Raw genomic sequence first — 72,089 nt, 5'->3', positions numbered from 1 at the left:
ATAGTCTGCAGCCCTGATCAGTGAATTCTGATGGTGGCAAAGTATCCCCACTGTCAGAATAAAAAGACACAGCAGGGATGATTCCTCATTCACAACAAATGTGTGGATGTGGAAATCGGGTCTGTTTTTTTTCTTTCAACCCTCTGCTTGAGCGAAAAATCTGACTCTTCTATGGTTTGCCTTACAAGGAACATCCAGGATTTACAGGCCGCATGGTTCAATATGGTGCTGTTAAAACTCAAGCTACAAATAATAATGGAAAGGGTTAAAGTGGCTGTAAACCCTTACATTTCCCAGTGAAGTGATTAGCCTCTGGTGAAACAAACAGATGAAAAAACTCCTATATAAGATGTACCTGTTTACCTGCAGTATCTACTCTCTAGGTCAGTTCAAAGTGCTGAATTTATAAAGCTTGTTTGAGAGTTCAGGAAAAAAAGGGGGCAGAGAGCCGAAATGACACACTTCAACACACTTCAGGGCTCAGTGGAGAGAGCTTTGAGAGGAAAGAGACACCCCCCCCCGCCCCCCATCCACACAGCACATAGGAACAGAGCTGAAGCTGTCAAATCTTCTGGAGCTCCATCCTCTGTCACCATTTTTCTCTTGGTGTCAGGAACAGGGGCGGACTGACAACTCATGGGACCCCGGGCAATAGGGGATCATGGGGCCCCTGTGTCCTTGCCCAAACTCAAAAAAGCCTATGAAAAAGGTACCAGGGGAATCTCATGGGGCCCCCTACTGACCCCGGGCCCTCGGACAGTGCCCAAGTTTCCAAATGGTCAGTCCGCCCCTGGTCAGGAACACTTATCAGAAGTGACTCATGCTGATAGCAGAGGAAGGAGACGGAAATGGCATGTGCATAGTAACCAATCAGCTTCCAGTATTTATTGTCAATGCTTAATTGAACAAGCTGAAGCTAGAAGCTGATTGGTTACTATGCATGGCCTCACCAGATTCTGTGTGCACCAGTTTTAGTATATCTGCCCCAATCTGTTCCTTTATGGTTGGACTGGGAATGTTCTCACGTCTGGAGGCTTCCCTCATTCTTGGGGACAAGTACACACTATAGAGGGATATGCTTTGTCCATATTTTGTGTCTGAGGTTTACAACCACTTTATTGCCATTTTGTCATGCAAATTCTCTCATAATTTGTACTGGTATCTATAAATTCACAAGTCTCAGCTTAAAGTGTTACTAAACCCACAACAGTAAAATCAGTCTGTATATGCAGTAAAGCATGCTTGTTATACTCACTGTGGAACCTAAGGGGTTAATCCTCTGCATTGTGTAAAAAGGCTGTTTGATTCTGACTTCTCTGATCCTCCCCTTCTTCCAGTGCCCCCCTCTTATCTCCTGATAAGACATATTCTGTGGAGTCACTCTGCACATGCTCAGTTTGGTGTGTATTGCTAGAGATTTTTTTTTTCTTGGGAGAGTGCATGTGATCAGCACAGGGCCAATCAGCACTGTCCAGACATAAGTCAGGGGTCCTGCATCCTCCTAGAGCAAAATGAAAACTCCTCCTACAAGCTTTAACCAGTGCTCGGCTGGACACTGATAGAAGTCACAAGACTGCTTTAACTGCTGATGAGAAAAGGTATTTATTAGTTTATATTCTCTGCAATAATTGCATTTCCATGTTGTGTGTACTGTGGGAGACCAGGTATAGTGAATGCAGGGTTCTGGGAGACCAGATATAGTGAATGCAGGGTCCGGGGAGACCAGATATAGTGAACACAGGCTCCGGGGAGACCAGATATAGTGAATGCAGGGTCCGGGAAGACCAGATATATTGAATGCAGAGTCCGGGGAGACCAGATATAGTGAATGCAGAGTCCGGGGAGACCAGATATAGTGAATGCAGGGTCCGGGGAGACCAAATATAGTGAATGCAGGGTCCGAGGAGACCAGATATAGTGAATGCAGGGGCCTGGGAGACCAGATATAGTGAATGCAGGGTCCGGGGAGGCCACATATAGTGAATGCAGGGTCCGGGGAGACCAGATATAGTGAATGCAGGGTCCGGGGAGGCCACATATAGTGAATGCAGGGTCCTGGGAGACCAGATATAGTGAATGCAGGGTCCGTGGAGACCTGATATAGTGAATGCAGGGTCCTGGGAGACCAGATATAGTGAATGCAGGGTCCGGGGAGACCAGATATAGTGAATGCTGGGTCTGGGGAGACCAGATATAGTGAATGCAGGGTCCTGGGAGACCAGATATAGTGAATGCTGGGTCTGGGGAGACCAGATATAGTGAATGCAGGGTCCGGGGAGACCAGATATAGTGAATGCAGGGTCCGGGGGAGAGCAGATGTAGTGAATGCAGGGTCCGGGGAGACCAGATATAGTAAATGCAGGGTCCGGGGAGACCAGATATAGTGAATGCTGGGTCTGGGGAGACCAGATATAGTGAATGCAGGGTCCGGGGAGACCATATATAGTGAATGCAGGGTCCTGGGAGACCAGATATAGTGAATGCAGGGTCCGGGGAGACCAGATATAGTAAATGCAGGGTCCGGGGAGACCAGATGTAGTGAATGCAGGGTCCGGGGGAGAGCAGATGTAGTGAATGCAGGGTCCTGGGAGACCAGATATAGTGAATGCAGGGTCCGGGGAGACCAGATATAGTGAATGCTGGGTCTGGGGAGACCAGATATAGTGAATGCAGGGTCTGGGGAGACCAGATATAGTGAATGCAGGGTCCTGGGAGACCAGATATAGTGAATGCAGGGTCCGGGGAGACCAGATATAGTGAATGCAGGGTCCGGGGAGACCAGATATAGTGAATGCAGGGTCCGGGGAGACCAGATATAGTGAATGCAGGGTCCTGGGTTTAGTAACACTTTAAAGCTATAACCAGGATAATGGATTTCATAAACTGATAATGAAAACGTAAACTTATATAAAGTTCTGTACATCCAAAATAGTGAAAGTGTAACCCCAGTTATTAGAGCTTTCTTCTCACTTCATCTCAATACTGGCAGTAGCAGCAAAAGGAGCCATATACAGTATATTTAATGTAAGGCTAGCTGCCAGATTCTAATAGACATTACATGCAGCTCAGACCCATACATATAAAACCCAAAACACATCGTCCTGATTTATTTCTGCTTCATTTAACCACTTCAATATCAGACACTTTTACCCCTTTCCTGTCCAGGCCAATTTTCAGGTTTCAGCGCTCTCACACTTTGAATGACAATTGCGCGGTCATACAACATTGTACCGAAACTAAAACTTAATCATTTTCTTCACACAACTAGAGCTTTCATTTGGTGGTATTTAATCACCGCTGGGGTTTTTATTTTTTGCCAAATTAACAAAAAAAGACCGAAAATTTGGAGGAAAAAACCTACATTTTCTTTGTTTCTGTTATAAAAGTTTGCAAGTAAATAATTGTTCTTCATAAATTTAGGCCGAGATGTATTCTGCTACATGTCTTTGGTGAAAATAACACAAATCAGTATTTATTATTTCGTTTGTAGGAAAGTTATAGAGTTCACAATCTATGGTAGAGATCTGAATATTGATCAATCCTGAAGTACTGACAGCCAATCTAATTTCTTGAGGTCCAAGAATGTCAGGACAGTACAGATATCCCCCAAATGACCCCTTTTTGCAAAGTAGACAGTCCGACATATTTCACAAGAGGCATGGCGAGTTTTTTGAAACTTTCATTTTATTGTCATAATTAGAGATGAGCGAATTATTCAAAAATTCGATTCGGCTGATTCGCCGAATTTCAGGAAGAAATTCGATTCGATGCGAATTTATTCGCTACGAAGTTAACTTATAAAAAGGGTTTCTAGGCTTCAGAGAGCCTTTAAATTAGTGCAGAACACTGTACCTTTAATTTAAATGCCCTTGGAGATGAGGAAGGAGAAGGAGAAGGAGAAGGATGAGAAGAAGGAGAAGGATGAGAAGAAGGAGAAGGAGAAGGATGAGAAGAAGGAGAAGGAGAAGGATGAGAAGAAGGAGAAGGATGAGAAGAAGGAGAAGGAGAAGGAGAAGGAGAAGGAGGAGAAGGAGAAGGATGAGAAGAAGGAGAAGGAGAAGGATGAGAAGATGGCGAAGGAGAAGGATGAGAAGAAGGAGAAGGAGAAGGATGAGAAGAAGGAGAAGGAGAAGGATGAGAAGAAGGAGAAGGATGAGAAGATGGAGAAGGAGAAGGATGAGAAGAAGGAGAAGGATGAGAAGAAGGAGAAGGAGAAGGATGAGAAGAAGGAGAAGGAGAAGGATGAGAAGATGGAGAAGGAGAAGGATGAGAAGAAGGAGAAGGAGAAGGATGAGAAGAAGGAGAAGGAGAAGGATGAGAAGAAGGAGAAGGATGAGAAGAAGGAGAAGGATGAGAAGAAGGAGAAGGATGAGAAGAAGGAGAAGGATGAGAAGAAGGATGAGAAGAAGGAGAAGGATGAGAAGAAGGATGAGAAGAAGGAGAAGGATGAGAAGAAGGATGAGAAGAAGGAGAAGGATGAGAAGAAGGAGAAGGATGAGAAGAAGGATGAGAAGAAGGAGAAGGATGAGAAGAAGGAGAAGGATGAGAAGAAGGAGAAGGAGAAGGATGAGAAGAAGGAGAAGGATGAGAAGAAGGAGAAGGAGAAGGATGAGAAGAAGGAGAAGGATGAGAAGAAGGAGAAGGAGAAGGATGAGAAGATGGAGAAGGAGAAGGATGAGAAGAAGGAGAAGGATGAGAAGAAGGAGAAGGAGAAGGATGAGAAGAAGGAGAAGGAGAAGGATGAGAAGAAGGAAAAGGAGAAGGATGAGAAGAAGGAGAAGGAGAAGGATGAGAAGAAGGAGAAGGATGAGAAGAAGGAGAAGGAGAAGGATGAGAAGAAGGAGAAGGAGAAGGATGAGAAGATGGAGAAGGAGAAGGATGAGAAGAAGGAGAAGGAGAAGGATGAGAAGAAGGAGAAGGAGAAGGATGAGAAGAAGGAGAAGGATGAGAAGAAGGATGAGAAGAAGGATGAGAAGAAGGAGAAGGATGAGAAGAAGGAGAAGGATGAGAAGAAGAAGGATGAGAAGAAGGAGAAGGATGAGAAGAAGAAGAAGGATGAGAAGAAGGAGAAGGATGAGAAGAAGGAGAAGGATGAGAAGAAGAAGAAGGATGAGAAGAAGAAGAAGGATGAGAAGAAGAAGAAGGATGAGAAGAAAAAGAAGGATGAGAAGAAGGAGAATTCCAAGCCGGCAAAAAGTGTATCTGCAGAGTTCCGCTATTTCTTAGGCTATTTCTGACAGTTCTGTGACATTCACTCCATACAGCGGTTGAAACCGCTGTATGGAGTGAATGTCACAGAACTGTCAGAAATAGGCTATTTCTGACAGTTCTGTGACATTCACTCCATACAGCGGTTGAAACATTGCATCTATTTGTTTCCATAAATGGATCCATTTATGGAAACAAATAGATACAATGTTTCAACCGCTGTATGGAGTGAATGTCACAGAACTGTCAGAAATAGCTGAGCTCTGCAGATACACTTAGCGGAGCTCTGCAGATACACTTTTTGCCGGCTTGGAATTATTCTTATTTTCATCCTACTTCTTCTTCTTCTTCTTCTTCTTCATCCTCATCCTCATCCTCTTCTTCTTCTTCTGAGGATGAGGATGAAGAAGAAGAAGAAGAAGAAGAAGTAGGATGAAAATAAGATTAATTCCAAGCTGGCAAAAAGTGTATCTGCAGAGCTCCTCTATTCTGCAGATACACTTAGAGGAGCTCTGCAGATACACTTTTTGCCGGCTTGGAATTATTCTTATTTTCATCCTACTTCTTCTTCTTCTTCTTCTTCTTCATCCTCATCCTCTTCTTCTTCTTCTTCTGAGGATGAGGATGAAGAAGAAGAAGAAGAAGTAGGATGAAAATAAGATTAATTCCAAGCCGGCAAAAAGTGTATCTGCAGAGCTCCTCTAAGTGTATCTGCAGAATAGAGGAGCTCTGCAGATACACTTTTTGCCGGCTTGGAATTATTCTTATTTTCATCCTACTTCTTCTTCATCCTCATCCTCAGAAGAAGAAGAAGAGGATGAGGATGAGGATGAAGAGGAAGAAGAAGAAGAAGTAGGATGAAAATAAGAATAATTCCAAGCCGGCAAAAAGTGTATCTGCAGAGCTCCTCTATTCTGCAGATACACTTAGAGGAGCTCTGCAGATACACTTTTTGCCGGCTTGGAATTATTCTTATTTACATCCTACTTCTTCTTCTACTTCATCCTCATCCTCTTCTTCTTCTTCTGAGGATGAGGATGAAGAAGAAGAAGTAGGATGAAAATAAGAATTCCAAGCCGGCAAAAAGTGTATCTGCAGAGCTCCTCTAAGTGTATCTGCAGAATAGAGGAGCTCTGCAGATACACTTTTTGCCGGCTTGGAATTATTCTTATTTTCATCCTACTTCTTCTTCTTCTTCTTATTCTTCTTCATCCTCATCCTCAGAAGAAGAAGAAGAGGATGAGGATGAAGAGGAAGAAGAAGAAGAAGTAGGATGAAAATAAGAATAATTCCAAGCCGGCAAAAAGTGTAAAAGTGTATCTGCAGAGCTCCTCTATTCTGCAGATACAATTAGAGGAGCTCTGCAGATACACTTTTTGCCGGCTTGGAATTATTCTTATTTTCATCCTACTTCTTCTACTTCTTCTTCTTCTTCCTCTTCATCCTCATCCTCTTCTTCTTCTTCTGAGGATGAGGATGAGGATGAAGAAGAAGAAGAAGTAGGATGAAAATAAGAATTCCAAACCGGCAAAAAGTGTATCTGCAGAGTTCCTCTATTTCTGACAGTTCTCTGACAGCTCCTTCACATGTACAGCGGTTGAAACATCTGTTTCCGAATAAAAACATCTGTATCCTAAATGGAAACAAATAGATACAATGTTTCAACCGCTGTACATGTGTTCCTTCTGTCAGAGAACTGTCAGAAATAGCGGAGCTCTCTGCAGGGACACTTTTGCCGGCTGATCGGGAAAAATCCGATTCGCGCACCCGAAGTAGGCAAATATTCGGATTCGACGCGAATCGAATTTTTCCTGAAATTCGTATCGAATTCCGGTTCGCCTGGTTCGATTCGCTCATCTCTAGTCATAATCTTTGGGAAAATGAAGAAATTAAAAATATTATTTTCATAATTTTTTTTTTACATACTGTCACCAGTGCAGTACAGCATCATCATATAATTGGTCTGGCAGTGATCAGGGACATTGACTGAAAAAGATAATTTAAAAAAAAAAATTCATATTATTATTATTATTTTTTTTTTTTTTTTTTTTTAATTGCATTTTTTTCTCTTTTGTTTTATAATTTTCTTTTCAAATTACACTATTACCAAAGTAGTATAATGTTACCATAGTAACATTGTACTACTTTGGGTAAGTGATCATTATTTTTTTTTTTCACAATATGATTGCTTATATCAAAGAATTTCTTTGCTATAAGCAAGCATTTAACTGAATGAAAGTGATTCATTCAGGTTTTTTTTGTTGTGATTAGCTGTGATTGGCCACGGCTAATCACATTACACAGATAGGCTTTGATTGGCCCAGTCTGTGCATGTGATCACTGTGACCAATCACAGCTAGACACACTTGTATACAATGGATGGCATGAAAGGAAGCCATCCATTGTTTACAACTGTCATGTGACCTGCTGTGATTGGTCACAGCAGATCACATGGTACTGGCAATGGACCAGTACACAGATCTGTCATTGGCCGTGTCTGAGGTACACGGCCGGTGACAGATCTCCCCACAGCGTGGCCCTGCAGGCACGCTTTAGGCACGATCCAGGAAGGACGTCATATGACACCTACCTGGATCGAAGAGAGTCCTGTCTGGCCATCATTTTCCTATTGGCCAGACGGGAAGTGGTTAGGAGACGCTTACAGGCCTTGTCCCTCCCGAGCCAGTGACTGGACAGTGAAAAGAGAAGCAGCTGACTGATGAGCTCATCCAGGGGTGTATTTACCACAAGGCAAACAAGGCATTTGCCTAAGCCAGCATTTTTCAGGGGGGGGCAGCACTGCTTTTTGGAAGAAGGGACAGAAGAAAGGACACACACAGCATGGGGACCTGGTGAGTTCCAAGAGATTGTATGGGTTCCATGCCGGTGTATGCACAGCCTAACTCTCATTCTTGGGGATGTACGGAGCTGTGAAGGTGAATGTCTTTCTCTCTCTCGCCATGGGGGATGGTGGCTGGTGTATGGGGGGCAGTGGTAGTGGAAGGCTTGGGTGGAGGGCAGGGGTGTTCTTGATCAATGTCAAGCTCTTTCTGTGGGGGGGGGGCTATTTTTGTGTTGCCTAGGGCAGCACAAAACCTAAATACACCACTGAGCTCATCTCTTTGGCACTCTGCTCTCTCCTCCTATGAGAATATTTTTTTTTATAAGGGCATGAGCACTGCAGCACAACTGATTGACTGCTTCTGCTGCTTCTTCCTCTCCCAGTCTATGCTCTGCTACACAGTGGATTGCAAGAGGCTGATGCCACATCAAATTCATGTTCCTACATTTAACAATGTATTAATAAATACTAAGCTGCATTAGAGTGACACTAAGCTCTATTTGAATATGCAGTCTTAACTTTTTCTTCTTCTATTGTCTCCATCCTCCTCCAAATCTCCAAATTCATTGTTTTTTGTTTTTTTTCTGCTGCAATTTGACTTCCTGTTAGAAGGTGGCTCCCTTCGTTCTCCATAGTCCCACTATATGTAGGAACGTAGCCACCCTCTTTTGCTCATTCCCAAGATGGATTATGGAGTATGGGATGCCTGCAACTATGGTACACTCGTTCGAAACAAACGTAAGTAAGGGGAAAAAGGAGAGGTTCTGGTGCTCATGAAGAAGTTGCAAGAAGGCAGAAAAACACAAAAAAATAGAAAAATAGAATATGGAGCCATTAAAGAATATGTAAACCCAACATTCCATATTATTATTACAGGAAGTTATATAGCTCCATTAATTTACGCAGCACTGTACATATATATTATACATTCACATCAGTCCCTAACCCTCAAGGGGTGTACAATCTAAGGTCCCTAACTCACATTCATACATACACATACTAGGAACAATTTATATAGGAGCCAATTAACCTACCAGCATGTCTTTGGAGTGTGGAAGGAAACCGGAGTACTCAGAGGAAACCCACACAGGCACAGGGAGAACATGCCAACTCCAGGCAGGTGGTGTCATGGCTGGGATTTGAACCAACGACCCGAGTACTGCCAGTACTGTGCTGCCCTGTCCCTGATATATGCAGGCTGTTCCATGTACTTGTATGAAAAAGTCTCCTGTTTTCTTTGTTTTGCTTCCTTTGTGTGAAAACCCTGGTGATCCTGCCAGTCCCTTTGCATTCCTATTAAATACTGACCACATTAGGCATGAGAGCACAGTGTGGCCAGTTCTCTAGCTGTTCTGGGAACTCAGCCTGTTCTCCTCCAATGATCAGACTTATGCTGACACCCCCCTTCTCCCCACACAGCCTATCACTGGGAAGGTCAGTGTGAGGCTGTTTCTCCTCCCCCAGCTCTTGTGCAGCTGAGAACAGATGATATGTGATCACTTATAATAAAAATTGGGAAAAAGGGTATTTATAATGCTTTTTATATCTATACACAAATATTTTAACTTTTATTTCTATTTTAAATGGAATGGGTTGTTTTACAAGGTGAGGATTGGCAATCACTTTCAGTAATGAATGTGGGTTTTTTTTTGGAGACTAATGATATTGTTTAGTGTCACTTTGATTTCTAATTTTTATATCGGTCTAGAGTTCAGCTTGAATCATTTTTTATCAGAATTCCAATTGACCACAATTTCAGGAACAAAATTGATGATAAATGATGGGTTGGAAAATGAAATCAATTCAGCCATTCTCTGACTGATTGTGTGGCTAATGTCACAGCTGATTATATGGGGCAGCACAGTGGCTTAGTGGTTAGCACTTCTGCCTTGCAGCATTGGGGTCCCTGAGGTCAAGACAATACCTGCATGGAGTTTGCATGTGTCTGTCCACACACCAAAGACATGCTGGTAGGTTATTTAGCTCCTGTCTGAATTGGCCCTATTATGTGTAAATACACAGTCATAGCCAAAAATATTGGCACTCCTGCATTTCTGTCAGATAATCCGCCACTTCCCCCAGAAAATTGCTGCAATTACAACTGTTTAGGCATTCTCGTGTTTATTTCTTTTGTTTGTATTGGTATGGCACAAAAAAGTGGAGAAACAAAAAGCCAAATCTGACACATTCCACGTAAATTATTGGCACTCACAACCAGGGGTAGACTGACAACTCATGGGGCCCCCGGGCAATAAGGGATCATGGGGCCCCTGTGTCCCTGCCCAAACTAAAAAAAGCCTATGAAAAAGGTACCAGGGCATCTCATGGGGCTCCTACTGACCCCGGGCCCTCGGGCAGTGCCTGAGTTTCCAAATGGTCAGTCCGCCCCTGCTCACAATTTAATGTGGTAGCATACGTCTTAGAAAAAATAGCTGAAATTAGTTGCTTTCTGTAACCATCAGTGAATTTCTTCCTCCTCTCTACTGGAATTTTGGACCATTCTTCTTTCACCAACTGCTCCAGGTCTCTCAGATTGGAAGGTCCCTTTTCCCAACTGCTGTTTTGAGATGTCTCCACAGGAGCTCTATGGGATTGAGATCTGGACTCATTGCTGGCCAGTTTAGTCCTCTCCAGTGCTTTGTCTGAAACCATTTCTGGGGGCTTTTTGATGTGTTTTTTGGGTCATTGTCCTGCTTTAGGACCCATGACCTCTGCTGGACACCCTACTTTCTGACTCCGGGCCCTACATTGCACCCCACAATTCTTTGGTAGTCCTCAGATTTCATAATGCCATGCACATGCTCAAGACATCCAGTGCCTGAAGCAACAAAGCAACCCCAAAACATCAGTGAACCTCCACCATGTGTGACTGGAGGGACTGAATTCTTTTCTTTAAAGGCCTCATTTCTTTTTCTGAAATGATGGGCTTTACCAAAAAGCTGTAATTTTGTTTCTTCTGTCCTCAGCACATTCTCCCAAAAAGGATCTTGGCTTCCTCAGGTAAGTTTTGGCAAATTCCAATCTGGCTTTATGTTTCTGTGTCAGCAGTGGGGTCCTCCTGGGCCTCCTATCATAGATTTCCTTTTCATTCAGATGATGACGTATAGTGCGAGCTGACACAGTTGTACCTTGTGCCTGAAGGTCAGCTTGAATTTGACTAGAAGTTGGTTCTTTATCCACCATTCCAATAATCCTTTATTGCAATGTTTGATAAATTTTTTCTATTTTGTCCACGTTCAGGGAGATTAGCTACAGTGCCATGGGCTGTAAACATCTTGACAATGTTATGCACAGTGGACACAGGAACATTACAATCTGTTGATTGATACAGGTGAGTTTAACTACAAATTACAGGAGTTATTTCTAACAATTCTGAGAAGGTGCCAGTAATTTTGTCCAGTCCATTTGTGGAGTTTTGCGTAGAATGTGTCAGATTTGGCTTTTTGTTTCTCTGCTTTTTGTGTCATACCAATACAAACAAAGGAAATAAACATGAGAATGCCTAAACATTTGCAATTGCCACAATTGTTGTGTGCGAAGTGGTACATTATCTGACAGAAATGCAGGGGAGCCAATATTTTTGGTCATGACTATACACGTGAGATAGGGACCTTAGATTGTAAGCTCCTGAGGGCAGGGACTGATGCGAATGTACAAGTAAAGCACTGCGTAAATTGTTGGCACTATATAAATTCCTGTAATAGTAAAAGCTCGATTACAAAAAAAAAAAATCACTTCTGATAATTGTTTACTTTTTGTTAAATAATTAGATTGATGAAGACAAATTTACTGTTTGTGCTGTATTGACGAATAATTTCAGGTATCCAAACAATTAAACTGATCAGATTGAATGGTCGATCGCATGCAAAAATCGATGCGTCTGCGGGCAGCATTAGATGAAGCAGACAATATAACATCTGGTTTTATTAACAAAGAATACATTCACTGCGCCACTGATACTACCAGCAAGACATAAAAGGCAGACGGCGGACGTACATAAGAGTTTACGGAGTCCTTTTAACCTGTGTACTAGTGAAGAATGTTAACAAAATGTGTCCTGATGTCTCCCTGGCTGGTGTTAGTAAGACCTTTGCTTTCCATTACGTCTCTTGCAGACTGATACTTGTTGAAGGACCTGTTGGGCATATTGATTACTGGAAGATGTGTTATGTGAGAAGATTTTATTGGTAGTGCAGCACTACCCCAGGGAAGCTGGGATCACCTGCAAAAAAGAGAACACTTCTGACATCTAGTGGACAGAAATATTTCTGCAGTCAATTTTTTTAAAGCCTCTAAATAGAAACACTATATTGCCAAAAGTATTGGGACACCCCTTCAAATCATTGGATTCAGGCGTTTCAATAACTTTCATGGTCACAGGTGTATAAAATCAAACACCTAGGCATGCAGACTGCTTCTACAAATGTTTGTGAAAGAATGGGTCACTTTCAGGAGCTCAGTGAATTCAAGCGTGGTACCGTGATAGGTCGCCACCTGTACAATAAGTCCATCCGTGACATTTCCTGGCTACTAAATATTCCACGGTCAACTGTTAGTAGTATTATAACAAAGTGGAAGCAACTGGGAACAACAGCAACTCAGCCACCAATGGTAGGCCACGTAAAATGACAGTGCGGGGTCAGCGCATGCTGAAGTGCACAGAAGTTGCCAACTGTCTGCAGAGTCAATAGCTAAAGACCTCCAAACTTCATGTGGCCTTCAGATTAGCACAACAACAGTGCGTAGAGAGCTTCATGGAATGGGTTTCCATGGCCGAGCTGCTGCATCCAAGCCTTACATCACCAAGTGCAATGCAAAGCGTAAGATGCAGTGGTGTAAAGCATGCTGCCACTGGACTTTAGAGCAGTGGAGATGTGTTCTGTGGAGTGACTAATCATGCTTCTCTGTCTGGCAGTCCGATGGACAAGAATGGTACTTGCCTGACTGCATTGTGCCAAGTGTAAAGTTTGGTGGAGGGGGAATTTGTTTTTCAGGGGTTGGGCTTGGCCCCCTAGTTTCAGTGAAGGGAACTCTTAAGACGTCAGCATACCAAGACATGTTGGACAATTTCATGCTCCCAACTTTGTGGGAACAGCTTGGGGATGGCCCCTTCCTGTTCCAACATGACTGCACACCAGTGCACAAAGCAAGGTCCATAAAGACATGGATGAGCCAGTTTGGGGTGGAGGAACTTGACTGGCCTGCACAGAGTCCTGACCTCAACCCGATAGAACACTTTTGGGATGAATTAGAGTGGAGACTGGGAGCCAGGCCTTCTCATCTGACATCAGTGCCGGACCTCACAAATGCACTTCTGGAAGAATTATCAAACCTTCTCATAGACACCCTCCTAAACCTTGTGGACGGCCTTCCCAGAAGAGTTGAAGCTGTTATAGCTGCAAAGGGCGGGGCCAACTCAATATTGAACCCTACGGACTAAGACTGGGAGGACATTAAAGTTCATGTTCGTGTTCAACTCCCTCCTCACCGGCCTACCCCAGTGTAGGCTCTCCCTGCTTCAAACCATCCTGAACTCAGCGGCTAGACTCACCTGCCACCCCCCTCTGCCTATCCCTCCACTGGCTCCCTATCGCCCAACGCATCAAATTCAAACTACTCACTCTGACCTACAAAGCCATTCACAACACTGCCCCTAACTACCTCACCAACCTGATTCCCAGGTATCACCCTACCCGTACCCTTCGCTCTTCACAGGACCTCCTTCTATCTTGCCCCCCTGGTCTCCTCCTCCCACGCACGTCTGCAAGACTTCTCCAGGTCCTCCCCCATCCTCTGAAACTCACTGCCCCAATCCATCGGACAGTCACCTTCACTCCTCACCTTCAGGCGCTCCCTGAAAGCACACCTCTTCAGGGAAGCCTACCCCACCCTCACCTAACAGCCGTTCTCCTTCATTCCTCCTACCACTCCATCCCCCACAGCCACTTCCTCCTGTACCACTACCCCCTCCCTCCTAGATTGTAAGCTCGAAAGAGTAGGGCCCTATAACCCCTCGTGTGCTGTTTGTAGTTGCTATACTGTTTCATGTATTGTCCCCCCCTCTATTGTACAGCGCCGAGCAAACCCTTTGGCGCTATATAAACTCGATGTAATGTAATGTAATGGGCGTGTAAAGGCAGGCCGACCAATACTTTTGGCAACATAGTGTATGTCTGATATCAGGATTAGTTCACTAAGATGTGTGACTCGGTGTAACTGTGTCTCACAAACATGTAAGACTTATTTTAACTGCATCTTTTTTTCATCTTACAATCATTTTCACATCAAAATTTCAACATAACTATCACATGATGGTGCAGTCATTTCACCTGAAATAGTTGTTTGGCAATTGTAAAACCTCTATTATGAATCATCATCTCATCTCTGATAAAAGCAGCTTCTTTTTCTGTTATCCTCAATAGACACCCCATAGTGGCTCAAAAGTAATTCAAGGCAAGTAATATCATGAGCAGCGATAACTGCAAAACATTGATATTATAGAATGTACACATTAAATTCAATCCATATGATACAATCTTGTAAATGGAAGAATTTGTTTTCTGGTAAAAATTTAAAAAACAAAGAAATAGGGTAAAAAAAAACCCCATGCACTATGTATTATTAAACTGATCCTATTAGCTTTTTAGGACCAAAATGTTTTGATTGGTTTGCAAAGCATCTATGTATATTATTTTATGGCATTTTTAAACCCTATGCAAGGCAAAGCAAGAGGTTTGCTATAGTGACCCCCATTCCAGCCGGACATACTTGCCTTTTTCTCCATGAAGTTGCCTGGAGCAAGAAAATACTTGGTTATTTCAAGGTATGGAGGAACATGTGATTCATTCCTTGTGATAGTGCTGGTGATTGGGGCTTTGTTGTCACATGGGGCCAGGGAGATAGTCATCAGCTCTGTGTAAGCTCTGACTAGAGTGACTCAGAGCTTATACAGGACTTTCCTTCCACACTTTCAATGGATAGACATGGCAGAGGTGAAATAAAGGAAAGTCGAAGAATATGGAAACCCAACATTTAATATTACTGATATTTGCCTGCTGTACCATGTACTTGTATGAAATAGTATCCTGTTCTCTTTGTTTTGCTTCCTGTGTGAAATCCCTGGTGTTCCTGCCAGTCCCTCTGCTTTCCTTTTAAAAACTTACCACACTAGATATGAGAGCACAGCATGGTCAGTTCTCTAGCTGTGCTGGAACTCAGCCTGCTCTCCTCAAATGATCAGACTTATCCTGACATGCCCCCCACACAGCCTTTCACTGGGAAGATTAGTGTATTGCTGTTTCTCCTTCCCCCTCTCCATGCAGCTGGGAACAGAGGGAATGTCATCACTTGTAAAAAAAAGGGAAAAATGTATTTATAATGTTTATTTGTACCTATACACAAATGTTTTGCCTTTCATTTCTGTTTTAAACTGAATGGGTTGTTTTACAAGGTGAGGGTTTACATATACTTTAAGTATATGCTCCAGGGGAGGGGGTATTAACCACTTGAAGACCAAGCATTTTCTGGGACGTTTTATTTACAAGTTTAAATCTGTATTTTTTTTTTCTAGAAAGCTATGTATAACCCTCAAACATTTTATATATATATATATATATATATATATATATATATATATATTTTTTTTTTTTTTTTTCTTAGACCCCTAGATAATGACATGGTGATTGTTGCAATTTTTTATGTCACATGGTATTTGTGCAGCGGTTTTTTAGAAGCAACTTTTTTGTGAATTAAAAAAGAACCAAAACGCAATATATACCCGATTTTTTGTAAAATATGAAAAATGATGCTACGGCAAGTAAATAGATATCTAACATGTCATGCTTTAAAATTGCACATGCTTGTGGAATGGCGACAAACTACGGTACTTAAAAATCTCCATAGGTGACGCTTTAAACATCTTTACAGGTTGCCTGTTTAGAATTAAAGAGGAGGTCTAGTGCTAGAATTATTTATCTCACTCTAACGTTTGTGGCAATACCTCACGTGTGTGCTGGGAACACCAATTACAAATGCGTGTGCACAGGGGCGGACTGACAACTCATGGGGCCCCCAGGCAATAGGGGATCATTGGGCCCCTGTGTCCTTGTCCAAACTCAAAAAGCCTATGAAAAAGGTACAAGGGGCATCTCATGGGGCCCCCTACTGACCCTGGGCCCTTGGGCAGTGCCTGCATTTCCAAATGGTCAGTCCGCCCCTGCGTGTGCAATTTATATATGTGTTCGCTTCTGTGTGCGAGCACGGTGGGATGGGGGCACTTTAAAAATTATTTTTTTATTTATTTATTTTACACTGTCCCTTTATTTTACTTTTTTTTTCAAATCATTTTTTTCCTATTACAAGGAATGTAAACATCCCTTGTAACAGAAATATTATTGACAGGTCCTCTTAAAGAAGAGATATGGGGTCAAAAAGACCCCAAACTGCCTCTACGGAAAGCAATTCAGTGGCCGAAGAGCTGCTAGGACCGCTTTTAGGTGAAAGCTGGCCATCTGCTGAAAAATTACTGGGGTTTTGGCTGATTTACTCTGGTAACTCTGGTAAACCACTTGAAAACTGCAACGTTTATATACGTATCGCAGTCTTAAAGTAGCAAACCTGTTAAAGCTGAAGAATAGGTAAGTCCAAAGTAGAACAGAAAAAAAGGAGGTCACTAATAGAACTAAGGCAGGCCATAGATGAGTCAAAAACTGAATGGAAATTCTTGATAGTTCATTTTTCGCTTCATTATTTTTCCAGCTGTGACATGCGATTTTTATGCCACAACCAAAAGTGCCTGATCCAACATGTTGGATTTTTTTCCCCAAAAAATGAAACAAATGATGGCACAATCAAACAAGCTATTTTTTTTTTTTCGATCGAAAGAATGTTCTGTTTTCCACTTGTCTATGGCTGGCCTTTAAGAAGAGCTCCATCCAAAAGGGGACGTTCCACTTTAAGCCTTTGTCCCTGCTCCCCATTAAGGATTGGCACCTTTGGGGAGCGGGTACCTGAATTTGACAGGTACACGCTCCCACTTCCGCTGCGATCGCCTAGGTGATCTAAAGCAAAAGTTGTCCTCCCCCTCCCTCCCCGTAGTCTTCTGGGACACGTGACAGGTCCCAGAAGACTACAGGGCCATTCGTGCATACGCAGTGGGCACCCGGCTATGAAGCTGCAAGCTGTCACAGCCGGGTGCCTACACTGAAGATGCCGGCGCCAGGGAGAGAAGACGGACGGTGAAACCAGCCATGGTGTGGACACCGCTGGACCGAGAGACAGGTAAGTGTCTGTATTTTAAACGTCCGCAGCTACAGTTTTTGTAGCTGCTGACTTTAAGGTCTAGCTAAGGTACTACACCCCAAACAATCAATTCATTTTAAGATTACCTAAAACTCCCAAACAGTATTTGTTCTCCAAAAGCAGAGACCTGTCAGAATAAAATGGTGGCAGTTGCAATTTTTTATGTCAAAAAATATTTGCGCTACTGTTTGCAATTCTGTTCATCAGTAAACAATACACCAAATTTTATTTTATTGCCTACAAAACCAATATAAAATCCAATTTTTTAAAGATATAAAAGCTGATTTTAAACAAATAGATAGCAATTATGTCAAGTCTCAAAATTGCACATGACTGTTAAACAGCAAAAAAATTTCAAAATTGTACATAGGCAATGGATTTAAAAATGTTACCAGTTATCAGTTTGTTGTTAACTGGGAATGATGGCTCTAAAATTGTTGTTCTCACTCCAGCATGTGTGGCGATAACTAAAATGTCTGCTGAAGCTTATTGAGCAAAGACAAAAGTAGCTGAGGTTTGACAGCTCTGAACCTGGAGGTGCTCGGGGCTGAGGGCTTCAAGGTTCAGAAAGCCACCACTCTCTCGATATACATGGTTGCATAGATGAGGGATTTTGTTGCAACATCACATCATTTTTTCCTGCTTTCCAGAGCTACATTTCCCACGATACCTGGCCCCTGTTTTCTGCTCGGGTGGACTCATGGGTGGAGTTCTGGACAAGGGTGGGAACAGGAAGGTGGAGCAGGAATTTAAGGATTTTAATAATACCACAACACTCTTCTTGCTGGAAATTATACACCAGCTCAACAGTCCTGAAAGCTGCACAGGAACACTGAGGTCCCAGTGCAAATAGCGACCAGAAAAACATGGATATTTCTTGGGACGGGAAATAATGCTGAATGTGTAAAAAAAAACTGTGGGGGTGATTTACTAAAACTGGAGAGTGTAAAATCTGGTGCAGCTGTCCATGGTAGCCAATCAGCTTCTACCTCCAGCTTGTTCAATTAAGCTTTGACCAATAACCTGGAAACTGATTGGTTTCTCTGCAGAGCTGCACCTGATTTTGCACTCTCCAGTTTTAGTAAATCAACCCCAGTGTGTTTTACTATGTGTCTCTGTATTGTTAAGCACAAAGGAAAGAGGTGCATTGTTGACAATGCACTGTTATATTTGGAATTTTGCCTGGAGCTGTTTAAAGAGAAGTATGGCGGAAGCTCTGTTGGTCAGACTTCTCTTTTGGGTTACAGAAGTGCACCTAATCTGAATCACTGAATCTGCGTCACTCATTTGGTCCAGACTTTGGAGGGATCCCGACTTTAAGGTCAGGATCCACCCAGATGCCTGACTGGCAGCTGGCTCAGCCTCTCGGTGTGCTGCTGAGGGCCTGAGCCAACGGCTCCCATCCCCTCCCAAACCCGGTGCTGACAGCCACCACTCTTTGCTCTGAGAACTGAGAGATCAGTGGTCATGCGACTGATCAGTTCTCAGTCTTAGAACCAGTCGGGGACTGATGCTGCAGCCACATACAGTGGGGATCAAAAGTTTGGGCACCCCAGCTAAAAATTTGTATTAATGTGCATAAAGAAGCCAAGGAAAGATGGAAAAATCTCCAAAAGGCATCAAATTACAGATTAGACATTCTTATAATATGTCAACAAAAGTTAGATTTTATTTCCATCATTTACACTTTCAAAATAACAGAAAACAAAAAAATGGCGTCTGCAAAAGTTTGGGCACCCTGCAGAATTTATAGCATGCACTGCCCCCTTTGCCAAGCTGAGACCTGCCAATGTCATGGATTGTTCTCAATCATCGTCTGGGAAGACCAGGTGATGTTAATCTCAAAGGTTTTAAATGCCCAGACTCATCTGACCTTGCCCCAACAATCAGCATCATGGGTTCTTCTAAGCAGTTGTCTAGAAAACTGAAACTGAAAATAGTTGACGCTCACAAAGCTGGAGAAGGCTATAAGAAGATAGCAAAGCATTTTCAGATGTCAATATCCTCTGTTCGGAATGTAATTAAGAAATGGCAGTCATCAGGAACAGTGGAAGTTAAAGCAACATCTGGAAGACCAAGAAAAATATCAGACAGAACAGCTCGCAGGATTGTGAGAAAAACTATTCAAAACCCATGTTTGACTGCATGATCCCTCCAGAAAGATCTGGCAGACACTGGAGTTGTGGTACACTATTCCACTATAAAGAGATACTTGTACAAATATGGTCTTCATGGAAGAGTCATCAGAAGAAAACCTCTTTAACGTCCTCACCACAAAAATCATCGTTTGAACTTTTCAAATGAACATATAGACAAGCCTGATGCATTTTGGAAACAAGTTCTGTGGACTGATGAGGTTAAAATTGAACTTTTTGGCCGGGATGAGCAAAGGTACGTTTGGAGAAGGGGCACAGAATTTAATGAAAAGAACCTCTGTCCAACTGTTAAGCATGGGGTTGGATCAATTATGCTTTGGGGTTGTGTTGCAGCCAGTGGCACAGGGAACATCTCACGAGTAGAAGGAAAAATGGATTCAATAAAATTTCAGCAAATTTTGGATGATAACTTGATGCCATCTGTGAAAAAGCTGAAGTTAAAGAGAGGATGGCTTCTACAAATGGATAATGATCCTAAACACACCTCGAAATCCACGGGGGATTACATCAAGAGGCGTAAACTGAAGGTTTTGCCATGGCCTTCACAATCTCCTGACCTCAACATAATTGAAAATCTATGGATAGACCTTAAAAGAGCAGTGCGTGACAGACAGCCCAGAAATCTCAAAGAACTGGAAGACTTTTGTAAGGAAGAATGGGCAAAGATACCTCAAACAAGAATTGAAAGACTTGGCTGGCTACAAAAAGCGTTTACAAGCTGTGATACTTGCCAAAGGGGGCAGTACAAGATATTAACTCTGCAGGGTGCCCAAACTATTGCAGACGCCATTTTTTTGTTTTCTGTTATTTTGAAAGTGTAAATGATGGAAATAAAATCTAACTTTTGTTGACATATTATAAGAATGTCTAATCTGTAATTTGATGCCTTTTGGAGATTTTTCCATCTTTCCTCGGCTTCTTTATGCACATTAATACAAATTTTTAGCTGGGGTGCCCAAACTTTCAATCCCCACTGTAGGTGGGTATGTATTTTTTGCCAGCAGGATAGTCTTTTTTATTGCAGAAGAGGCATACCCTGTCTCTCGATATGCTTCATATTATGCGTATTATGCAAGGAACCTTTCAGAATAGAAATATGAAAACTGTCATGAACTTTGTGACACAACCTATTGATGTCACTGGGGAGAGGAGGGCGCATCTTTTTTTTGGCTCTGGCCATTTTTATGGATAATAAGCTAGCTGTTGTCAAGCATAAAGCAAAGGAAGCCAGACACTGCCATGGCCATAGGGATCATGTATCAATGCCAAAATGAAATTAATAAATAAAATGTATTGCTCCCTACACAGAATTGTCAGCTCAGATTCGAAACACACTGACTACATGGCTGCTGTAAGCCCATCCTTTTATAGAAAGGGTTGGGTTATCTATTCCCTATAAACTATTAGAGAATGCAGGCAGTGAAATCTCAGGACACCTGATGTACATATACTTATGTTGGGTCCTTAGCAGAAGTGAGTGAGTGATGGAAAATCCAATCAACCAGGGATTTGGCAAGGTGGAGCCCAATCTGCCATGCTAAACATTTAATTTAATTGTATTGAACTGGTAAAAAGTTGTCCAAAGGAGAACAGGGTTCAGAATTCAGGTTGGACCCCCATATAGAGCTGATCCTACAAGATTTTGGTTACTCTACAGCTGTGGTTCTCAACCTTCCTAATGCCGTGACCCTTTAATACAGTTCCTCATGTTGTGGTGACCCCAAGCATAAAATTATTTTCGTTGCTACTTCATAACTGTAATTTTGCTACTATTATGAATCGTAATGTAAATATTTTACCTCCAATACTGCTGCTTTCAACACAGTAGCTGCTTTTAACAGAGTAGCTGCTTTCAACACAGTAGCTGCTTTCTACACAGCAGCTGCTCTTTACACATGTGTAACTGATCCACATAAGTACATTATGGCGCCAACCCTGTCAATACACCTGTATTTGTACGGGGTGTATGTGATGGGGTTGGCGCAATGATGTCATCACGCCGGGTACTCGTATGTGGGCATATCTGCATGTGGGTGGAACCGCCTTGAGACGGATAGAGGAGCGGTGTCTCGGTTCCTAAGACCATCGGAAATATGTGTTTTCCGTCTTAGGTGACCCCTGTGAAAGGGTCGTACGACCCCCAGAGGGGTCGCGACCCACAGGTTGAGAACCGCTGCTCTACAGGATCCAGTGGGGATCCAACTATTAACACAGCATTGAGTTATAGGTGCCAACCTGCTGTGATGCCATTGGCCTAATAAGGAGGCTGTATGCATCTGTGCTAGGTACAATCCTCATTAGTCCTAGTACTAATTCTAATAAAGAAGGAAATTGTAATAATGAAGTTCTTCTTAATCAGGGTAGTGGTGTGGACCCACCTTGCCCCATAGCCTTCTGCAGGGTTAAAAGGAGGATCCCCATTGGATTCCTGGCTTTTAAGTTGGATGCATGGTTTGCTGGGGGTGAACTGGTAACTTGTCCTTTAGATCAGTTTACCAGTTCTCTAAATGCACCAGTCCCCCTAATGTATGTTCAGCAAACAGGTCCAATTCTGCTTGGACTTTGTGTCATGAAAACTATGTCTACTCAAGAACTCACCAAGTATTCCCCTTTATAAAAGTAAGAACTCAACACTGTCAATTGTTTGTCCTGATAGGCTCCTTCTTGCAGAACATGAATTTCTCTCTAGCAGAAATCTTGAGGTGATTGTAGCCGTATTAGTGCATTTGCAACAAAAACAATTGAGTACTGTCCGTGATACTTTTTTTATTTGCACTAACATACAATTTTGAGTTCAAGCTTTCGAGGAGTGTCCCCTTCTTCAAGGTCCTTGGACCTTGAAGAAGGGGACACTCCCCGAAAGCTTGTCCTAAAAATTGTATGTTAGTGCAAATAAAAAAAGTATCACGGACAGTACTCAATTCTTTCTGTCTCTAGCAGAAAAAAAGTTTTTTTTGTTAGATTTAGATTAGATTAGGCAAAGTTGGACTGCAGGGCTGCTGTTAGAAACCATGGTGCCTCCATACAGCCAACTCAAAAGTGCCCCCTCCCCCCCAAAAAAAGCACAGTTTACTATGCTTCAGTCATGAATGAAAACAGTGATTGGTCAGTACCGATCATTCAATGTGTTCATTCAGGAAGGAAAGGGGCTGGTAAATGTGACATATTTACTGGACCCTTTCCTTGCTCTCCATCTTGAAGGATCCTATTGTATGCTTGCAGCTGCCAGTGGGAAGGTGGGAAGCCGGGAGCACTGAGGGGGTGGTAGCACACAGGAGGGGCCTGGGCAACAGGGGGAAATGTATGATTTACAGGGAGGGTGATGGGTGAGGCAGGGGGGCAATTACTGGAATCAATCCCCTACATGGCTATTTCTGCAGCAGCTGAAAGCCAATGGGAGGAAGAGGAGAAGAAGCCAGCTTTTAGCTGCTGTAGTGAGCGCCATACTGGGGATCAGTTCCAGTAACGCCCTTCACCATGCCAATCACTTTTCCTGCCCACATCTGAACTAACCCAGCTGCCTGGGCCCTCCTGCTGGCCTGGGCCCCATACAGTAGGATTGGTGGCTCCCCCTTATTCACTGCCCTGAGCAACATTTAGGTTTGATTGTTATGTGTGCCTATCTGGAAGTATTCAACCTCTGTATTTGTACTGATGGCCATAACTGTATTTCTCTCAAAACAAGTTTATTTCAAAGCAAAGAAAAATAAAACTGTCAACTTTTATTAAAAACAGTATGATATCAAGATTGTATGATATTGAAGTTGGCATAGAAACAAAATAAGTACACCATGGTATAGTGCTGGGATTTTCAACAGAATTGTATTTATTGGTTAGTTCACCATCTGGAGCAAAAGCTTTCTCTAACTTGCATGAAAAATTATATTTATGCCATCTAAAGCCAACAATAGATTCAGCAAAAAATGATTTTTTTTGACTTTTCTCATTCATAACTGAATTCTGTGTTTTGCCTAGAGGTCTCCTTTAACTAGTCCATACAGTAACTTTTCAGTCCATTTATGTATTTAAGCATTTTGCCATTCTTCTTCCCATACAATGATAAATAAAACAACCTGAAACATAAGATGCAGTAAAGAAAAAAAAAACAGAAAGAAATATGTTCCCACTAGCAAGGTATAAAACTCCCCAGACCTTGTTTTTTCATGAAGTATATAAATCTAGCCATGAGCGTTGTTCGTTTCCATGTTTTATGTACATTTATATGGCATATACAGAAGAAGACGGCGTAGATCAATCTGCCTATTGGATTTGTCCAGCCAGGCGTTTGATGTTACATGAACGTAAGCGATTGCAGAGGTTGTTAATTGCCCATTGTGCTGATCAGCTCTGTAACTCAATTGATTTAACAGGGATCAATGGGCTGATTTACTGTCTTACTAACTCCCGGTCTGGACACCTCATCAATAGATGGTTACTTAGGGATGATCAGCGCATTAAGTGAAGAACAGATGCTAAACATCACCTCTCTATACCTGCACAGTGGCTTAAACTTTGCCAGCTGTTTTTTTCTGTACCTAGTGCTGACTTGTAAGGTATATTTCTGCCAAAATGTCTTTTATTAAATCCTTGACAATATCCTCGTAAAGGGATATATCTCCACTGATTATACAATGTAAGGAGGTCCTCCTCCATTGGCCAACAAAGACTATCAATATAAGGCCTTACTTACGTTTGTGGTTGGAAAAAACACCCAGTTGAGCTGTGCTTTGCAACCCCCAACCACTCCTCCTTCGGCTGCTAAGGCAATGAACAGGGGTGTACACATGCCACCTGAACACAACCCATTTACCTGAATAGGGCCATACCACAACTGCCCCGTGGCAGGCAACATCTTAACTCCTCACCACTTGTCAAATGCCCTATGAAAAATCAGTCTACTGTGCGTCATGCTTCAGAGGGCCAATACATGTATAAATAAGCCCTAATGGGCATTTTCCTTCCATTGACCACCAATGTAAAGATGCCATTTCCCCTTGACATTGGAGGGTCTTCTTCAACTGACCACCAATGAGAGGGGCCCTTCTCCCATTGGCCACCAATGTAAGGGAGCACTTCTCCAATTACCACCAGGGCATTACAATTACCAGCAAATAAAAATCACAGGTTGTATTTCTTTATTTCTTATTTATTTAATTCAGGTACTTACATAGCACCGCCAATTTATGCATTGGGATTACATATATATTGTACTTTCACATCAGTCCCCAACCCTCATCTACAATCTAAGGTCCCTAATTTACATTCATACATACATATACTAGGACCAATCTAGACAGGATCCAATTAACCTACCACCATGTATTTGGGGCATGGGAGGAAACCGGAGTACCCGGAGGAAACTCACACAGGCACAGGGAGAACAGGTTTTATGCTGAAGAGTTTCATTTTTTGTTTTATTTTTTATTATACATACAGAAAAAATGACTGATCATGTTAACATACTTTAAGCTGTAGATACAAGCATTTTTCTGTAGGGGTTCCTTTAGACCTGAAAATTATTTCAAGGGTTCTTTCAGGGTAAAACAATTGAGAAGTGCTGATTTATATGTTACATATAAGTCTTACCAAAGTCAAGGGCAGTGCCACATTGGGTTGTCATGCTTATAAATTATCTTATTATAAATCTAGGCCATTGAGAATGAGCATCTGATTATAAAATGCTTACCTAGAGGTTACCTTCAGTGAAAATCATGTGTCAAAACAACCAGTAGATTTAGAGTGAAGAAGATGAACCTTTATGCAAATCATGACTTCTTGTAAAAGTCACATTTTTGGGCCTAGACGATAAGGAATGGGGTGAAGCGTTGAATAATTATAAAGTGGTATCCACCAAGGTATTGGACTGTCTCATACAACTATACACTCAGCAGACACTTTATTAGGTACACCTGTTCAATTGCTTGGTAACACAAATTGCTAATCAGCCAATCACATGGCAGCAACTCAATGCATTTAGGCATGTAGACGTGGTGAAGGCTACTTGCTGAAGTTCAAACCGAGCATCAGAATGGGGAAGAAAGGGGATTTAAGTGACTTTGAACTTGGCATGGTTGTTGGTGCCAGACGGGCTGGTCTGAGTATTTCAAAAACTGCTGATCTACTGAGATTATCACACACAACCAGAGAATGGAAAAGAGAAAATATCCAGTGAGCAGCAGTTGTGTGGGTGAAAATGCCTTGTTAATGTCAGAGGTCAAAGGAGAATCGGCAGACTGGTTCGAGATGATAGAAAGACAACAGTAACTCAAATAAGCCCTCGTTACAACCAAGGTATGCAGAATACCATCTATGAACACACAACACGTTGAACCTTGAAGCAGATGGGCTACAGCCGCAGAAGACCACACCGGATGCCACTCTTGTCAGCTAAGAACAGGCAATGGAGGCTGCAATTCACACAGGCTTACCAAAGTTGGACAATAGAAGATTTGAAAAACGTTGCTTGGTCTGATGAGTCTCGATTTCAGCTGTGACATTCAGCTGGTAGAGTCAGAATTTGGCATAAACAACATGAAAGCATGGATCCATCCTGCCTTGTATCAATGATTCACGCTGGTGGTGTAATGCTGTGGGGGGTATTTTCTTGGCACACTTTGGGCCCTTTAATACCAACTGAGCATCGTTTAAATGCCACGGACTACCTGAGTATCGTTGCTGACCATGTCCATCCCTTTATGACTACAGCGTACCCATCTTCAGATGGCTACTTCCAGCAGGATAAAGCACCATGTCACAAAGTTCACATCAACTCAAACTGGTTTCTTGAATATGACAATGAGGTCACTGTACTCCAATGGCCCCCACAGTCTCCAGATCTCAATCCAATAGAGCACCTTTGGGATGTGGTGAAACTGAAGATTCGCATCCATGGGTGTGCAGCCGACAAATCTGCAGCAATTGCATGATGCTATCATGTCAATATGGACCAAAATCTCTGAGGAATGTATCCAACACCTTGTTGAATCTGTGCCATGAAGAATTAAGGCAATTCTGAAGGCAAAAGGGGGTCCAATTTGGTACTAGCAAGGTGTACCTAATAACGTGGCCAGTGAATGTATATTGCCTGGCTTCCAGGGCTTAGTCTCAGAGAGCACCAGGCCCTGTCACCAAGTGTAAAGTTTTGTGGAGGGGGGATTATGGTGCGGGGTTGTTTTTCAGAGGTTGGGCTTGGCCCATTAGTTCCTGTGAAGGGAAATTTAAGGCATCAGCGTACCAAGACATTTTGGACAAATTCATGCTCCCAACTTTGTGGGAGTTTTGTTTTTCCCTTCTAGTAACCATTTGGGTGACATGGTAAAGAAGATACCCTGTGTTCTTAATAAGGTAACTTCTATTCCCAAACTGCTGGACAATATTATCTTTACCAAATATTGCCTCCTTACTGGATGACTACAGGAGAACTCCAGGGCAGGGTTAACATTTGTACAATAGCCATGTTTGCATAGTTAAGCAAAACTGCTAATGTCATTTTCAATATAAATGTAAACTTTTTAGAAAATTCAAAAGCAGTAACGTCATATTTTGTCTAGCTTCTTCTTGAATCCCCATGCTCTGGGAGGAGGGATCTCAGAAGTGGCGACCTCACTTCCAGTTAGTGTTCCTCGCCACTCACTGAGACTACAAACCCCATCATGCCCTGGGACTTAGAGTCTTGAGTGGGTGGACCTATGGGTGTATGTGCAGCAGATCAGTAATGTTCTACAAATAGGACACTGACACTGCACACCCACATCGCTGCACACTTTTCTGTTATAGGAGGTGGGACAGACTGGGAAGAGGTGGATCAGCCGGGGCAGTGGGCAGATCAGACCAACCAGTCTCAAACTCCCGGGTCCTCCCACTGGAGCAAGCAGCAGCATCACTTCTTGCTTTCAAAGGACTACAAGGGGGAATGTACAAGATCGGTGGCTGGGGGGGGGGGAAGGACATATCAGCCACCGGTCTTGTGAACAGGATATGAGGGGGAAAGTGAGCCTTTTATGCAGTAATGCAGTAAAGAATACTGGAGTTCACACTGACAACAGGACTATATACAATTATATATAGAAGTGCAGCGCTAAAAAATACCATACAAATATAAAAAAACACAATGTTTAAATATGAATAAAAATAGTCCCAGCAAAGGTGACTTGGAGTAAAAGTGCACACTAACCAGATGTAGAGATCATAATGCTCATGGTGTAATCATCAGAGTAGAAATGGTGTTTCCTTGGTCAGAGAAGATCCCCGGGTGGTGCAGAGCTGGGCAGGAAGAGAAAATCCTAGATAACCCGGGAACAGGACGGTGATCCACCTGAAGAGAGCGACTCCTCCAACTGGGCAAAAAAACGTATCTAGAAAAAGGTTGCTCCCCACGGGAGGTCAAGAAAAGATGCCCATAGTGAAGTATTGCATAAACAATTACAAGTACAGACAGGACTAACCGTCCTGTCAGATGTAATAGCCGCCGGAGCTCCTAGGAGGAGCCTACGCACGCCGTGATGTCACGCCGTTAGCGCTGCACTTCTATATATAATTTCATTGTGAGGATTTTTGTTGGTTATCCTGTGTGCCTAGCTGCTTTAATTCTTAAAAAGCGCTCACTTATTTCTTTACTTTATCCCAGGACTATATACAATACCACTGACAATTTATTGACTGGTATGGGAGCACCTGTATTTATACATAATAATTTTTTCCCCCCAGAGTTCTGTTTTAAGGAAAGTCATCAAGGGATAGGCCACCTAGAGATTGTATTTTCAGTGATCTTTATAGAATTTAAACTGAGCCGTTGGCTTGCATCTAGATAATAGAAGCAGCAAGCACTATTCTGCACAAATAGCAACTGCAATGCTCTTTATGCATCAGAGAGGTAATGAGTCTACAGATTTACTTTCAAATAACAAAGCAACTGTGTCCTTTGAACAGGTAGAAATATACCAATAGTGCAAACACACCTCTATGTACTTTTGTATGCCTACATTTCACTAAACACCAGTTTAATGATATTCATATTTGTTTACTATTTTGTTTCTCTATGAGCATTTGTCTTTTGCTGGCTTTTGTAGCTGTGTATGCTCTCCAGAGCTGATATCACTTACAGTGGGCCATTTCAAGTGGCGAACTATGTAGACCAAAGGGTTACCATAATCAAGACATAGGCAAACAGAAAGGTAAGATACAGCCGGAAGAAGAATGTATCTAAAACATATGCAACGCAGAGCCACTCGTTATTCTGCTCCTCTGACTTGTTCAGATGTTTCCACATGGACTCTATCTTCTTCGCAATGCTGTTAATTGTTTCCATGGGGTTCGTATATCTCTCTGTTTCTTGTTCTAGCACATAACTGCCATCTGTTCTTCTGTTGCAGTAGGTGGACAGGCTGTCTGTGTACAGAGTAAAAAAGAGGGAGCCCAAAGTTATAAAATAGTTCTATGCAGAATTATGAAGTCATGGTGATGAATGCACACTTCAATGTATGAACTGACGCAATGTTGTTGATTTACTAAAACTGGAGATTGCAAAATCTGGTACAGCTCTGCATGCTAGCCAATCAGTTCCTAACTTTAGCTTATTCAATTAAGCTTTGACAAAAAAACCTGGAAGCTGATTGGTTTGTAGAGCTGCACCAGATTGGGGACTCTCCAGGTTTAGTAAATTGACCCCAATTTTTTTTCAAAGCATTGGAAAAGTAGTGGAAGATGTTCTCACTGGCAGTTCAGGGTTTGGATGGCAATCTGGAGAATTAGGGCCTGTTGACAGCTGTTGACATGTCTGCTCCACTTGCCAGCGGTCAATTATTGTTATAACCTCTGAAGTGGGAACAAAAGACAATCCCAAAAGACTTTTCTCGAAATACCCAATTCCCTTAAATTCCAATTAAAACGTTTTTGGGAGTTTTGAGTAGGCCTGGAAAACGTTTTGTTAAGTTTTTTACAGCTGTCCCTGATCCCATTTGAGGGATTTCTTGTCTCCCTACGTCAATAAAAGAGGAAATTGTGAGGAAAGAATACAATGACAATAAAAATAAGATGACAAAGTATGGGGAAAGCTTCCCAATGGAGACAGAGAGGGAGATTTACTAAAACTGGTGCACTCAGAATCTGGTGCAGTTGTGCATGGTAGCCAATCAGCTTCTAATTTCAGCTTGTTCAATTAAGCTTTGGCAATAAAACCTGGAAGCTTATTGGTTTCTATGTAAAGATGCTCCAGATTTTGCACTCTCCAGTTTTAGTAAACAACTTCTATAGAATGCAACCAAAACATAACAGAGGTTCTAACACCCACTCTGTCAAATCTAGAAAAATTGGGCTGGAGTTGGGCTTTAAAAAATAATAAACTTGCCAGTAAAGATAATAAACAGACACTACAATTGGGTCATGTTGGTGGAACATGAATGATCAAAGTATAAAAAAAACTGTAAGGTTCTACATACATACTCATTGTATTTGCAAGACAATTCCAGTTTTCGGACACTTACAAAAATCATCCTTTTCCTAATCAACATCAGTTTGAGATTCTTCCAAGATCATTCAGAATTCATTGATAGGTGCAGTAGACCTATTTTAAGTGGGTTTTGCATTACGATAGAACTGTATTGGAATGCAATTCTGTGTAGCAACCTCTGGTGGTGCCAGAGAGGTAAATTTTGTTTGGCTTACAGAAGTAACTATAGTGAGCATTTCTGTGGGGGCCAAGCTTAGGTCAAGCTGGAGGGCTCTGCAGGTCAGGCCTCTATCACCTCCCCCTAGTTTTGGAGGTCCACGGTAACTAGTGGGCTGATGGGCATAGGCAAAGGTCTGAATATTTATGGGAGCCTGACCAATCCCCAGGCAGGAGGCCTGGCAGTATGGTGAGATGGGCTTATAAATATTAAAGAGCCTAGTCAGCAGGAGAGTATGGTGATGGGGTGGAAGATGGAATGTTGAAGATTGTGGGGCCCGGGAGGTGACTTCAGGGATGGGGGGTTCTGCCTCCAGGCTGGAGCTGAAGAAGCTGAGGGAGGAAGGAAGCAGCAGAGAGGGAACTTCACTTCAAGTCCAGTTCAGGAGACACCCTGCCCAGCATGGGAAGACTAGCACAGCAAAAGGCCTGAACAAGCAGTCTTATCCAAAGCAGCAGGATACCAGGAACAGTGAGAGTACCTCTACACCCCCAGGGCCTGCAAGGGAGAAGGCTGCCAGATGCAATATCCAGCATACTTTCATGGGGACAGTGCCACAGTCAATTTAATGGCAGTGATTACTGAAGGTTCTGGACAGCACTGAAACCTATGTGGGATGTTCTGAATTGGTGCTGAGGAAGAAAACAAAAGCAGCAGCGAATGTTATTAACAGCTCTATTGATATACTGAAGTCTGAGGATAAAAAAAAATAGGTAGCAAACTAGCAATGTGAATAGTGGCTGAGTACTACGATATGTTTAGCTCTATACCAGAAAATGCCAACATGTGCTCCTGCAAATGCTGATGACACAATTCTCCTGATTGGCTTGTGGACAGAGAAGGGAGGAAAAAGAGGGAGGACTGCATGCCACATGTCATCCCCAACATTAACAAAGCTTTTGGCAAGAAATAATGTAGGAATTGGCAGAACCGGGAATATCCACCTTGTGCAAAATAGGTTGAGCTAATTGATCCAGTCATAATTATCCTTACTATTACTAGCTTGGCTTTGCTAATATAATCTCACTGTTTCTTACCAATATTTATTTCATCTGTCTTGCCAGATGTTCCTCTTTTAACGTTTATGAGGAGCGCTTGTGCCATCTTCTCCAATACCATTTTTTTTATCCACTCTGGAACTTGAGGGAATAGACTCTCCTTGTGACAAATTCTGACTATGAAGATACTTTCTGTCAGACTTATCATTAGCAGCAGCATACACAAAAAAAAGTAGATACCTAAAACAACAGGAGAGTTTAAGCTTAATTTACTAAAGAAAAAAAAACTTACCAACATGTCTAATACTCTTAATGTATTTGGAGCTATAATGTATTGCGAGCTATAACCATGAATCAGGCCTGGACTGGTCATCGGGCACACTGGGAACTTGCCCAGTGGGCCAGGGCTGCCTGGTTAGGAGGGGCAGTATGGCTGCCCCAGCTGCCCTAGGCTCTTGTGTAGTCCCTCAGCGGTTGGCCCCACTCATCCCCCGCAGCGCTGCCGGGTTCCACCCTACCCTCTCCCACTGGCTGCTGTGGGGGATCTGTCAGGATGGAGAGCAGGGAAGGCACTTGACAATGTATCATTTACTGGCCCCTGTCTGAATAGACAGTCAGTGATCCTTACCGGTCAATGACTTTGCCCATTCATAACTGAGACAGAGTAAACTGTGTTTATTATACTTCTGTTTATGAATGAACGGGAAGCTCTGTACAGAGCTATTTTTGTCCATTCATTCTGTGCAGCTGAGGCTGCAGAGATAGAGATTGAAGACTGTGTCCTCAATCTCTTTTTTTCTCTATCTCAAAGGTGAGATGTCAGGAGTCTGTTTAGACCCATAGGGGTTTATTTACTAAAGCTGGAGAGTCCAAAATCAGACTCCCTTCTGCATAGAAACCAATCAGCTTCTAACCTCAGCTTGTTCAATGAAGCTTTGGCAATGAAACCTGGAAGCTGATTGGTTTCTATGCAGAAGGGTGTCTGATTTTGGACTCTCCAGCTTTAGTAAATAAACCCCTTAGTATCTCACTAAAGCCCCCCAACAGGACTCCTAATTTTTTTTTTAAATTAATAAAAAATAAAATTGTAATGAAATAAATAAAATAAAATTGTTAAAAAATAATAAAAAAATAAAATAAAAATAAAAAAGCACTGACACCAGTGGCGGAACTACCAGGATTGCAAATGTTTCACTTGTAACCAGGCCCTAGCATTCCACCACCGGGCTCCAAGGGAAAGGCCTCCAGGCCTGAAGATTCTCAGTCTAAAATACCCGGGCCTATTTTTTTGTCCCAGTTTGGGCCTGCCATGAATTCTATACATAGTACCTAAATTGTATCTGTATTGAACTAAAAGCAATCTGAACCACCACCTACTCTCACTTGGCATGATGATGTCATTCATAAATGGGTTTAGCTTACTAGAAATGATTTGGATTAAATAAGTATAGATAGATTGGTCTGGCTTACAAATAGTTAGAATGGTAAAACAGGGACATTTTGGGAAATAAATGATTTCTTTCTGCTCACTGTAAAATCCCTTTATTTGAGTTAATTGCAGTACATAGCCTGGCAAGAATCTTGACCATGTGGTTATAGCTCCACCTTCAGGAGTAGGACATTAAGCAGAACAAAAACAAAGCACCACCTATGGGCAGACCTTACTAGTGGCCAAACCCCCACCTGCAATAGGCAGCTCAGTTAGTTACAAAGCAGTACAGAAAGCAATAACAGAGGGGTGGGAACTTTGTCCTTCAACATCTCGGAGCCTTTGCTGTCTCTGAGCCTATGAGGAAGGAAAGAGCCAAGAGAGGTGCTGGTCTCATGCACAGCACTAGATTGAGATCAGGCTCAGGTAAGTGTAAGTGGGGGCTGTGGGAGATCCTGTGGCACAGAAGGGTTTTTTTACCCTAATGCAGAGAATGCATTAAGGTAAAAATGCCTTCAGCCTTTAGTACCAATTTAATGCCTATAAAGGTCAGGAAATCCCCCCAATGGAGAGGGGCGACAAAAGAATAAATGGATTCCATCTTGCATTTTTGGACCTTTATAAAGGCGCTGAAAGCCTTGAGATCCAGAATAAGTTGAATCACTTTCTACTTCGGCACTTTAAACAGATTGGAGTAGAAAGCCCTGAGGCCCTGTTCTTGCTTGGGCAATAAGAAATTGTAAGCAAAATTGTCTAAATTCTGCCAGCTATTCCAACATGCATTTAGGTGACATTCATCCTAAATAGCACCCCAAACACGCCCATTCTGTGAGAGTCTGGGACATAAAGGCTGCAGCTACAACAGGCACAAGGCTGAGCTGGCAACGGTAGGCATGGAATGCGTGACCACTTAAGCCTCTCTATAATAACCTTATTCAGCCTGGATTTTGGCAGATCCACAACTGGGGGAGAAGTCCACTTTTTAAGAAGAGCCTCCACAAAGGTATACGTAAAATCATTTAGATATCACCAATGGCCACTTAGGATGCTTCCATTCCATGTAAACAAACTGTCAGATAAGGCAGTATAGGGAAACACCTTAGTGATTTGAAGTCACATCCAAAATGGCTGCTACCATGTGGCTTCACAAAGGTGGCCACCGCTTTGGGGCTTCTCCAAGATGGCTACTTTCAGGGACACCGCTAAATGGCTGCCGAAGCCCGAGGGTAAGGGCAGAGGCATCTGTATCCCTAAAACAATGTAGGGTACCATGAGTGCTCCAGGAACCTGGCGCTAAGCCTCAGGATACCAGAACTGGAGATGGGAACCAAACTTGAATGTCTAGGGGAGAATGAGGGGAACAGGAGAACCAGGCAGGGCTGAGCAGCACTGAGGCCTCACAGGGGATACAGAACAGAGTGATCTAAAAAGGGGTTCCTGAGACCCACTACCCACCTCTGGAGGGAGATTGGGGTAGTTCAAACTTACCACACTACTCAAGGGAATGGGTACCTCTCCCTGGACAGTCCACCTTCCACTGAGCTGGAGGGGCTGTCAGCAGAGGGGGGACACTGTGACAGAAACCACCAGTGAAAAAGGTCCGGTCATATGCGTCCTATGTGACAAACACTTACTGGTCACCCCACCCCTAGATGAGGCTGTCACAGCTGACCCCAAACATATCTTGGGGTCTGCATGTGCTTGCTGGCAGAGATAGGGTGACTATGTGGATCTACTGTATATTATCCAGCCTGTCACCCAACTTGGCTGTTGAATTAAGATCAGTCAAAAGAAAAAAACTAATACAGAGGTTAACCCTGCTCTAAAGGAGGAACTAAAGTTCCCAGCAGGGAACTAGGTCCTTACTCCTAGACACTAGGCCAAAAACTGGGCCGCCTATAGCAGATGAGGGGTTTGGCCACTGGTAAGGACTGCTCATAGGTGGGGCTTTTTTTTTTTTTCAGCCTAGTGTCCTACTCCTGAAGGTGGTCAAGATTCTTTCTGAGTCACAAAGACTGTGAGATCCGAAGGGAAGGATTTGGCTACAGAACAAATCTACTAATCCTATGAGGGGAGAGGGAGGATTTGGCTATAACACTGAATCACCAATGTTGTGAGGTCTGAGTGTTATTGAGGCTCCATAATTTCTCCAGAGCCTTTTCTTTCCACTGGAACTCCCTACTCATATCTGTCTAGCTATCTCCTACGCTGTATGCCCTTAGATGATCTCTGAAAATTCATCTCTTCAGGGAAGCCTATCCTGTCTCCATCTAAAAACTGTACTTTTACTTTCTTGTTATTACCTTTTTGCAACACTTTGACCTCGATTTTACATTGTAAACTGTCATGAGCAAGGGCCTCCTTAGCAAACTAGCTAACTGCACCTCCTTACATCGACCATTGATGTTTGTCCCACATTTGAGGAACAATGAAGAACGACGATGCTATTATAATTTATTCCACTTTTCTGTTTTCTTCCTTTTTATGTATATTATACTAAATATCTCACCTTACCTATTAATGGTGCCCCAATTGCTGGTAATGTCTCTGAAGCAATTACAAGGAAAACAGAGTAACCCAGGAGCAGTGTGATTTTGAAAGATATTCTCTCGCCACTCTCAGGTGGTATGAAGAATCCAATTATGTCCATGATCATGAGAAGGATACTGGGAAAAATAATATTCACAGTGTAGAACAGAGGTTTTCTTTTGAGGATAATCTGTTGAAAGAAAGTTGCACATATTTGAGTTTCAGTAATTTCATATAAAAAAAACTTACTCTAAAACTTACAAATGTAGCATTGGACAAGGCAGGCTAGGTGGGTTCAAAGCAACTTTAAAAGTTAATTTTTTTGTGGAAAATAGCAAACATGCTATACTTACCTGTTATATGTAGTGGGTTAGCACAGAGAAGCCAGGATTCTCCTCTTCTTGGGTCCCCACAGGCTCTCCTGGCCCCTCCCTCCTGTTGGGTGCCTCCACAGCAAGCAGATTGCTATGGGGGCACCCGCTGCTGTGTGTCCATTGACACACAGAGACGCGGATTGGCCCTGCCCTCTCCCTCTCCTCATTGGCTGACTGGATGTGATTGACAGCAGTGGGGGCCAATGGCTCCCGCTTGCTGTCTCAGGCAATAAGGAGGCAGAGACCCAGCACAGCCGAGGCTATCGTACACATCGCTGGATTGCAATGAGGCTCAAGTAAGTATTGAGCGGTCTGAAGGCACTACTGCACACAGAAGGTTTTTTACCTTCATGCATAGAATGCATGAAGGTATAAAACCTTGAGCCTTTACAACCGCTTCAAGTATTGCATTAGCAAGATTAAAGCATTGTACACTTGAGTATCAGCTTGTATTGGATCAACAAGCTTTAATGGGGCATTTCCAAAGCTTTCAACATACTTCCAGTAGCTTGCTTGGTTGATTTTAAAGAACCTTTTCTCACCAGTTTAAACATGTTAAAGTGGTTGTAAAGTTAATTTTTGTTTTATTAAAATAAAAAAAACATATTGCATATTATGTAGCTGCTCTGTGCGATGATATTGCATAGTGGGGTCCTGATCCTCCTCTTTAGGGGTCCCCCGCTGGTGATCTTGTCTCTTCTTCTTCTCCATGAGCCACCATAAGAATCCGCTTCCTATGGTGGCACACATGCAGCCCCAAACCTCCTCTTCAGGGGTCCCCTGCTAATGCTGTTTGCTCCTCTTCTTCTCTGAGTGCCCCCTTATGTGGAAACTCATGGCTCACTTCTGAGACAGGCTATGTACGTCCACTGACATACATGGTGTTGCTCAACCCCACCCCCCTCTCCCTCAGAACTCTCAGAAGACAGAGCCCCCCCCTTCTTTCGGGACCTTGGTAGTCCTTTCAACAAATAGGTCCCCAAGCTCTCCCTATGCTGGGACCTCGCTGAACACCTGCAGACTTCAGCTAATCTGCTCAGAACTACAGCAGCTCTGCAGATGGTTTCTTCTCCTCCTGGACAAGAACCCTGCTGTTTCAAGCCCCAGGTTATTTATACACCCTTCAGCCACCTCTTGGTCATCTTTTTCCCCAGAGATTGGCTCAGGCTGTATGAATATTCAGTGTCTGCCTCTTCCAACCTACTACACTCTAGAACCCACTAGAAGGCAGGTGGAAATAGTTGAGCCTGCAACCAGCAGAACCTAGAACAGCCAAAAATAGTTGCACTCTGCTCCATTGACTACAGAGAAGCCAAAAAACGTTACCTTAACCTCATTAGCAAACTAACTAGGAGGGCACTACATACAATTTAATGCATTGCAGTTCCATTCATTCTGATTTCATTTAACTTTGAATGAAACTATAAACACATCCAGAACGCAGCTGCATTACTGCACACAGAAACACACCACAACACATAACGTGCATGTTGCATTGTGATGAAAAAAAATACAGCATGACCTATTTTTTATGCATTTTGGTCTATTACAGTCCATTCATTTTGAATTTATTGTGTAATGCAGTGTTCTGCAATGAACCTGCATGAAACATATTATTGAACGATTTTCTAATCCATTAAAAGGTAAAACATGTAACTTCTATGTACTTTTAACTTTTAGCTGGTTGGCCATCTCTATCACTTTAAATAATAACTCCACCTTTGTTGAGAAAAAAATAATGCATTCTGTGTGATCTATGCACATCGCAAGAATTTAAACAAACTTTGTTGCAGAGTCCTGGCTGTTTCTGCTCTGAAGAAAAAGCTGTTTGTTGTCTGCAGAGTGAATTTGAATAGGAGTGACTTTTTCATTAGTAATCAGCTGATGCACTTGCAGTGTTCTAATGAGGAAAGCTGCAGGGTCTGCATCACTTTAGAAGTGATTAACCCTATGGCAGTATCTCACCAAAAATAAAATTTTTGTTGCCGAGGATATCAAATTCTGACTTGTATCTTAGTGCAGACTTATGGGAAAATCAGTGAGCCAATCACATGAGCAGGAAATGACATTTCTGTGGGTGTCCCATATACTACTGGTGTATGGAATGCCTCCAGGTTGCCATATTGTATTGAATTTTAAAGAAAATAATAGCACTGCAGATTGAAAAGGGAAGGCCATTTTTAATAGCATTTCAATACAATATATCTTGTGTAGCAATTGTGTATGCTATATTATTTTTTTTTTATTTGCTTTTTTTTCCCTACAAAAGTGAAGTTAAAGAAAAATTTCCAGGAAGGTAATATTAACTGTTTTTTCATGAATAAACACTATAGTTGCAATTACATTACCAATAAAGCTGCTTTTAGAATAAACTTACATAAAATGTTATCTCTCCAAATATCCTGTCTGGATCAGTGAATTCTCTGTAGTTTGGTACCACATTGAGAAGGTCCCACTCTCCTTCAGTTATATGTGAGTTTTTAATTATATGAGAGTTACGTGGAATTTTTGCAAAAGATATGTTTATATCCTGAGCTGTAAGATAATTTTCAATTATTAGCAACTATATAATGGGAAAGAATTGAATAACTCTGAGTTGGTTGCTGGGGACAAAGAAAGAACAAAATTGTTAAATATCTTCAACATGACACAAAAAAATGACACAAAATGACAATGTTGCTGATACAAAAAATATTGGTGGTATGAATTCAACTTCAAATGCATCATAACGGCTCAAAACTGAAGTAGTTTAAAACAGTTAGACAAAAAAGTAAGTAAAGCACCGGGACCTGGCTTACATCCACATATCCTCAAAAAGTTGAGCTCTGCCACTTTTAATCCAGTGGTCTCCAAACTGCATCCCGAGACCCAGATGCGGCCCTTTGCTTACCTATATCCAGCCCTTTGGACACTATTTCTCCCACTGATATGAGGCACTATTACTTCCACTGACACCAGCGATGAGTCACTAGTCCTTCCACTGAAACCAAAGATGTGGTATTATTACTTCCACTAACACCAATGATGGAGCACTATTCCTCCCACTGACACACATGAGGCACTATTTTTCTATTGGCACCAAAGATGGGACACTATTCTTACATTGGCACCAAAGATGGGATACTATTCTTCTCACTGCCAGCATCGATGGGGCACTATTCCTCCCACAGTTCTTTACTCTCACTTGCCACAATCCCCACCCTCCCAGAGTATATAGAGAAGTAAACTGGCCCTTTGTTTAGAAAGTTGGAGACCCCTGTTCTACTCCACTAATCTTTATAGACTCTTTTTATCTATTGACCTCATACCAATGGATTGGGGGAGGAAGTGTGGTGCCCAAATTAAAAAACAAGGATAATGGTCTTCACCTGTTAACTACAGATCTGTAAATTTATTATGCATATTTTAAGGTTTAATATTGGACCACATATATGAATAGCTGCCTGAAAACAATATAATGAGCGATAGCTAGCATAGATCTACGAAGCTGCCAAATAAATCTACTCTCTAGTAATTAGGAGGAAAGTATAAACCTAAACAAAGGGGTGGCTATCAATATAGTATACTTTCATTTTCCTAAAGCTATTATTTTGATTCTCAACAGATGGTTAATTTGTAAGATAAATGAGAAGTATAGCCAAAGCTCTTTTGGCCATACTTCTTCTATATATCACAGTGCACATAGTTCTGAACTCCTGTGACCCAGATGTCACACAGCTGGTCCAGGCTTTTTTAGGGATCCCAACATTAATGTCGGAATCCACCTAGAAGCCTGGCCAGCAGCTGGCTCATCCTCTCAGTGAGCCGCTGGAAGTCTGAGCCAGCCAATCCCACCGACTCCACAGTCCAGTGCACCAGTGAGCACTGGAGGGGCAAAACAAAGAGTGGTGACTGACAGTCAGAGCTGACCTGAAAACTGTGGGTGATCAGTGCTCTTTGAGTGCTTAGTTCTCTGTGCAGAAGTGGTGGGACAGATACAACATTGGATCAATGCTGCAGCCATCTAGGTGAGTATCTTTTCTTTTTTTTAATCCTGCATTTCTTTTTTTAAGATCTATAAAATGTAATCTGTAAATTAATAGACAATTGCTAAACCAGGCATGAAAATAGAAGGTCAGATTTTTTCCTAGGTCCCCACCCCTTGAATAAACACTGCTAACACTCTGGTAATTCTGCAGTTGAGTGATTGTATGCAACTTAGAGATGTAAGACATAAAAAGGGAAAAATGCTACATGACCGTTCAATGCAAACTTACCTGTGTGTAACCAACTGCTGAATGACAGAGAACAGTTTATAACATCAAAAGGAAAATAGTAAACATCAAGTTTACAGGATGTTGTAATGCGTATGGGAATATTGTTGATTACCCTACCACGGTAATTTACATACAGGTAAGGGACATCTGGAGAATCTGTAGAGCTCACTCTGGAAATAGAAAATAATAAAATATAAGTGGAGCAGGCTTGTTTCTTAAAATGTATAGAGGCATATAGTAGTCTAGCACGAAATGAGCAACCAAATGCTTACACATGAATGGTTGATGGTTTGCAAAATGTAAATAAAAAACTATTTTTTGTCAGATGTTACTTGGTTAAGCAATTTATATGTATATTGTGGGATCTAGCTTAAAGCTTTAAAGAGGAACTTCGCCCTCCCACCCATTTATTTATTTATTTTTATCCCTGCTTACCAGATTGTTGGTGTTGAACAATTCAGATACTCACTTACCCAGCGAATCCAGCGTTGTCCTGTTGAGATCCACTTCTTTGCTGCCACCACTCACGGTCCCGCGCTGCCATGTTCTTGTGTGATGTCATTGGAAGTCTGCTGTATCTTCCTGGTTCAGCCACCTAGCCTCCCAGTAATGAGCTCCTCATATCCCAGGAGGAGCAGGAAGCACAGTGCACATCATCCACCTAGATGTGAATAGATCAATAGATCATGGAGGGGGGGGGGGTTAGGACATTTGAGGGACAAGAACCTCTACAATGTAAACTAAAAAACAAATCCCCAACACACCAGAGAAATATTTGTGAAGCAGAGTGGAGAGGGGTTGGAGATGAAGTTTCAAAGTGAAGATCCATTTAAGGACTCACCAACTTAAGGTATGTTGGCTTTTTTGCTGATTTTTATTTAAAAGAAAAGTTATTTCACAAGTTTTTCTTGCAGATGTTCTTATCATTACATAGAACAAAAACATAGTTTGCAGGCTTTTTGATCCAGTGAAACTCACAGCCTGTTCCCTGCACAGACTATTAGGCTGTGGTCACACTGGTGCGTTGCAGATTGGCAAAGTGAACACCTTTATTGCCTTTAGTAAATCAACCCGATATAATTGAAACTTGTATTCATAATGTATTCATTTTCCTGATCCAAATCAACAAAAATACAGATTTGTCAGATGGAAAAATAAGTGCATTCTTATATTTACCATCATTATAAATACATGAAACTAGAATATGTGTCCCAAATTAGGTGCCAGTGATTAGAATCTCCTGAAGGACTATGTATTTGAACCCTAACCTATGTAAACCTTAGACATTTTGGCTGTTTATTTGCTAAATTCTGGTTCACTCAGAATCCCGCGCACTTCAACATGGAAACCAATCAGCTTACAGGTTGTATTGCTAAAGTTTAATTGAACAAACTGAGGTCAGAAGCTGATTGGCTACCATGCACAGATGCACAAGATTTTGAGTGAACCAGCTTTAGTAAATCACCCCCCTAGGGTCTAGGTTTCACTTTTTTATTGACATGTGTGTTGTCATCACACCAAGATCAAGAGAGCTCTTTAAGGCCTTTAGAATGAAAGTTGTAAGTCTGGCAATGGATTGAAAAAGATTGCCAAATGATCTAAAATCTATCATTCCACTGCTAGTTAAATAATCTACAATTGTCATGGATTTGAAACAACTGCTAATTTGTTCAAGAGCTGACCCTTTGAAAGAAGTCTCTGAAAACCCAAAATTTCATCAAGAGATGCTCCCTTGCAACAGATGGGGTCAAAGGTATGCATGTATAATCAGAAAGGGATTGCACCTACTTAACCCGCATGGGAGGTGTGTTAGGAAAAGGCCTTTGCTGTCCAAAAAGAACAGTAGAGCAAGATTACAGTTTGCCATTGAACATACGAGTATAGACAAAGAGTAAGACCATGCCTTCTGAATCAATGTGCTGGAATCTGATCAATTAAAGATCTTGCTGTTTGGTCAAAAGACATTATTTTAGCCTTTTGTTCTCCTCATGTTATGCATAAATTTGAAGCAAGGTAGGGGGAAATATTGTGGCTTGGGGTTTCTTTGTGGCTTCAGGACCTGGGCAGCTTGCAGTAATTGAGTTAACAATACGTCCTGCATCATATCAACATATGCTTGATGAGAATGTGAGGCCATCTGTCCAAAAGTTGACGTTGAACTGGAAATGGATCTTTCAACATAATACTGATTAGAAGCGCATTAGTAAATTCACCAAGGAATGGCTCTTAAAGAAGAAATAGAGGGTTATAGACTGCCCTAGTCAAAGATTGTTTTGGCTTTCATTGATTCTCTGTACTGGGAATTTTAAATGGCCAGCTAATGCAAGGAAACCCACAAACATCTTGCAAATGAAAGAATTGTGAATGGATAAGTGGTCAAAAATTTAATTGAATTGATGTCAGAGACTGGTAGGCATTTTTTCTAAAGGGGGCAATGCCAGATTTTGACCCGAAGTGTGTGCCTACTTTTTTCACAGTACACCGTTGCATCCACTGCATTTTTTTGTTGAACAAGTGATTTGAAAGGTAATCTGTAGGCACTGTTTGAAAAAATCACAATGTTTGCATGTTCAAATATGTTGAAAAGGTACCACGCATGTACCACATTCCTTCGGAATAAATTTAAACTTTAACAAGCAGAGGTGGTGCTGCATTACTTTGTTTTTTGTATAATTTTAGAAGTAATCTGGATCCTTCTGGGTACAAGGTCAAACAGTCGTTTTCCTGGCAGATATATATACCTGTGGTGTTAACATCCTTTAAAACGAAACTTTACTCATAACAACTGGATAAAAAATAATGTTCTTTAGCAAGGAACATACATTTCACCTTAATAATTATGCTACCAAAATTAGTGTGTGCTGTAAATTGTCTCCAGCACTGTTTCTTCTTGCTGGAGGCTGTCATTTTGCTGAAGCCCCGAGCCCCTAAGCAGCAGTAAATATTTAGGCTGTCAGTAGATCGGCCTCTACATTTTCGTCGCAGTACCTAAAAACAGAGAGCAACTGAGCATGTGCAGAGCAGGGTGAGACAGAGCATTACTGGATTTTAAACAGTATAGGCACTTATTTGTAATGGTTATATAGATATACCTGCAAAAGGGGCCAGCCTGAAGTGATCTAGCAAGACTTAATTTTCTGACTAAGGTTCCTCTTTAAGGTTAAAAAGATATATACTTTTTGTTTTTGGAATTTGTGTTGAGTCTCACTAGAAGCCTTTTTTCTTCTTTGTTGTGTATGAAAAACACATATTAGCTTTGTTATTCTTTTAAAATAAATAAATATATACAGTGGGGATCGAAAGTTTGGGCACCCCAGCTAAAAATTTGCATTAATGTGCATAAAGAAGCCAAGGAAAGATGGAAAAATCTCCAAAAGGCATCAAATTACAGATTAGACATTCTTATAATATGTCATCAAAAGTTAGATTTTATTTCCATGATTTACACTTTCAAAATAACAGAAAACAAAAAAATGGCGTCTGCAAAAGTTTGGGCACCCTGCAGAGGTAATATTTTGTACTGCCCCCTTTGGCAAGTATCACAGCTTGTAAACACTTTTTGTAAGCAGCCAAGAGTCTTTCAATTCTTGTTTGAGGTATCTTTGCCCATTCTTCCTTACAAAAGTCTTCCAGTTCTTTGAGATTTCTGGGCTGTCTGTCACGCACTGCTCTTTTAAGGTCTATCCTAGATTTTCAATTATGTTGAGGTCAGGAGATTGTGAAGGCCATGGCAAAACCTTCAGTTTACGCCTCTTGATGTAATCCCCCGTGGATTTCGAGGTGTGTTTAGGATCATTATCCATTTGTAGAAGCCATCCTCTCTTTAACTTCAGCTTTTTCACAGATGGCATCAAGTTACCATCCAAAATTTGCTGAAATTTTATTGAGTCCATTTTTCCTTCTACTCGTGAGATGTTCCCTGTGCCACTGGCTGCAACACAACCCCAAAGCATGATTGATCCAACCCCATGCTTAACAGTTGGACAGAGGTTCTTTTCATTAAATTCTGTGCCCCTTTTTCTCCAAACGTACCTTTGCTCATTCCGGCCAAAAAGTTCAATTTTAACCTCATCGGTCCACAAAACTTTTTTCCAAAATGCATCAGGCTTGTCTATATGTTCATTTGCAAAGTTCAAACGATGATTTTTGTGGTGAGGACGTAGAAGAGGTTTTCTTCTGATGACTCTTCCATGAAGACCATATTTGTACAAGTATCTCTTTATAGTGGAATAGTGTACCACAACTCCAGTGTCTGCCAGATCTTTCTGGAGGGATCGTGCAGTCAAACATGGGTTTTGAATTGTTTTTCTCACAATCCTGCGAGCTGTTCTGTCTGATATTTTTCTTGGTCTTCCAGAACTATTTTCAGTTTCAATTTTCTAGACAACTGCTTAGAAGAACCCATGGTGCTGATTGTTGGGGCAAGGTCAGATGAGTCTGGGCATTTAAAACCTTTGAGATTGACATCACCTGGTCTTCCCAGACGATGATTGAGAACAATCCATGACACTGGCAGGTCTCAGCTTGGCAAAGGGGGCAGTGCATGCTATAAATTCTGCAGGGTGCCCAAACTTTTGCAGACGCCATTTTTTTGTTTTCTGTTATTTTGAAAGTGTAAAAGATGGAAATAAAATCTAACTTTTGTTGACATATTATAAGAATGTCTAATCTGTGATTTGATGCCTTTTGGAGATTTTTCCATCTTTCCTTGGCTTCTTTATGCACATTAATGCACAATTGTAGCTGGGGTGCCCAAACTTTCGATCCTCACTGTATATATATTTATATATATATATACTGTATATGTATACAGTTGCAAGAAAAAGTATGTGAACCCCTTGGGATTACGTGGAGTTTTGCATGAATTGGGCATAAAATGTGCTCTGAACGTCATCTAAGTCACAACAATAGAAGAGCACAGTCTGCTGAACATAATACTACACAAACATTAGATGTTGCCATGGTTTAATTGCACATAACATGTAAACATTCACAGTGCAGGGAGGAAAAAGTATGTGAACCTTTGGACTTAATAACTGGTTGACCCTCCTTTGGCAGCAATAACCTCAACCAAACGTTTCCTGTAGTTGCAGATCAGACCTGCACAACGATCTGGAGTCATTTTGGACCACTCCTCTTCACAAAACTGTTCCAGTGTAGCAATATTCTTGGGATGTCTGGTGTGAATCGCTCTCTTAAGGTCATGCCACAGCGTTTCAATGGGGTTGAGGTCAGGACTCTGACTGGGCCACTCCAGAAGGCGTATTCTGTGCTGTTGCAGCCATTGTTTTGTTGAATGACTTGTATGCTTTGGGTCATTGTCTTGTTGCATCACCCATCCTCTGCGGAGCTTCAGTTGGCGGACAGATGGTCATACGTTTTCCTGCAAAATGTCTTGATAAACTCTGGAATTCATTTTCCCATCAATGACAACAATCCGTCCAAGCCCTGAGGCAGCAAAGCAGCCCCAAACCATGATGCTCCCTCCGCCATGTTTCACAGTGGGGATGAGGTTTTGATGTTGGTGTGCTGTGCCTTTTTTTCTCCACACATAGTGTTGTGTGTTCTTCCCAAACAACTCAATCTTGGTTTCATCTGTCCACAGTATATTTTGCCAGTAGTGCTGTGGAACATCCAGGTGCTCTTTTGAAAACTTCATACGTGCTGCAATATTCTTTTTGGACAGCAATGGCTTCCTCCGTGGTGTCCTCCCATGTACTCCATTCTTGTTTAATGTTTTCCTTATTGTAGATGTGTCAACAAAAATGTTAGCATGTGCCAGAGATTTCTGTAGGTCTTTAGCTGACACTCTGGGATTCTTCTTTACCTCATGCAGCATTCTGCGCTGTGCTCTTGCAGTCATTTTTACAGGACGACTACGCCTAGGGAGAGTAGCAACAGTGCTAAACTTTCTCCATTTGTAGACAGTCTCTCTTACCGTGGACACAGGAACATCAAGGCTTTTGGAGATACTTTTGTAACCCTTTCCAGCTTCATGCAAGTCAACAATTCTTGATCGTAGGTCTTCTGAGAGCTCTTTTCTGCCAGGCATGGTTCACATCAGACAGTGCTTCTTGAAACCAGTAAACCCAAAACAGGTGTCAGCAACACATCCAATATCATCACACTGATTGGAGTCAAGGTTGGCTCACTTCTGGCTCCAATTAGCTCTGGGAGAAGTCATTAAGCTAGGGCCTCACATACTTTTTCCTCCCTGCACTGTGAATGTTTACATGTTATGTGCAATTAAACCATGGCAACATCTAATGTTTGTGTAGTATTATGTTCAGCAGACTGTGTTCTTCTATTGTTGTGACTTAGATGACGTTCAGAGCACATTTTATGCCAAATTCATGCAAAACTCCACGTAATCCCAAGGGGTTCACATACTTTTTCTTGCAACTGTATATGTACACTATATTGTCAAACGTATTGGGCCAGCCCTCCAAATCATTGGATTCAGGTGTTCTAATCCCCTCCATGGGCACAGGTGTATAAAATCAAGCACCTAGGCATGCAGACTGCTTCTACAAACATTTGTGAAGAATGGGGCGCTCTCAGGAGCTCAGTGAATTCAAACGTGGTACTGTGATAGGTTGCCACCTGTGCAATAAGTCAATTCATGAAATTTTCTTGCTACTAAATATTCCACGGTCAACTGTTAGTGGTATTATAACAATGTAGAAGCAACTGGGAACAACAGGAACTCAGCCACAAAGTGGTAGGCCACATAAAATGACAGAGCGGGGTCAGCGCATGCTGAAACACACAATGTGCAGAAGTCGCCAACTGTCTGCAGAGTCAATAGCTAAAGACCTCCAAACTTCATGTGACCTTCAGATTAGCACAACAATAGTGTGTACAGAACTTCATGGCAGAGCAGCTGCATCCAAGTCCTTACATCACCAAGTTCAATGCAAACATTGGATACAGTGGTGTAAAGCATGCCACCACTAGACTCTAGAGCACAAGTGTCAAACTGGCCCTCCAGCTGTTGCTAAACTACAAGTCCCATGAGGCATTGCAAGATTGACAATTACAAGCATGACTTCCAAAGCTAGAGGCATAATGGTACTTGTAGTTTCGCAACAGCTGGAGGGCCACCAGTTTGACACCCCTGCTCTAGAGCAGTGGAGATGAGTTCTCTGGAGTGAGGAATCATGCTTCTTTTTCTGGCAATCCAATGGACATGTCTGGGTTTGGCGGTTGCCAGGAGAACAGTGCTTGCCTGACTGCATTGTGCCAGGTGAAAAGTTTGTGTAGAGAGTGGATTATGGTTGTGGGGTTGTTTTTCAGGAGTTGGGCTTGGCCCCCTAGTTCCAGTAAAGGGAACTCTTAAGGCATCAGCAAACCAAGACATTTTGGACAATTTCATGCTTCTAACTTTGTGGGAAGAGTTTAGGGATGGCCCCTTCCTGTTTCAACATGACTGCACACCAGTGCACAAAGCAAGGTCCATAAAGACATGGATGAGTGAGTTTGGGGTGGAGGAACTTGACTGGCCTGCACATAGTCCTGACCTCAACCCGATAGAACACCTTTGGAATGAATTAGAGCGGAGACTGCTGGCCAGGCCTTCTTGTCTGACATCAGTGCCTAACCTCACAAATGCACTTCTGGAAGAATGGTCAAACCTTCCCATAGACACCCTCCTAAACCTTGTGGACAGCCTTCCCAGAAGAGTTGAAGCTGTTATAGCTGCAAATGGTGGGCCAACTCAATATTGAACCCTGCGGACTAAGACTGGGGGGCCATTAAAGTTCATGTGTGTATAAAGGCAGGTGGTCCAATACTTTTGGCAATATATATATATATATATATATATATATATATATATATATGATCTAGTTTATTGTTTGTTTGCATTTTAAATAATTAACAAAGAGAATTATCTATAATAAAAAACAAATATTTTATATATATATTTATACTGTATATATTTTTTTGTTTGTTTTATTTTTGAGCATATTACATTATGTGAGAATGGTATACAAGATTAAGCACTTCAAGTGGAGGGAGGGTTCACGTCATTACACAATTTTCATGGGTACTCACACAATCAAAGAATCTGTATGAGAGAATAATGATCAGAAGCATCTACGTATGTAAGTTTTATTTGATGTTTCTAACTAGTTGAAATAAAATATTTGCTATGCTATGAAAGTCTCTACTTATGAAGAAATATTGTTGGTTGAATGTGAAATGCTGCAACAGAGTGAATTAAGTTTTATTTAATGAGAGGAAGTTAAAGTGCAGTGCATGATCACTCAGTGTATGATTAAAATGCTTAACTGATGATGTTTGTTTATATGAAGCACTTTTGATTTGGGTCTTCTGGTAAAGATATATCAAACATGATCATTATTATATTGTTTGGTTGCACATTGCAAATACATTACTTTTTGTTACATGAGTACCACCATTATTTGCACATCAGATGATCGATTTGCTTATGACTGATATTAGTTTGACTGTTTTATGTTTGGTTTACTGATTTTAAGGGAGCGATATGTATACATAAAGGGAAATCAGATATTTGAGGAGGCTAAGACTGGATTTATTATATCTAGGGAGTACTAGCATTGCATCAACTGTTCACCAATAAGGTTTTTTTTATTTCTATGTCTGATCACTGCATCTTCAGCACCTTGGCCAGCTCCACAGGATCACGCCAAGGCTCTCTAAGGGAATATCAGCAACAGGGAAATAGATAATGAAAAACTGTCAAAGGTTCTAGTATTTTCATACTTACCTTAAAAAGCATTTTACCTGTGTGTTTATTGTAGTTAGAGAAACTTCCTTTCTTGGGAACAACTTTTTTTTTACCAGACATTAAGTGAAGGATTCTCCCCAATGGAGCCCCCAGTGGCAGTACATCCTAGCAGGAGCTCTAATCCTTCCCCACGCTATCCAAAACCCCCCAAAAGTATTGGGTATAGATACCCTTTAACTGTACAGAATCTGTAAAAATTTGAAATGTTGGCTTGCTATGAACTTTACTGACTGTAGTTTAGTATATGAATTCTAATGGCATATTTAGTTTATTACTATTATTACATCGAGTTTATATAGCGCCAAAGGGTTTACTCAGCGCTGTACAATAGAGGGGGGGGGGACAATACAAGAAACAGAACAGCAACAACAACAGTACACAAGGGGTTAGAGGGCCCTACTCTTTCGAGATTACAATCTAGGAGGGAGGGAATAGTGGCACAGGAGGAAGTGGCTGTGGGGGATGGAGTAGTAGGAGGAATGAAGGAGAACGGCTGTTAGGTGAGGGAGAGGTAGGCTTCCCTGAAGAGATGGGTTTTCAGGGAGCACCTGAAGGTGAGGAGGGAAGGTGACAGTCTGATGGATTGGAGCAGTGAGTTCCAGAGGATGGAGGAGGACCTGGAGAAGTCTTGCAGTCGTGCGTGGGAGGAGGAGACCAGAGATCAAGATAGAAGGAGGTCCTGTGAGGAGCGAAGGGTACGGGTAAGGTGGTACTTGGGAATCAGGTTGGTGAGTTAGTTAGGGGCAGTGTTGTGAATGGCTTTGTAGGTCAGGGTTAGTATTTTGAATTTGATGCGTTGTGCAATCGGTTGCCAGTGGAGGGATAGGCAGAGGGGGGTGGCAGAGGTGGAGCGGTTGGTGAGGTGAATGAGTCTGGCCGCTGAGTTCAGGATGGTCTGGAGTGGGGAGAGCCTGCACTGGGGTAGGCCGGTGAGAAGGGAGTTGCAGTAGTCAAGGCGTGAGATAATCAGGGAGTGTATGAGTAGTTTAGTGGTTTAAAATACATTTATGTATTTATTTATTTATTTTAACATTATCATTGTACCCATTTCTATTTTTATACAGTATTCCTTCACATTACAAAAGTTAAGTAATCGTACTTACGCTTCTTCAATCATAATGTCTGGAAGCCAGATTGATTGCGTGGGCATGGAAACACGGGTCAAGTTGTCAAACTCATTTGGATCCCACTGAAGAAACTCATCCACCCAAGACTGTAAAAAAGGAAAAGTTTATTCTGACAGCAGACAAATGCCCTTATTAAAAGAGTCCCCACCATATGCCTTAATTTTTAAAATCATCAAGTCCCTGCAATTGATGACAGAAGGATATACTCACCTCTCTGTGTCTCTTACTTTCCTTCAGTTCCAACACTGCACCCTCTAAAATCCTCTTCAACAACTGACACTTCTGGGAAAGGCAGATGTCTGTGCCCCCGGCCATGCAGTGTCAATCTTTCCTCTAACCTCTACGTCACTGCTGAGTGATACTGTATAGTGGTGAAGGGGTCAGATAAAAGAACCAGTATTTGTTGGTGGACATAGGCATCCAAGATTTTCAGAAATGTCAAATATAGAACATATAGCCTCCCAGCTTTCGAAATATTTATATATTTACAATTACAGCTCTTCTACGCCCCCTACGCAACTATATCTAGCCAACCTGACCACATGTCTCCCTTTGACAGGCCTGTTACAAAGATCCTCACAGACTTGGCCTCATTTCATGTCTATACACCCTTCTCACAACTTCAGCCACCACATCCCTCCCATCGTATACCTGCAGATGGGAAGCAGACCTAGATAGGCAATTAGATCCATCTGATTGGGACCACATCTGGACCAACACAAAATCATCTTCGCAGAACATTATAGCCTTAGAAACCAACTATAAAGTCCTAACTCGTTGGTATTTGGTCCCAGTGAGAATCACAAAATACACCCCTAATTACTCTCCCAATTGCTTTAGAGGCTGTACAGACCCAGGAACACATTACCATATTTGGTGGGACTGCCCAGTAGCCCAAACCTTCTGGGCTGATATTTTTAACATGATATCCAAACTCAACGCAACTACGCTCCAACCCAATCCGACAACAGCTCTACTCAACCTACGCATTCCTGACATAACCAATTCGCAATTCAAACTCCTCCTGCAAGTCACTACGGCAGCCAAGCAGGTAATTGCAAAATCCTGGAAATCCCCCTCTCTAAACATTACTGCTGTTAAAACCAGAGTAACACAAGCCATGATACATGTAAAAGTGTAAGCCACAATTCTAGACACAATCCCTAAATTCTTGAATGTTTGGAACCCCTGGGTCGAGCGTTTCCTCCTGCCAAAGTGTGACGAATCACTTCTCCTCCCTTGATATGTAAACTACACCCTTTGGGCACTATCCCTGAACCACCTCATACAATACACAGGTGTTATCACACCCTTCCCTACCATTTGTGGAGTCATTATTGTCACTCTACATTTCCTCCCCCGTCCTTTTTCCACCCCCCCCTCTGATTTTCCTTTACTTTTCACATTGCTCCAGAGAGTCATTACCCCGACTGGTCAAATTTAGTGATATCATCTCATCTTGTGTTAACAACCTTTGCTTATTTGATACCATTAGGAAGGCCGCATTGTTTCCTTGACTCTTCTTTTCCCTTCATTATAAAGACATTGGTACTGTGACTTTTATTCTTTATGTTCTGCTGTCAGTATAATACCTAATGCATACTGGTATTGTCTCTTTACCTGTGTTACATTGTTACATTATTAATAAAATATTTGAACAAGAAATGTCAAATATAGAAGAGAATTTCAGTGCTGGAAAAAAGAAGTTGCAAAAGAAACAGGCCGCCAGAGAGGTGATTATTCTCTGTCTTCAACTGCATGGACTCTAAATCTTTAAATACCTGATATGAACTCTTTAAAGGAAACTTGTACTGGAAAAAAAATTTAGACCAAAATTGCTAATGCCTTCTGAAATTCTAGTTTTCTGGTTTTGTGAATCACTTTCAGGATCCAAAATATACATGAGACATTGAATAAACATGACAGCCAGGTAACTTAAATTTTAATAATAAACCAGTGAGCTGTTCCAAAAATATGAACAGATTCCCTCAACTACACATGCAAGGTGGATAGGATTCCTGGATTCCCAGCTGTGCCAATGTATTCTGACAACAGGACTACTCCATGGTCAGAATACAATGATCAGTCACCTCAGCCCATTGGCTAAAGCCAACCATTCAACATTTGTTGGTTATTAGATCGAAATTCAATCCATCTATGACCAGGTTAAAGGTTTCTTTTACTAATATAATACAAAAAAGTATGATCTGCAGTAACTGGTTTCAGCCAGTCAGAATTCAGCAGAAAATGCTGAAAAACGTTTATGGGTACTTGCTATTGCTTACTCTATTTTGTTAAACTACAGTGCAAGAAAATTAAAATCTGGTAAATACATTTTCTACCACCTATTTATGTGAAATACTGTACTGTTCTGTTAAATATGCCACAGTATTGCTAGATACATGTAGCCTGGTTGCCACCAGATAGAAGAATACATGGGTTCTCCCCCACACCGCTGGGTGTAGAGCACCACCACTGCGGGCTGTATGTGTGTCTACCTCCTCCCTCCTGGTAGCTGCAGTGATACACAGGGGAGGAGAATGGAGAGTGCGGCAGCTCCTTCTCCTTTCCTCTGGATGACACAATAGCCACAATGGTCAATGGGAACTGTAGTCTGGAAGAGCCCTTGTACTATAGAGGCTAATTGGACTGCAAAGTACAGAAGCCACAATGACATCTTGAGAAGGGAGGAGAGCAGCATTTTCCCAGGTTTTCAGCTAGAGGTCTGAGGAGAGCAATACTGGGACCCAGAGTGTGCATACCTATGGCCAATCGAGTCTGTGCCTAGCATCGGGGAGAATGAGCCTGGAGTCACTTAGGGATCTCTTGGTTGAGTAGGACCAGAGCAGTGCAGATCCATGAGCTAGACACCTACACTGAGTATTGAGAATGAACCTTGACTTTGGATTGCTGAGGCTATGAGAGGGCATTGCTGCCATTATCCTATCACTGCAAGCAGAGAGTAAATATAGAAAGTCAAAGCAAAAGAACAGAGAACCCAATCTACCAAGCTACTTCTGCAGGGGTGATGTGACACATAAATTTAGCCCAATTTAAAAAATATACTTGCTCTTTACTGGCTGTGGACATCAGAGAAAGGTCAGATTTGCAAATATGTCCCTTATTTCAGCCACAGCCATAAACAGTAATTTTTTGGTTTCCAGTAGAAGAGTGGGGGATGGGAGGAACACACAGATAATCATGGCTTATTGTGGAGTAAATAATTAAGAACAGACCAGGGGCGGACTGACCATTCGAGCACTCGGGCACTGCCCGAGGGCCCAGGGTCAGTAGGGGGCCCCATGAAATGCCCCTGGTACCTTTTATAGGCTTTTTTGGGTGTGCTTTGAGTGTGGGCAAGGACACAGGGGCCCCATGATCCCCTATTGCCCGGCGGCCCCATGAGTTGTCAGTCCACCCCTGGAACAGGCAAGCTTTTGTAACTGCTGGTTCACCTGAAGCCCTAAATATGAATAATTAGATTGCATGATTCTTTCTGGTAGGGAGGTGGGAAAAACATGCAGACAATCCCATTACTGCCTTATTTTAGGGAATATTAGAGAATTCAGATCTTTCTCTCCTGAATGCATGAGTGACTGTTGTAGCCTGCCTTTTCCAATGTATGCATACACCTTTAAACTATTTCTGTGCTAATGGATACTTTAAATTTCCTTCTATGCAGAGATATAAATCATTAAACTAACATACAGCATATGTTTGAGTGGTGAACATATTACCTGATTGTACCAAATGTAAGATTTCACTAGTTGGTTTTTTTCATCCTGAAAAAATAAATATGTACATTTACATTATATAAAGTATAAAGTTCTCAAAAGGTATTTCTTTCCAAATCTGCACCTCCCAAGAGAAACATATCAAGATTATAGTCCCAAACTTGTCACTTTGGTGTATATTATGCTGAAACCAGTGAAATGTTCTTGTTCGTCCTGCAAACAATTAGATACCTATAATATCTGGTAACAGCTCATTGGTCATGGTGATGGGGGGGGTCTTGCCACCGCCTACATTACCACTACACCTTTAAGGCACTACCAATGGTTGTTGCTCTAGGGGCTGAGGAGAGATGGCAATTTTAATTTAGCGGCTGTCACTTGGTGAATGGGATACACCATTTTGTTTTTCACAAAATCATTGATTTCTTTATTCTAATTCATGGTATAGCAATAATGCCAAAATAAATTGCATTTCAACTAAGCATAAAAGTTTGCATTTTAACAGGCTTAGGTTATATAGCCTATCCATTGAATAGCTTACATTTTGTTTCTGGCATTCACCTTAAGCACTGGCTGTCCTGCTGTCCTAATTACTGTGGTTGCCAGTATTCAAATTATAGATGAGTACATAGAATAGGAGGTAGGTTGCACATCAAAGAACCATGTGGTTAGATGATGCAGACCCACTTAGAAATCCTGTGAGAATTTCAATAATTCCGTATTGTGAATTTATATGCGTGCATAGTTTCAGTATTTCCTGAGTATTTCTACTAATCAGAGCAGCAAAATGTATACATATAGAATAAAGTATTGGGTATGAAATAATTTAACTGTGCACATATCTTTTTAAAAACATACTTGTAGCATAGCTAATATTTTTTTCTGCCAGACCACTTGTTATTTACAAATTATGCAGACCAAACTATAAGGACTTGTCTACTGAAGAAAAAAAAGGAGCTTACCACTTCAAGAATGGCATATATGGCAATCTTTATGTACACTGTAATAGGCTTTCTCCAGTTTTTCACAGGTCTTACGTCCTTGTTGTACCCATTCATCAAGTATTCTGAAAGTTTTACCATGGCTGATTTATTGGTCAATAATTCATGAGACTCTTGCACTCAAAGGATAAAAACAATGTTGACAAAATTAGATAAAAAACTAGGGAAAGCCAAGGAAATTTAATTAAAGCAGTTTTGTTTAATCAGAAAGCCACCCATCAGCAGTTGAAAGTAATTTTGAGTGCCCTATCTGATCCTGCCCAATCAAACTATCATCAGTTCCCCAATGCAGTGGTCTTCAAACTGTGGCCCGGGGGCCAGATGTGACCCTTTTGTTGAGTTTACCTGGCCCTTGGGGCACTATTCCTCCAACTCTCACCAATGACAGAGCACCATTTCTCCTACTTACACCATCAATGGGGCATCATACTTCTTACTGATATCAACAATGGAGCACTTTTCTGCTCACTGATATCAACAATGGGGCACTATTCTTCCCTTTGAAATCAATGATAGGATAGGGCACTGATGTCAGGGCATTTTCTACTCCCACTGGCTACAGTCCAGCCCCCCTAAAGTCTGAGGGACAGTAAACTGGCCCTTTGTTTAGAAAGTTTGGAGACCCTTGCCCTAATGTAAAAACTTTTCAAATAGCGGAGTACAACGCAACACTCTATAAGGAGGATTTTCAGGGGGGTGGTCTCTCAGAAAGAACATCAATACATGTTAAAAAAGAAACTCCTTTATTTCATAAACCGATAAAATCAAAGGGGTACATAAACCCCATTTTTAATGAGAATGAGAAATGTTACAGAACATCAACCGCATCAAATGTATTTCTACCCCACATTGCCAGTGTGGTGCCAATTATATGGCTACAGTATTTTTGAATAAATAGGCAATTGTTTATAACATACAGTGCTTGAGAAAACTAAACAACCAGTTAGGGTTTACATCAACCTTAAGATATTCTCTTAAAAGTAAGAGCTATGACTAAATAGATTGTTATGAGATTATTTAAATAAACTCACCTGTAGGTATCACAAGCAGTAGAAAGGCAAATACAATCCAGAAGTGATCCATGGAGAGTGGTAATCCTAAAATTTTACCAGTGCAAAATCCAGATTCTTCTTTAAAATTCTGATTTAATTATTTATGTGCCGGGATATTCACTCTTTTGTGTAGATCTTCCTTTTTATACAAGATTATATAGGTCTTGATATAAAATGTGCTTCAAAGCTATTGACTTTTGTTGTTCTAAGTTTGTTACCCTTGATAAGGGTATAGATTACTCTCAAACTGTTGAATGCCTTTTAGTTTTTTGTTCTCCCAATGTTATAGTGAGGTCCATGCCTTGATGTCAAAACCAATGTGATCTCTGCCTTCTGCTTCTTTTCTCTGTAATTTTTTATGCTCTTCCATGCTTTATATCCTGTGCACTTGCCTTCCCCCTTTCCTGTCAGTATTACCAAAGCTACCTTACCTGGCTCCTCCCAAATGTTTATTATTACTTGGATACATATTTCATATTAATATTCTTCTATGTTTTCTCTAATGCTGTTCAACTCATTGTAGATGAGAGTGTATTAAATATACCTAAAAGTATACAGCAGACTTAAAAATCTGAAATGAAATTGTATATTGTAATTGTATAGATATATTCATAATAAACAAAGTTAGATATGTAACTATTGTTATATACTAAAACAATAGTAATAGATTTAAATGAAATTCAAGCCAAACAGGTGTGGATTACATACACTCACCAGCCACTTTATTAGGTACATCTGTTCAACTGCTTGGTAGCACAAATTGCTAATCAGCCAATCACATGGCAGCAACTCACAGCATTTAGGCATCTAGACATGGTGAAGACGACTTGCTGAAGTTCAAACTGAGCTTCACAATGGGGAAGAAAGGGGATTTAAGTGACTTTGAACAGGGTATGATTGTGGGTGCCAGATGGGTTGGTCTGAGTATTTCAAAAACTGCTGATCTACTGGGATTTTCATGCACAATCATGTTTAGGGTTTACAGAGAATGGTCCGAAAAAGAGAAAATATCCAGTGAGCGGCAGTTGTGTGGACGAAAATGCCTTGTTGTCAGAGGTCAGATGAGAATGATCATCTTTCTATCATCAAGATGATAGAAAGGCAACAGTAACTCATGTCAATATGGACCAAAATCTCTGAGGAATGTTTCCAACACCTTGTTGAATCTATGCCATAAGGAATTAAGGCAGTTCTGAAGTCAAAAGGGGGTACAACCCGGTACTAGCAAGGTGCACCTAATAAAGTGGCCGGTAAGTGTATATTTATGTTTCTATATTTATTTATATATTTTTGCACTGTATACGTGCCAATATGGATGAGTGAACTATGCAAAGTTTGGTTTGCAGACAATTTGGCAAACCCAGGAAAATATCCAAAAAACCTGAACATAGTGTTGAACCCTATTGAAGTCAATAAAAACTGAGTGTTTTGTTGTATAAAAGGGACATGTACCAATGAGCTGAAAAAAAAATGAATAAACAAATACCATTCACTGGGGCAAAAGTACATTAATGTGACTTAAAGGACAACAATGAAAGTACAAAGTTCCTTGACATAATATGCTTGGGGGATGTCTTAAAACTGAATGTGATGCAGTATGATATAACCCTTTCAAAGTGACAATTTGTATTTGCAAACAGTGCATGGAGATCTGTCATTTAGCAACAGAATCAGCAGTGGCAGCAGTTGTACCACTGATAAATGACAGATTGCTGCCTACTTCTATTGGTCAACACACAAGGGGTTCTGTCATATAGCAGCAGCATCTCTACTGCCTGTAAATGACAGATCCCCTCCAGCTTCAGTTTGTAAGCATTACCCTGGATCCCCAGGCCTTTTTTTACATTCCAGTAGTAACGGATCCATCATTTGCGGCAAGACTAATGGCTGGGCAGCGTCATTGTGATAGTGGGCATCTTTCAGGCATCTTTCATCATGATTAATGTTGATCTACATTTCTGGATGACATGATTGACATTGATGTTACATTGGGGAAATTTTTAATGTCTACTCTCTCTTTAAGAAGAAATGATATTGGGTCCCCCTTACAATCTAAACCAGTCCTGTATGCAGGCATGCAGCCTGGATTTCCACAAAAGGGGTGGGGCAATGAGCATGCACTCCCCCTAACCATACCAAGCCATATGTCCAAGGGCTTCATCCCCACATCCTGTCCCCCAAAAGTACTGTGGAGGTCTAGGAGGCTTATCAGACTCTGGAAGCCTCTTTTAGAATAAGGGGGCCCTAAGGTATCCCTAAGGAAATCCCTAAGATTTCCCTAAGGAAATAGTAACTGAAAACACCAACAAGGTAGAAATCATCAGTTTAAAACAATATATAAATGCCCTGCCCTGATGGAAATTCAAAAGCAATCACGTCATCCAGCGATGTAGATGCATGTCAATCACAATGAGCGATGGCAGACAATGTAGACCCGCTGTCACAGTAATCCTGCCCATTGCTGCTCCCATCACAAATGACAGTTTCCTGGTACTGCTATAAACACAGCGCCTAGAAACCTAGGTGATGTAACTTCCAGTGACAACTTCAAAGAAAAGCTGGTGGGATCTCTCATTTAAAGAGAATATTAATACTGCCACTAATTGGCAGACTTCCAATTATATCCAGTGTGCCTGTAATATATTTTTCATGGTATATAAAAAAAAGACTAACCATTGCTTTTTTAATATTTGCCCACAATTTCCAAACCAGCAGCTCTCAATTTTCTTTGCCTAAGGCCTCAAAAGATGACCAAAGCAGCATCACCTTTATTAAATATCCTCAACAAAAGGAAATGCAGTAGAAGATGTATCTGCATTGTTTTTTATTTTACTTCGATATTTGATATTCATGTTGAGCTTTTTGAGGATTTCAGTCATGTGACAATTGCTGCCTAAACTGTTCATTAAATACCCCTCTCCTTACTCCTTATTTTTCTTTTACTTAAGCCTTTTTAAAGTTTTAACAAAAAGGAACAGTACTTATATAGTGCAAAAAAGAGAGTACAATCCAGTAAAAAAGTACACAAAATCTCCACTTTGACAAAAAAAATATGAAGTACAACATTTAAACAAAGGTGTATGACCTAGATGTTCCATTAGCCAAAAAAACAGGTCACATAAGACCAAAGGTAATTGGAATATACAGGCGTTTATTTATTTGTGGACAGTAACATCAAACCCCCCACATCTCCATAGGGCAATCGGAACAGTATCACACTCAGTGGGCCTTGGCCATTCTGACAACACTGGAGCTGAGAAAATCTCATCACAGGAAGGTCAAGCAACAAAACAAAAAAAGGGGGGGGCAAGGAAAAGTTGGCCATGGTCCAAAATGGGGAGGAGAGCGCATCTGATGCATTGAAAAGTCCAAAAGAGAACAAAGAAGAAAAAGGAGGGGAAGATCTAGTAGTGGAGGAAGGAAAGCAGGCAAGAAGAGGGAAAATGGGGAAGGAGTAGGGTACCTCAGGGGCTTGTATCAGCTCAAGAGAAGGTTGCTACAGTACCAGGAAGCGGGAGGACATTGGAGATAGAGGAAAGTGGTTGAGCTAGGGTTGCCAAACCTGTAGGAATCTGTCATGCATGTCAGTAAGAATTCCAGTCAGCATTTTATTGATAAGTGTTTCATGGACTTGACTTTTGACCTCCTCAAAACTGAGGATAGATGTTTTCCATGATTACATGATAGTTTGCTTCACCGCCATAAAAATGTGTGGTGTCAGGGTGTGTTCCCAAGGAGTGGCTTCTGCAATTGGTTTATGAAGGAATGCTTCCTATGGATCCTTCTGCAGATTGATATGAAGGACCATATTGACCAGTGTATACCTGTATCCAGAGCCTCCACACTCTAGAATAGAAATGAACAGAAGGGGGCGCCCCTTCTGTCTGTTTTTATCTTCTGCAAAGTACTGCTTCACTCTATGGGGAGCTGCCTTCACCTGCCATACACCATTTATGGTCCCTGGATTGTGGATTTTTATGTCTTATATGTCTCTTTTATTGTATTATCTCTGTATTTGTATCTTATTGATTTTTATTATCATTGTAAACATATTCCATTTTATATCCCCCATTCCTCCCTCCTTTATTTTATACTGACCATCCACTATATTTTATCTATTTATTTTCCACTTTGGTCCCCTCTCAGAGCCGATTTGTTCCTTTTTTTCAGCACTCTAGAATAGGTCCACCATGTGTGCTTCATATCATTAGACGGATTTGTAGGGAGACATTTGGCAATCCTAACCAATGTAAAATATCACTGGAACATAACTTTGAAGGAATTTTCAAGGGTGAGAAAGTTTGGGGATGATTTAAACAAGGCCTCCCACATCCTATTCCAATCCTCCGGAAAGGGTCACTCCATATTTTGTAAAGATATTAAAGACAGTACATATGCAATCTTCAATGTTATAGTAAATGCAGGTATCTGTCATAGCAGCTCATACAATGACACAAGGGCTTTTCGTAAGAGTTTTAAAATAGAAATGGCTAAATTATATATGCAGACTATGTTAAGTGAAAGAGTGGCATATAAAGGTATTTTTATTGATTGCTCCTGGCAGTATCTATGAGAGGTCAAATAGGAGGTCTTGAGAAGAGGCACTGTTTACTTTGATATTGGCATTGCCAACAGCTAAATCAGAGTAATGGAGAAAAAAGAAACAGAACAAGCTGTTACTGCATACCAATCACAAAGATCCTGCAGTGAGTTTTGCTAATTAGCACTGTTTTCAAATCCCATCACTATTAGAATCAAATATCTCTTTTCAAAGCTTTTTCATTTTTTGGAAGACTTAACTGTCCCGACGAGTAGAGTGTAGAGTATGTACTTGACAGATTATTTTGCTGCTACTGGGTGCTAAAGTAATAGTTCATTGCCAGGGTAAGCAGTGACAGCCTCTTATCCCTAATTCTGGAGGACATTGAGTCCATGAGATCCTGGAAGGGGGGCTTTTGACATTTATATTAATAACCTCACTCAGATGGTGTCGTATGCTGTTCTAAAGTCACACCAGCATGGGGGCTCTATTCCCATACCCTGTTCTACAGTAGTCATGATGTAGTAAATTCACTGGCTAAAGGGTTTTTTTCCATGAAAATGTTTATTAAGTCCAATAATGGCATACATAAAAAGGCACATTACATGAATTTTACCAAAAAATCCAAAAGAGTGGAACATTAAGCACAAATCAAACTGATGTAATGGGTAACATTCAAATCAGAGCAAGTTTATAGCAAGAATTCAACAGTATTAACAGCAACAACGCTCCTGAGAGCAGCCTCAGCGGGACCAACATTATAGATGCGTAATAAAAAAAGATCGGCTAACCAGGAGAGCAATGAGAGCCATACTCTTCCAGAGGATAGGGGGAAGAGAAACCAAGAGAGAAGAGAGAGAAACAACAAAAAAAAAAAGGAAAAAAGTGGGGGGAGACTAAGAAGGGAATCAGAGACAAAAGAGGTACACAATGAAGAATATGAAGAATAAAGAATATCCACAACCCAGTCCAGGAGACCTCCAGAGGCCCCAAATTCAACAGGAGAGAGTAGGTACAGGGGAGAGACCACAGCAATCCTACCAGAAAGCACAGAGTCACCAAGAAGCCACGTACGCTGGCAGCCTTATCGCTCAGGTTATGCTCAGTCCCCGTCATAGTATTGCCCAGTGGTCTAAAAATAGAGCCAGCACTAGCAGCGTTGGGAATATTTGTGGACAGAATCACAGGCAATATGGATCAATTCCAATCTGTCAACCCGAGTGATCCTGTAAGGGACCGTCTGGCGGTACCACTAGCACTCCACTGAATAGGCGTCCCCAGCGCACGGAGTCTAAGTCCCAGGGTGCTTGTTCACCAGGGCCCCTGATGGTGGGGATGGACTTGGAGCCCCCTGAGACCAGGTCGTGGCTACTGGGTGCGTCCGTCAGTGGTAGTGGTATGCGCCAAGGGCTCCCACGGGGAAGAGTCTGATATGAGGAGGTCAGCAGACCCCACTGCACGGGATGGATGGATGGATGAGCAAGGTCAGACGGGCCGGGTCGGTAACAGAGAGGACGGCAAGGTACAAGGCAGCGGGCATAGAATGGTCGGGTCACACGCCAGGTCAGCAACAGCAGGTCAAATCCAATAGGGGGCATTCAGGAGAGAGGTCAGGCAAAGCAAGGGTCAGGGCAGGAGAAATACAGCAAGGTCAGGTACAATCCGGGTCAGCAACTTACAATACACAGGTTCGCAGATACAGGATACAGGTAAGACCAGAAGGCACTGAATGACAGCTCAGGGTCGTTTAAATATCCCGCCCTGCGCTGCCATTGGTGCCCAGCGGACGGCCGCGGCTTCTACTGCGCATGCGCGAACTCGAACGCCGCGGCCGGCCCGGACCTAGTGCTCGAGTCCATGCACAGGGCGGCACACTGCGCCTGCGCCGGGACCATCGCGGCGTGGATCGAGAGGATCCCTGACATTGCCCCCCCCCTACGGGCAACCTCCGGATGCCCACCCGATCTCTCCACCACGGGTGATCGCGAAAGAACCTCCGGACAAGTCTAGGTGCATGGACATTCTGGGCTGGTTCCCAAGAATTATCCTCAGGGCCATAGCCCTTCCATTTGATTAGGAATTGGGCCTGGCCCCCCCTCCTTCGGCACTTTAGGATTGATTCCACCTCAAATTCTTCTTCTCCCTCGACCGTTATGGCTTCCGGGGGTCTCGATTCTCGGTCAGGGAAGGCATCTGGGATTACTGGCTTCAGCAGGGACACATGGAAGACTGGGTGGATTTTGAGTGTGTCAGGAAGGACGAGTTCGTAGGCCGCTTCGTTGACCATCCGTTTAATGCAGAAGGGGCCTATAAACTTGGGTCCCAATTTCTTCGACGGACAAAGCATCTTTAAATTGGACGTCGCTAGCCAAACCTTCTCCCCAGGCCGCAACACCAGATCTCCCCTCCGTTTCCTGTTGAATGCCTTCCTGTAGTCTTCCTGGGCCCGACTGATGGCCTCTTGAAGCTTCTTATTGTTCGTGGAGAAAAACGTTACTACATCTTGCGTTGCTGGTACTGGGCATTCCGGGACCAAATCCGGGAGGAAGACGGGGTGAAAACCATAGTTGGCAAAGAACGGGGACTGTCCCGTCGCTGAGTGACGGGCGTTGTTGTACGCGAATTCCGCTAGGGGGAGAAGTGGCATCCAGTCATCTTGAGTAAACGAAGTGTAGCATCTCAAGTATTGCTCCAGGGTCTGATTGGTCCTTTCAGTTTGACCGTTAGTTTGAGGGTGGAATGCAGAGGAAAGGGACAATTTGATGTCCAGGGCTTTGCACAGTGCCGTCCAAAATCTTGACGTGAACTGGACCCCTCGGTCCGAGACAATGTTTTCGGGGACCCCATGCAGCCTTACTACCTCACGAATGAAAACTCGCGCAGTCTCGGCTGCCGAGGGGGTTTTCTTCAACGGGATGAAGTGGGCCATCTTGGACAAGCGGTCCACGACCACCAGGATTGCCATGTGGTCTAGTGATGGCGGAAGCTCGACTATAAAGTCTAACGAGATCTTTTGCCAAGGCCGTTCAGGAATCGGTAAGGGTCGCAGCAGACCCCAAACTTTGTTTCTGGATGGCTTGTTCTTTTGGCAGGTGATACAGGACCTTACATAGCCCTTACAATCTTTAGCCATGTCCGGCCACCAGAAGGAGCGTCGGAGAAGTTCCAGGGTCTTTTCAGGGCCAAAGTGCCCCGCCATCGGATGGTCATGGCAATGGCCCAAGACCAGGGTTCGGGCTTCCTCCGGCACCACAATCCGATCTTCCCTCCGTAGGAGTCCCCCCTTGTTCTGGAGGAGCCCTCCGGCTGGGGTAGAGACGGTTGTGGATGCCTCCATTATCTTGGAACGAAGGTCCGACTGAAGGGCCAAGAAGTTACCCGAGGACAGGATGGTGTCGGGTACTGGGATCTCCTTGGCGTCCTCGTACATACGTGATAACGCATCTGGCTTAGTGTTCTTTGATCCAGGCCGGTACGTAATGTGGAAGTTGAATCTAGAAAAGAATAGTGCCCATCTTGCCTGTCGCGGGCGTAGACGCTTGGCGGTTCTCAGATATTCTAGGTTTTTGTGATCAGTAAATATTAAGATGGGGTGCACAGCACCTTCCAGCAGGTACCTCCATTCCTCTAATGCCGTTTTGATCGCCAGTAGCTCTCGATCACCGATATCATAATTCTTCTCTGCTGGGGTAAGCTTCCGTGAGAAGAATGCTACAGGATGGAGCAATTCCTTGGTGCCTTTCCGCTGGGAGAGGATGGAACCTACCGCATTCTCCGATGCATCCACTTCCAGGATGTAGGGCAGGGCGGCGTCTGGGTGACCCAAAATGGGTGCCGAGGTGAACAACTTCTTCAAGGCTTCAAAAGCTTCCTGAGCTTCTGGTGTCCATCTGAACCGGGTTCCCAGCTTGGTTAGCTGAGTAATGGGGGAGACCAGACCCGAGAAGTTCTTGATGAACTTTCGGTAAAAATTTGCAAAACCAATAAATCATTGGACGCCTTTCCTGTCCGTGGGTTCAGGCCAATCCAGTATTGCAGCGACTTTCTGGGGATCCATCGCGACCCCCGCGGTGGAGATAATCAGGCCCAAGAAAGTAATGCTGGATTGTTCGAAACAACATTTCTCTGCCTTGGCGTACAACCCATGCTGCCGCAATCGCCCCAATACCCTCGCTACATGTATTCTGTGTTCCCCCAAGGAAGGGGAGAAAATCAAAATGTCGTCTAAATAGACGATAACAAAGACATCCAGGAAGTCCCTAAAAATATCATTCACAAAGTGTTGAAACGTGGCCGGAGCATTACACAACCCGAACGGCATGACCAAATATTCAAAATGGCCGAAGCGGGTGCGGAAGGCCGTCTTCCACTCGTCCCCCTCCCTTATGCGAACCAAGTTGTATGCTCCCCTCAAATCCAGCTTTGTAAAAACCACTGCTGTTTTTAAACTTTGGACTAACTCTGGTACTAACGGCAGTGGGTAACGGTTCTTTATCGTGACCCTGTTCAACTCCCTGTAATCGATACACGGCCTCAAGGTTTTGTCCTTTTTTTCAACAAAGAAAATTCCCGCCCCCGCCGGTGAAGTGGAGGGGCGGATGAACCCCTTCTGGAGGCTGTCCTCGATATATTCCTTCAGGGCCCCCAATTCGAGCTCTGAAAGGGGGAAGATTCGCCCAAAAGGAATTTCTGAACCGGGTAACAGGTGAACGGGACAGTCATAAGGGCGGTGGGGGGGTAGAGTATCAGCTCCCCGCTTGCTGAACACATCTAGAAACTCATGGTAGGCTGCCGGGATTACCTGTTTTAATTCGGCTTCCCCCTCAGAGCACAGGAGGATTTGGGGGACCCCCGGGCCCGAAGTGCGGCAGCATACCCGACAGTATGGAGAAGGGAACGAAATTACTCCGGTCTCCCAGTCAATTTGGGGGTTATGGGCCCGTAACCATGGGAGCCCCAAAATGACTGGGAAGAGGGGTGAAGCTATAGCATCCAGGCGGAGCAGTTCCTGGTGCTGGCCGGCAATGACAGTGGCGATGGAGGGGGTTTCCTGGTTCACTACCCCTGATTTTATCCGGGAACCGTCGGCCAAATAAATATTGAACCCCTTCTGTTTCAATTGGAGAGGAATACCCTGCTGGTGAGCAAAATTAATGTCCAAGAAGCAGCTGCATGCCCCCCGAATCAACTATGGCCGATACTTCCACGGTCCTTTCCGGAAGCTGAAAGGAAAGGGGCACCACTAAGTATTGGGATGGACTAACATTGCCAATGGACAAGGAAGAAGAGGTGCACTTACTCAGTTTCTGCGGGCAGGATCGTACCATGTGACCAGCTTCACCACAGTAGAGGCACAGGTTCTGGTATCATCTGCGCTGATGTTCCTCTGGAGATAGTTTAGGCCGTGCCAGGCCGAGTTGCATAGGTTCAGGGATATCTCCAGGTGGCCGGTTCTGGATGTTTGGCCTAGGTGCTTGACTGGGACCTTGAAATGACCCCCAGGGATTTCCATGACCCTGGCCGGACCTCTCAAACCTGCGTTCCCGCAGTTTACGGTCAATCTTAATAGTCAGTGCAATTAAGTCCTCTAAAGTCTCAGGCACCTCCACCCGGGCGAGCTCATCTTTCAGGCCTTCTGATAGGCCTATACGGAACTGATGCAGGAGAGCAAACTCGTTCCAGCGTGTGTCCCCCATCCAGCGCCTAAATTCAGACGCGTACTCCTCCGCCGCTCGGCGGCCTTGCCGGAGCGTGTACAAAGTAGCTTCAGCAGAAGCTGCCCGCTGTGGGTCATCGTATAGGATGGCCATTGCGTCAAAAAAATTGTCAACCAAACTGAGGTGAGGGTCATTTTTTCCCCGCAGTCGGTGGGCCCAGTCTTGGGGTTCACCCTGCAGGAGGGAGATGACGAACCCCACCTTCACGGATTCAGTCACAAAGGTTCGTGGTTGCAACTCAAAATAGAGAAGACAGGACTCACGGAATGACCTGAAGCGTGTGCGGTCCCCGTGAAAACGTTCCGGTAAGGGTACTCGGGGTTCGGCCGCCGGGAGTGGGGCGGATGCCCCAGAAACCGGCACAGGGGCTGCTACGGCCGGGGGTGCGGGGACCGCGGCCTGTGGGGCAGAAACGGATATAGTGCAGGTCTGGAAGTGAATCTCAATCTGCTGACATCTGTCCTGCAGGGCCGATACGGCCTGTGTCAAGTTAGACAGGTGCCTGCAGATCTCCTCAAGCGGCGAGGGCCCTCCTCTAGACTCAGTCATGGCCTTCTGGTACTGTAAGGGACCGCCTGGCGGTACCACTAGCACTCCACTGAATAGGCATCCCCAGCACACGGAGTCTAAGTCCCAGGGTGCTTGTTCACCAGGGCACCTGATGGTGGGGATGGACTTGGAGCCCCCTGAGACCAGGTCGTGGCTACTGGGTGCGTCCGTCAGTGGTAGTGGTATGCGCCAAGGGCTCCCACGGGGACGAGTCTGATATGAGGAGGTCAGCAGACCCCACTGCACGGGATGGATGGATGGATGAGCAAGGTCAGACGGGCCGGGTCGGTAACAGAGAGGACGGCAAGGTACAAGGCAGCGGGCATAGAATGGTCGGGTCACACGCCAGGTCAGCAACAGCAGGTCAAATCCAATAGGGGGCATTCAGGAGAGAGGTCAGGCAAAGCAAGGGTCAGGGCAGGAGAAATACAGCAAGGTTAGGTACAATCCGGGTCAGCAACTTACAATAAACAGGTTCGCAGATACAGGATACAGGTAAGACCAAAAGGCACTGAATGACAGCTCAGAGTCGTTTAAATATCCCGCCCTGCGCTGCCATTGGTGCCCAGCGGGCGGCCGCGGCTTCTACTGCGCATGCGCAAACTCGAACGCCGCGGCCGGCCCGGACCTAGTGCTTGAGTCCCTGCACAGGGCGGCACACTGCGCCTGCGCCGGGACCATCGCGGCGGGGATCGAGAGGATCCCTGACAGATCCATTCCCTTAAAGTGGGTATAGTCACTGTGCGCCAATGTGCCGGGATACACATGCGGGCCGTAGTAATCAAAAACATGGGAAGGGATTGACGATAAGAAGATCCCATGACCTTAGAGTGGTGAAATAGGTACTGAGGAGGAGTGAATTCTAAATCAAAGGTTTTAATGACGACAATTAGGGTATGCACTAATTTCCAAAAAGCCTGAATCAGTGGGCAAGTCCACCAGTAAAGAGTTTTTTATTGGCTGCTTATGTCATCACTCTGATGATCTTCACTTTCCATTTATCACTGGAACCGAAAATGAGGGAAAATCCAAAATACTGAGTTTGTCAGTGGAACAGGAGTAGAAAAAAATCTTTTAATGAGGACTCTTTTTGCTTTGAAGAGAGGATTCCCTCCCACTTCCTACTGTGTCCATGGGACAGTACATTAAGGAAAATCTCTCCAAGGACACTAAGGTGATTAAAAAAAATTACTCTATCAAAAACAAAAAAAAAAAGTTTGGCTTTTGCAACACTGTAGCCAGAATTTTTATCATTTTTTTCGCACAAATAGATTTTTCTTTTGGTGGTATTTGATCACAACTGCTTTTTAATTTATTTTTTTGCTAAATAAATGAAAAAAGACCAAAAATGTTGAAAAAAAAAGTTTTGCTCTTTTTTCCGTTATACAATTTTGCAAATAAATAATTGTTCTTCATAAATTTATGCCAAAATGTATACTGCTACAGTTCTTTGGTAAAAATAACCCAAAACAGTTTAAAATATTTAGTCTGTAGGAAAGTTATAGAGTCCACAAACTATATAGGAAAAGGCCATTCAAAAGTGTTGGGGACTTTCACAAGGAGTGGACTGAGGCTGGAGTCAGTGCATCAAGAGCCACCACACACAGACAGATCCTGGACATGGGCATATATATATATATACATATATATATGAGAATTGATCAATCCAGATGTACTGATGAACTATCTAATTTCTTTTTTTTTCTTTTACACACTGTGACCAGAGTAATATAATGTTACCATAGTGACATTGTACTACTCTGGGGAAGCGATCAGTATTTTTTTAGTATTACATTGCTATAAGCAAGCATTTTACTGAATGAAATGTATTCATTCAGTTTGTTTTGTTATCATTAGCTGTGATTGGCCACAGCTGATCACATGGCACAGGTGGACTGTGATTTGCCCAGTCAGCATTATGTGATCACTGTGACCAATTACAGCTAGCAATACAATTGTATACAATGGATGGCATGAAAGGAAGCCATACATTGTTTACAATCATAATGTGACCTGCTGTAATTGGTCACAGCATTCACATGGTACTGGCAACAGGCTAGTATACAGATCTGTCATCAACTGTATCTGATGGACACAGCTGGTTTCAGATATCACCGCAGCGCCGCCCCGTGGGCGTGCGCAAGGTGGCGATCCGGGAGAACATCCATCTGGATGAACTAAAGTACTGCCCAGCTGTTATTTTACTATAGGCTGGGTGGGAAAGGGTTCACGCTATAGGTCAAGAACATTCAACCAGCAAGGGAAATAATATGAGGTAGATCTCAACACTGTTTATATTTATGGAAAATCCTGTGCAAACAGCTGAACAAATGGGTGTTTGGAGCAATCTTGATCTGCAGTTTGAAGGAAAACGTTTAGAGGAGGTATTATTACTACCGATAAATGTGACAGCTTCCTCTTGGTTGTTAAGGAGCTGGGAACTTCCAGTGTCCTAACAACCAGTGATCCTCCATAATTCCTACCAGGCCCTTTAGGTCTGTTATGGATTTTAAGGTGGCCCCACAAAAAAAATGGGTTACACCAAAATCTATATCAGACCCTTTGAGTTTATCTGGTCAATGACACCTGTATGATACCCTGTAATGCCATGGAACACACATGGTCATGTCCAACTAAGGTCAGTAATATCCCCTGGAGACATTTGTCCCTTCTTTGTTTATATTAGGAAAGAAAGGACAAGGAGACAACATTCAGGAGTCAAGCGACTAACTCAGAGGTGTCAGTGGGCTGCCTGATTTTTCTTTCAGTGGGTCAGCAGGCATAGTGCATTAGGATTCATGTGGATCTGCATTGCATTATGACATGATTGACAGCAGTGGATTTACACTGTGGGACTTTTTTCAAGGACTTTTCAAAAGTTGTGTGTTTATTTACTATTGACTTTTTGTTTTTGAATGAGTAGGGGTATTATGTACTCTTTACTAATTGACCTATAGGAGCAGGTGTCTGGGGGGGGGGGGCATGTTTTTATGTTCACTGCAGGTGAAATGCAGTGAGTGGTGTGAATTAGCTCTTATAATGTGTCAATAATCTTTTTTATTCAAAAAAAACTTTTTTTTTTTTAAATGTATGCAACTGACAATGTCTGCAGATGGAAGTGAAGATCAGCCCATCATTTTCTGATTATCCAACAGGTAATTGATTTCATAGTTACTATACCGACCTTTCTCAACCTTTTCAACACAGAGGAACCCTTGAAATAACTTCCCAGTCTCAGGGAACCCCTGCTAAAAATGTCTATATCTAGAACTCATGATACATTAGTGTGATGGTCAGTGGGAAGCAGGGGCGGACTGAAAACTCATGAGGCCCCCCGGCAATAGGGGATCATGGGGCCCCTGTGTCCTTGCCCAAACTCAAAAAAGCCTATGAAAAAGGTACCAGGGGCATCTCATGGGGCCTTCTACTGACCTGGGCCCTCGGGCAGTGCCCGAGTTTCCAAATGGTCAGTCCGCCCCTGGTGGGAAGAATGCTCCTTACAGTGGGAAAAATTACCCTCTTACAGATAGCCCAAAAAGATCGATGGTGTCAGTGAGAACTTATCTGAGAGGCAAAAATTGCTCATTGCTCAAGGAACCCCTATCAACCTCCAGAGGAACCCTACGGTTTCATGGAACCCAGGTTGAGGAACCCTGTACTATACCATAAAGGACCCCTCCCTGCTGCCCTACCCCTCTTCTCCTGCCCCTCCAGTTTTTTTATGTTTTGTAAATATCACACTGAACAAAAATTACAGTTTTTTTCATTCGATTCTATTTTATTTTTTCAATTTCCTTTCACACATGTAATCCTAATATACACACATTGTATATTATTATATTAGATACAAACATTTCAAATGTACTTGTCAAAAGTTGTGTGTGTTTATTTACTATTTATTTTTTGTTTTTGAATGAGTAGGGGTATTATGTACTTTTTACTCATTGAGCTATAGGAGCTGCTGTCTTGGGGGGGGGGGGGGGGCATGTTTTTATTTTCACTGCAAGTGAAATGCAGTGACTGGCGTGAATTAGCTCTTATAATGTACCAATCTTTTTTATTCAAAACCTTTTTTTTTTAAATGTATCCAACTCCCAATGTCTGCAGATGTAAGTAAAGATAAGCCCATCATTTTCTGTTTATTCAACAGGTAATTCATTTCATAGTTACTACACTGACCTTTCTCAACCTTTTCAACACAGAGGAACCCTTGAAATAACTTCCCAGTCTCAGGGAACCCCTGCTAAAAATGACTATATCTACAAGTCATGATACAATAGTGTGATGGTCAGTGGGAAGAATGCTCCTTACAGTGGAAATAATTACCCTCTTTCAGATAGCCCAAAAAGATCAATGGTGTCAGTGGGAACTTGTCTAAGAGGCAAAAATTGCTCATTGCTCAAGGAACCCCTATCAACCTCCAGAGGAACCCAAGGGTTTCATGGAACCCAGGTTGAGGAACCCTATACTATACCATACAGGATCCCTCCCTGCTGCCCTACCCCTCTTCTCCTGCCCCTCCAGTTTTTTATGTTTTGTAAATAACACACTGAACAATAATTATTTTTTTTTTCGATTCTATTTTATTTTTTAAATTTCCTTTCACTCATGTAATCCTAATATACACACATTGCATATTATTATATTGGGTACAAACATTTCAAATGTACCCCTTGTAGCCAGAAAGCGGTGTGTTTGCTGCTGCTGAGGTTTTCTGCCAAGATTTATTATGTGCCATGAAAAGACTGTATAATATAAATGCAAGCTTTTCAGAACTGTTTAGAACACACAGTGCTAAATAGGCAAGAGGAGAGGTATAATTTCTTCCCTTTGCTAGCTCATATGGATACAGATTTTCAGTCATACAGAGGCAGAAATAGGAAAAAGATAGTGCTGGGCATTCATATAGGAAAGATCAGATACTCTGCAGCTTAAGGCTCCATGCACACGGGGCATTTTATTAACGCTGGTAACGTTAGGTGCGCAAAATCACGTGAAAAACGTGATTTTTTCAGAGTTTTTTTAGCATTTTTGCATTAGCATTTAGCTGCGTTTTGCAGCATTTTTGCGCGTTTGCATTTTTGTTTACCAAGAAAAATTTTTTTTGTGTCCAAAAATGCGGTTTGCCACGATTTACTACGTTTTCCCGCGTTTTGTGCATTTTTCAGCATTAGAAAGTTTTTACAGCTAAAAGAACTCCTCTAGAAACCCACTAGTTTTGGTTTTTTTTCCAAGCCAAAAAACACCCCTGCCAAAAATCGTTGATTACAGTCTATGTGTGCATGGACACATAGGATAAAAGGTTTACTGGCTGTAGAAAAAAACATCAAAAGCCAAAAACAGCCGCTGTAAAAATGTCCAGCGTGCATGAGGACTAAATGTCATGAAAGCATCCTGTACTGATTTCATAAAAGTAGTAACATTGGTACAAAAGTTCAGTCTATAGAATTACAAACATTGAAATGAAAATTGCCTGATAAGTATTACATTCTCCTTTTATTGTTATAAAGCTCACAGTAAAAACAGAAACAAAGTAGTTTAGGTTTTTCTGTGTCATCTTTCCCTATGCAGTATAAAATAATTCAGACAGCCATGCATTATCCAAAGTGTTTTTCTGCCATGCTTCTACTATTACTTACACAACTGTTTCAAAGCCTAAAATAATTTGTAAAAAATAGAATATATTTACTGCATAAGGCACATTTTATATTGGAGTGTGATTTTTTTTTCAACCTACTCCTTCAGCGCGACTATATCTGATGATAACAAAGCCATGCAGAAATTTGCTAAAGAGCAAAAGGCAGAATGCATCGCTGTTGGAAGTGTTTCTTATCACAGGC

General features: G+C 42.4%; 1 protein-coding gene across 1 annotated transcript; it reads right to left on the bottom strand.

The window, feature by feature from the left end:
- Positions 1 to 28,630: 28,630 nt before the first annotated feature.
- LOC149466003 (5-hydroxytryptamine receptor 3A-like) lies at positions 28,631 to 54,472 on the bottom strand. The gene is made up of 8 exons (XM_089673111.1): positions 54,353 to 54,472; positions 53,394 to 53,438; positions 49,633 to 49,742; positions 39,757 to 39,926; positions 37,878 to 38,035; positions 35,112 to 35,316; positions 31,208 to 31,408; positions 28,631 to 28,893 (listed from the first exon to the last, which is right to left on the bottom strand). The coding sequence occupies exons 1-8, from the start codon at positions 54,470 to 54,472 to the stop codon at positions 28,631 to 28,633; spliced, it is 1,272 nt and encodes a 423-aa protein (XP_089529237.1).
- Positions 54,473 to 72,089: the final 17,617 nt, after the last annotated feature.

The sequence above is a fragment of the Staurois parvus genome, unplaced genomic scaffold (assembly GCF_062004578.1).
Source record: "Staurois parvus isolate SC_StPar_1 unplaced genomic scaffold, SC_StPar_1.0 ptg000135l, whole genome shotgun sequence".
Taxonomy (NCBI): domain Eukaryota; kingdom Metazoa; phylum Chordata; class Amphibia; order Anura; family Ranidae; genus Staurois; species Staurois parvus.
This window is presented reverse-complemented; position numbering and strand designations above follow the sequence as displayed.

Coding starts and splice junctions, on each gene's coding strand:
- LOC149466003 (XM_089673111.1), bottom strand. CDS start 54,472: ATGGTAAAACTTTCAGAATACTTGATGAATGGGTACAACAAGGACGTA. Junction 38,036..39,756: donor CAGCAGTTGGTTACACACAG/GTAAGTTTGCAT, acceptor ATTATCTTACAG/CTCAGGATATAAACATATCT. Junction 35,317..37,877: donor TTGGAGAGATAACATTTTAT/GTAAGTTTATTC, acceptor TTCTTTCAACAG/ATTATCCTCAAAAGAAAACC.